Consider the following 72,089-nt stretch of genomic DNA (forward strand, 5'->3'; position numbering starts at 1 on the left):
GAAATAACACCGCTGGATTTATTTATTATTATTATTTTTTGGATAGGGGCACCACTGGGTATTTTTCGTCTCCATCCTGCAATAATGTCCACCTATTTGATAGTTATAGAAGTCTGGCTTTTGGTTTATGATCCATCTAAACTATCCATAATGTGTCCAGATTACTTTGAATTACTTGTATGCCACGTGTACAGTATCTTAGTGCCTGGGTATCATCCATCACACTTTGCCAGAGTATCAAAGGTTCTTCTCATATTAAATATGAAATTATACCTTATGCTAGTTAAACAGCCTTCAACCAAAACCCAAGGCCCTGTTTGGCAGCCACTTAACAATGACTTCATCTCATTTTAGTTAATGGTAATTATGTATTAGAGATTTGGACAGTGCTTGGTGGACCCCACAATGATGCATGTATTTTAGCTATGCGGTCCATTCACTTGGATCATTATTTTAGGGCAAGAGCCTAAAAAAGAGTCATATCCAAATCTCAGGTGGACCATACTGCAGCAAAACAATGGTGATTGAGGCCCGACCATTTTTGTAAATAGAGTTGAGCGTGCTCTTCTTTTTTTCCTTTTTTTTTTTTTTTTGGCAAAATTGTAGTTGGAAAATATCTTTAAATAAAGTTGCCTTTTTCAAATTGTAAGTCATAAATTATTTTTTGCAAGTGATGAATTTTTTTAAAATAAAATTTCATTTTTTCTTGATTCAAATGCATTTATAACCACTGTATAAAGCACTGAAAAACATTCAATGTGTAGTGCCTAAAAGCTTGTTCCTGGTTGGAAATGTAAAGAGCTGGAATATTTTCCAACAAGTTGTAACTTCATCTTTTAGCCTCCTTTCCATTATTCTTCTTTTTGTTACAATTTTCAATCTAAAGCATGGTACCGTCCTAGGTAACTGGAAAATGCAGGTTCAAAATATCAAAATATAAATTACAATGGAACAGTACAAGGCTTGAAGTATATATGGAGAACTGAGGGTTTTCGTAGCCTATTTAAAGGCAATGGTACCAATTGTGCACGGCATAGTGCCAAACTCGGCAGTCAAGTTTTTTAGCTATGAGCAAGCATCTAGGTTTGGTTTCTTTGCATTGAATCATTTTCTTGCCTTGTTTGAAGGCTGATGCCAATATCTCTTTCATTTTATTTGTGCTGGTTGATGTCTATGAATGTATAACATTTTGTCATGATTAATGTCAAGTTCTTTAGACATCTATGTTCGATGCCTATGATCCTTGTTTTAGTAAATGGCATAAAAGTCCCCTCATTTACTTGGAATGTTATTGTAAGAGTGCATGACATAATCATCAAACATGCCATCCTTTTGGCTTTTTATATTGTTGCTAAAGATTAATTTATTAGAATGCCTATTAAGTAGCTCACAAGTAAAAATATGACAAAAAAAAAAAACAAAAAGATTTGTCTTATGCCACCATACATATTCACATGCACATGAACATAGCAGGTGGAATTGGCAGTTGGATTGCTTTGAACTAAACGGTGGCAAAAAAAATGGCTCAGGGTCCAGTTCTGGTTTTAAATAGTTGATTGAATTTTTTATTGATTTTCCTTTTGTCTTTGAACACATGGGTTATACATTTGAATCTGATTGCTAACTTTATGGATGTTTGGATGAGAAGATTTTGGAGTTGTGTTTAATTGCTTTGGAAAACATTTAGGTGCCTTAGACAATGGTTTAACAATCATACCAGCAATGTCGTTTTAGAGACAATGGGCCATTAAAAAATGACAAAAATGCCATTTTCTCTGGCCATGTCTCTCTATAATCTATTCGTGCATGCCTAACCTACCCATGATTTTCTTTCCCGGTCTTCTGACATGCTCAGCTTCAGAAATTGTCTAAACAGAACCAACAGAGCAAAAATTCAGATTCATGTTGACCAACCATTCCAAGTTTCTTGATTGATATTTATAGCTCTCCAAGTTAGTCCTTAATTTAAGTCAATCATGGCAGAGATGTTGGTAATATGGATTCCTTGCGCAGAGTCCTTTATATTGCACGGGTGGTATTTGGAGTCATTCTACAACAGCCTCCTATGAGGGAAGCTCCGACTTCATGCCATTTGCTGACATAAGAAATGAAATCTTCATCTGAAACCCCTGTAGATGCCTGTAGCAGGATAGAAAAGGAACGAGAAGTTGAAGTATTTTCAGTAAGCATTTTGTGGGCATCTAAAATGCAGAATTACATGAAATTTGGTTCCATGTCACTAGCATCTTAGACTAGTTTATTCTATGGCTAAGACTGCATTAGTACTTTGTAGACAATTTAACAATCGAGTTGTTGTCTAGCTCCCATGAAAAATGGAACTAAACAAAGAAAAGAAGGAATTTCTTAATATTGGAGAATTGGTTGTGTTCATGTTCCACATGTTTTGAAATGACAACGCAATTGCTGAGTTGCCACCTAGCTGGTCCACATGTTTTGAAACACAGCAAACTTATAGTATAACCATTTGATCATTCCATTGAAATGGTAGCTTGTATTACTGTTGAGTCCATCTCAATCTTAAAGAATATGCACTCTAGAAGGTAAGCATACATATCAAATGCCCAGGGATTCAAATTCCATGATATGCTTAAATTATAGAGGCTGATACATATACAATAAAATCACATACGTGCTACATTTTGTGGTAGAGATATACAATTCATGAAGTCTTGGAGAAATTTGCCTTTTCTATTAGTCATAGTTTTTCTGTTTCTGTTTCCAACACCATGCTTCTGTGTCTTATATTAGTTACGTCCACAGAGGTGTGAAGCCTAAAAATTTTCTACAGGATCAGAGAACGTGCTCTGATACCATGTTGACTGCGGACAATTTTATGTGATAGAATGCAATATATGATATTTATAAACCTCTAGTACCAAATGCAGGAAGAATCTAGAATAGCTAGGAGGATTGGAGAGATCCAGAAAGCAATACAGTTGCAAGTTTGCCATCACAAAAGAATTACAGGAATGCCATTACAAATCATCCCTCAACAAGTACAGCTTTGTCTGTTAATATGCACAGGTGATTGATCTTTCTCAAAGTATCTGGGTATCATGATTCCAGGAAATCAGTACCAGTTCATGTGAAATGGATCGATTATACTTTACCTGGCCGTGTTTCCATTTGTATGTATTTTCAATGCATCTTAGGTGAGCATGTGCCTGTTGTTCTGTTTTTTGTTTGCATATTTAGCTGATATACTTCACTGAAACCTAATTTGATTTTCTTTTTTATTCCATAAGTTTTGTGTGCTTGTGTGTTTTGTTATGTTGGTGTATGCTTTCTACAGTTGGGTTTGTTCACATATCGCTTGTACATTGATGTCACGCTCTTTACATATGGTGCCTGTAGGTTTCCAGATCAATAGGATATGCATACTTGAAAACACCAGAATTTACTCTGTACAATTAACAAATTATGATTTCTATAGTGCTTTTCTAGTTTTCCATATGGAAAGATGATGATTCAAGTTTTTTTTTTTTTTTTTTTTTATACACACACACACACTCATAAATATGAAGCTGAGAGTCTGTCATGTAAATGTGTGATCATTTTTTGGCATATTTACCTCTTTACATAATGGGATAAGATAGAGTACCAGGTCACTTTTCTCACATCATGTCATAGGTGTGAAGGAGCTTGAGGCAAAATGGATTATGTCCCGAGAATGCCATAAATGGTTCAGATTTAATGGAAAAGGGCTAGAGTTGTGAATGGCTACATGTTCAATATTTCCTAGATCCGATATTCCAATCTTATGGGATTTTTTTATGTTGTTTCCCCAAATTCACAGCTTTAGGGCTTTCTTGCTAACCTTGGTAGAGCTTAAAATAGTATTTACGGCTGAATCCCTTCTATGATGGTTGCGTGCCATGATCTTAGCAAGTAACAGAAAATACACAATAGATGTATAGATGCAATTCTCATATCTTACAGGAATGCTTGGTGCCGGGAACAACCAATGTGTATTTTACAGTCCAAATTCAATCTTGACCTTCCTGATCCTTGATGGGAATCCTAGCCCTGGCCTGATCCTTGATGGGAATCCTAGCTCTGGTAAGATTCCTGATTTCATCGGGAACTGGATACAAATCAACAGACTGTAAAAACTTTATTTGATTTGTTTTCAACATAAAATGCTTCTATCTGAGAAGATCTATATGAACTATCATTTTGAACCACTGCAGGCTTATGCCAGGCACGTCTATGACGGGACGTATTCCTTCTAACATCGCTCTCTTGGTGAATCTAATATGTTCTTCTTTTGTTGCTGCTTTATTGCTTGGAATTTCCTTGAATTTATACCCAGTCATGGAAGTAGTATGATATGAATTACCTTTTTGAATCCAATATGTTTCGATTTTCTGGAGGATATCTGATTTGAAAAGATCAAGTATGTCTTTCCCTTCATTGGAGAATATGGCCAACATGGAGACATTGTGAGTTGAATGGATATAACCCTGATGGTGTAAATATATTATTTTTTGTTGATTCTTTTGCTCATGAAGTGTCTATCTTGGTTGTGTTCTGCAGGGTACTAAAATTGCTTGATTTCTGACGAAATCCCGTCATATATTTGGAGCAGAACAAGGCAAATCAATTTCCTGTAATTTATTTTGGACAAATCTTTTATATGTTGGCATCTACCAGAAAATCATTGTTTATTTTTTGTCACAGACTAGAAGAAAAGCTCTTGGACATGGAGACCATGGATATTCTAAGGCAGCAGGCCTTGTTAAAAGCACTTGTAAAACACAGGCCGAAACAGCTATTACAGAAAAAATGATCCATTATGTATAGGAAGGTGATATTCATTTTCTTTCTCCAATTTTGCTTGAGATGGGCTTTCTTGCTTTTTGTTGTGCAATTTTGTCAAGTGGTTTTGCCTATTGATTGGCTGGCCGAAGATGTGTGCCTTTGTCAACCTATTGAATGTTTCTTTTGAGCAGCTTGCGCAGGGTGGTACTGCTGTGGGAACTGGATTGAATTCCAAAAAAAGGTATGAATTTTTCTGGGTTTTAAGCAGTGTGATTTGTTATGGTAGTTATGTACTCATCATTTCTTACAATCTTCATATCTGGGATACTGTTTCTTCTTTTTTGACTAATTTGAAAACACAACCAAGACTTTTTTATATACTTTTTTACTTGTAGTGTAAGGTTTAAAAGGGATGTAGTGTATGGTATTGAAAGTTTTAATTTCATGCTGTTTTTTGTCTTGCGAGATGTAAGTTGCCCCATCGGCTTTACTAATATAGAATGTTCTAGATTATTTATATTGTCAATTGATCTTTATAGTTCCCATCCTTATTCACTGTCTCTCATTATGATGTTTATGCAGGTGAAAGACGTCTTCTTTCCCTGGATTTGATGTTCCCCTTACTCATCTGAGCTAGTCCCTTCCCCTTTTTAATGTTTTTTATTTTTTATTTTTTATTTTTTATTTTTTATTTAACAGTTATTGATTTGGATCCTCATTTCTTGAGTAGTTTTTAATGAAGGATCTAAAATTAAGCTAGGGAAGAAAGAAGATGAAGAAGCTGATGAAATATAGCAGGTAAAATAAAATAAAATAAAATAAAATAAAGTTGCCTTTACTAGATTCGGCCAAATAGTTATTCTTAACAATGCAATTTCAATGTTATTTTTTTGAAATCTTCTTGACTTGGCATATGATTGGATCATCTGAATATTAGCAAATCCATCTTGAAACTAAGTTGCCACTCTGACTTGAGAATTTTACATTTTTTGCTCTTAGAAACTTAGAAAAAAAATCCAAAAGATAACAAAAGTGAGCCTATCCAAAGACTAGTGCAGCCACAACGAAGTATGAAATTTTTATTTCAATGTGTTATGGTAGAAAGGGTTAGGGCTTAACTTGAACCAGGGAATTAGAATCTGGAAGCAAGCAACAAGTCGTATTGATTTTCATAACACTTAACTGATCTTAAAAGGCACGTGCTAGCATTTATTTCACATAGGGCATCTCTCATTGCTGATTTCTATTTGCATTTCTATAGAATCTATACTTGATATGGGATTATATGTATCAAGTTTCTTGGAAGGATGTCAAATAATGCTAAGTCCATGGAAATTGTACAAAGTAATTTTTAGAGCTTAATTTAATTTCTTGAATAGTTGTTTTCAATTGATTTTCATGCCATGCTAAAATTGGTTTCATTGTTCTTGTTGCAGTACCTATGGCAGTTATTGCTTCTTTTAGGAAAATGAAAAAGCTTGTCCAAGACATTTCATTGGTTGAGGCTGCACTTAGGACCTCGTCTCAGCTTGTAAGTTTAGCATGCAGCCTCTAAGCTTTTTCAAATCCATTATCCAGTAGCTCTCTCTCTCTCTCTCTCTCTCTCTCTCTCTCTCTCACACACACACACACACACACACACACACACACAATGCACGAACACACATCTTATTTCCATTGTCCCTTCACGTGCAGGTTGTAAGTTCCGATGGAAAGAAAGTGAAGTGATTGCATGCATTACCAGACATTGACATCGAAGATGCAAAGGTATTTCTATGATGGCTTCTTGATAATTTTCACAGCAATCTGATACATGACTGCCATCCCAAAAAAGCTATAAACTTCTTAAGGTGTATGTTCATCTGACTCTATGCTCTGTTTCCCTCTGTCGACATAATCTCCTAGGAATAGGTAGTTGGCATCTGTTGGAAAACCTCCATATTCAAACAGTCGTAGGAGGTTCGAAAATTGCCAATGTATGTCGCCTGCTTGACAGCGGAAGAAGAAGAAGAAAACCCATTCATTTGACCAGACAGAGAATAACAAGTCAAGAGCTAATATTCCAAACATTGAAATGAAATAGGAAAAAATCAAAGAGAAAAGATGCAAATCATTCATGAAGTGGAAGATGATGTGAGATAGGATGTAAGCTATTTAACTCGGGGGTTGTTTGGATGCCTGTAAATGGTTTAAGTTGTAAATGATTGTCTGCGTTTGGATAGCCACTTTTCCTTGGAACAAATGCTTTAAAATATTGGGTGAATGGCCTGCATCCTATGTATATGTATAGCCCCAACTGATCAGCAGATGGTTGGTATTCTGGGTAGAACACACGGAATATGTATGTGATATCCACTCAAACCACTGTTTGAATATGGAGGTTTTTCTGGTAATGTAGCTGACTGGACTAGGAATGCTGGTTGTTCTGAATGGTTGTATCAACTAAGCTTTAATAAAGCACACTATCTTTCCAAAAAGAATGAGGGTGGAAGCTTTATCTGATCGGTAACCTTCAAATAGATAGTGAAAAGGAATATTATTACCAGAACATACCATTTTCTGAATCATAGGGAAATTAACCTTTTTGCAGCAACAATTTTAGAAAATTTTGAGAATAGTCTATTTATTGACTCCTCTTTTGTGATGATGTTACACGTATCATTTGCTTGTTTTATCATTAATATTTCATATCTGGTAAATGTAGGCTTGATTCAGTAACTTTAGAAACATGGATTTATATGTTGAATGTTTAATTCTTTATACTCTATTTATATGATTATTCATTTCAATATATTAATTGATTTCCATTTCCCTTTCTTAGTCCTTTCATTTATGGTATTCTCTCATTTTGTGGGCTGCAGGTCAGGCAGATTTGCTAGGCTTCAACGGATTCAATGCTCATCGGGCCCATGAGCAGCCTTATTCATCGCGCCCACATTGCATCATTTGATAACATCTCCTGTGAAAGAGAAGGCCTGAGGAAGGATGATAACATTCGCAGTGTAAAAAAAAAAAAAACTAGGATACATGAGTCACCTTTTCTTTTCCTCTCTCTCTCTCTCTCTCTCTCTCTTGCTGACGAAAAAGATTTGCTCTATGGCTACGGGTTATCGGTAGCCATGAGTTCTATAACTATGGATTTAATTCGTAGCCATGTGTTTTTAAATATATAGCTACGGTTAACCTATGGATTATAACCATAGCTAGATTCAGCTACGGATTTTATTCGTAGCTTTTCATAGAGTTTCAATAAAAAGTTGACGATTTAGCAGCGTCCAGCACAACCGTCAGTAAAGCCTTTACCGATGCCACCTTTACCGGCTGTTACCTGACTGCGGGCAAAGGCTTTGCCGGCGGTTTTGACCGCCGGTAAGGGCCAATTTTCTTGTTGTGACATGCGGCATATGCATGAGCTTTATTGCACACGCACGTGTGCTTAACAAAGCTCAGGTTATATATTTGGTGCACCAGAGCATTGGTGCTTCTTGTGTGAGCTCCTGACACATGGCATAATATTTCATTAGTCCATGATCAAACCATTTGTTGGGTGGGTCTGTAGATTGGCAACAGTAGAAAATTGCTACATATCATACTATCTTAGCCTTTCGATAGCTTACAAATAGATGTTAGAAGAAACCATTAGCAACTAGTGAATGGGAAAGAACTGGCAATGCGATCCATGCATAGTGTTCCAACTTGAGCAAAACACACCCAATGAATGGTTGGGATAATGGGCCACTATGCCATTTAAATCACATGATGAAATTAGTTGTTGTCCTCAGTTTAGATTTCTGCTTATATAAAATGTCACTAAGTAGGCTGTAGCATATGTTTCTACATTATTTAGAACTTCCCATATTGTTCTTAGTAACAACACATAATTTGATCATGCAGTTGATCTTTACAAAGTAAAGCATCCGTTGACCCTGCACATTGATGACCCAAGGGTATTCTCTACCAACCTTTCTCACAAGTACAAACTGGCTGCTTCAACATTTGGCATTGATATTATTCATGTTACTAAGGCAATTCACGACATGTACCATCATGGTTAATGTGTGCATGATCTCAGCCAGGCATCAGTTAGGCACACCATGAACACACCTTAACATCCATCTAGGTGTTATATTATATTCAGGCTACATTTCAGGCTGCATATGATGACACTTGATATGCAGGCACTCAGAAATTGTACATGTTGTATTTATCATTTAAAAAAAAAAAGGAAAGTGGGCTCTTACCACAAATATCATTGATCCTGAAACTGTACAGCCATTCAGGTGGGACCCAACAAAAAGGGGCAGATCCCACCTATCATATAAGCGCAAGCTATACAAAAATACACCAAAAAAGAATGGAAAACAGCAGTCAAAATTTGGAGCACCACAGGGAAAGAGCGGCCTTGCACCGGACATGGTCAAGCACTCCGAATAGACTCAATTCCAGACCTGTCCAACGCAAGAGCACCCTGAACAAGGCGAGGAAGAGCAGGGAAGGAGACGAAGATATTGTTTGGGCAACCATCACTAGCCAACCTAGCCAAGGCGTCCACTACCATGTTGTATTTATCATTAGATCAAATGTGTTTATATAAAACTAATACAATGTCTCTCAACGTTATGGAGGACTATCATGCTAGCATTCAAGATGCAACATCAATGGAAGCAACTTATAGGTTTATCATCTGTACCATCTCTCTTTTGTTTCAATTGTGTTATGTTTCATTTGGATGTTTGTACAAATATTAAGAATGAAAGTATCTCCTAGATTTGTATTTTAATTGGTGGAACATAATTATGATGATCATTTGTTTGGTTTTCAGTGTAGGTGATATTCTTTACATTATATTATTTCATCAGTAGCTGACCCAATTTTGGCTATTTACTAAATATATAGTTCACTTTGCTATTTAGGCCAACTGAGCATCCAAACACACCCAAAATGATATTTAGTCGTTTCGTATTCATGCCCAATCTTTTGAATTTTGTGAATGGGATTCTTATTAAATAATCGTGTGATTTTTTTATTTTTTTTGGATGACTATCAGGTGTAACAGATTCAAAAAAAGAAAAAAAAAAAAAACCAAATATAATGCCTTTTTTATTTGTAAAAATTTTAGCGACGGGCCAAATCCATCGCTAATTTCTGAACAAGTTGAAAATCAACGACAAATTTAAGGTCTGTTACTTCTCGTAATATCAGTGACGGGCTGTATCCATCGCAAAATTTTATAATGATGCATAATTCAGGTGGTTTTTCCATAGGTAAGCGATGGATTTTTAAAAATTTTGTGACGGATATGATGTGACAGATCCCATTTGTCGTTTAATTTTTACGATGCGGCAAACAACAACGCACCATTTGACAGACCAAATCTGTCGTTAATTTGGTTTTGTGACAGATCTCATCCATCAAAAATTCACAATTTTGGCGTAGTGAGTTATTTCCCTTGGCTTTGGAGATTACCATCTCCACTAGTGTAGTCTATTTATAAAGAGGGCCATTGATAGAGAAAGTGGTTCCATTCTGTTAAATCGTTTTGTGGGATTCCTAGTATGGGTGGGAGAGGTAACACTTGTATTTATATTTTTCTTATTTCTAATAAAAAAGAAAGCTTTGTATTGTTGTCCCATAGAGTAGGTATATTGCCAAACCATATAAATCCTTGTGCCTCTTATCTCTTGTTTTGATTTTGCCCTTTTGGCATTTGTTTGGTCCTTTTATATTGTGTTTTGGCTTTTTTACATTTATCACATGCAGATGTTTTTCCACAACAAAAAGATGGATCAAATTGTTGCTTAAACATTCTTTGTCAATGATCTTGACCATTCATAATTAGGTCCAATGATCAAATGGATATCATTTCTCATAGTGTATATTTTCATGGTAGCCCATAAAATGTTTTATAGACCAGAGAGTCAATGCCACTAGGAGCATTATAACTTATAGTCATAGGAGAGTGCTGGAGTAATGAGGGCATTGAGTCTCTCTCTCTCTCTCTCTCTCAGTTGAGATTTATACTCCCCACCATGATGTGTGTTTGACATCCACCTCTTTAATCAGATGAACCCTTCCATGGTGGTTCATGGGCCTAAAAATCAGGCCAATTCAAGACTTAGGTGGGTCACACCATATACAACAGTTGAGAGTGAATGTGCACTCGCTAAAACCTTCCTGATTGTTTATGGGGTCCATTGAGATGAGGCTTAGACATCCAACTCCTCCATTGCATGTCTCCAACCTGGATGAAGGGTAACACCAAATCTCAGGCCATTTCAAAACTCAAGTGGGCCCCATAAAGTTCTTTTAGATGTTTTAGTCATGATTTCAGATAGTTTTCGATGGTGCGACCCACGTAAGTTATTGATATGGCTAGTTTTTAGGACATCCCATACCTAGAGGGGACTCACTAAGATGAGGTTCAGACATCTAGCCCATCCATCTTACGTGTCTCACTTGAGTAAGGGGTAACACCAAACCCCAGGCCATTCCAAAACTCAGGTGGGCCCCACAAAGTGCTTTTAGATGTTTTAGGCATGATTTCACATTGTTTGAAATGGTGTGGCACTCCTGATTTAGTTCTTAGGGCATCCCTTATTTAGAGGGGACCCACCAAATCTCATTACTGATGAATAATTAATTAACGACGACTACTACTAACTATTGGGGTTAAACTAAGCTGTCAGTGAATATATTCCTAAAATTTTGTTGCAGACATTTGATTTGAGATTATAGCTTTTGAGGTTGCTTCAATTCACCAACGGTTACTTCAAGCAATTATGACGAAGTATGACCATCTGGGTTACTTCAATTCACAGACAGATGGAAGTCATCGGCCTTTCTCAGGCAATTTCGATGGCTTTTATCCGCCGGCATATCCTAAGAAACGCCAACAGCGTATGGCAGTCAACATATGTAAAAAAGCAATGCCGACAAAACTATTGCCGATGGACATTTGACAGCTTTTAGCCGTTGGCGTTGCATTTCACCAATGGCTAAAATTCATTGGTGTTGATCATGTTTTTAGTAGTGACATCATGGTGGGACCATGAAGCTCTCATGCTCACACATGTACAACTAGTTTGTCCAGCTAGTTGGTACGTGGGACCCAATTAAAGTGTTTGTATGATATACCACTGGTCTACCATGACACTCGATAAAAATGGGGGATGCCCTAAAAATCAAGTTGATCCAACCATTAAATATGACCCATATGAACATATAGGTAGGGCTGTACACGAACCGGGCTAGCCCGGTTAACTCACTCGACTTGGCCCGAAAAAGCTTGACTTGGCCTGACCCGGAACTAAGTTCGGTCTGAGACGGGCCATTTTCTTTAGCTTGAAACTGAGTTTGAGCCGAGTTCGAATAGGTCCCAGTTCGGCCTGACTTGGTTTGAAACCCGACCCGACTCAGCTTGACTCGGCTCAACTCGGCCGTTTACACACACACACACACACACACACACACACACACACATATATATCCTAAATCCTTACCCTAACCATTTGGGACATAGAAGTGAGAACGCCACCCGACCCTAAACCCTAAAACTCTCTCTCTCTCAATCTCTCTCTCTCTCTCTCTCTCTCTCTCTCTCTCTCTCTCTCTCTCCCTCTCTAATCTCTCTCTCTCTCTCAATCTTTCTCTCTCTCGTCCCTCTCATCTCTCCCTCTCTAATTTTTCTCTCTCTTTCTCTCTCAATCTCTCTCCCTCTCTCTCAATCTCTCTCTCTCTCAATCTCTCTCTTGACTTCTGGGATAGTTTACCGCTCTTCTTTGAAGTGACAATGACTCATCCACCTCACAGGTGACATAGATTTACAACAATCCAGGCCATCCAAATCGTGGGTCCCTTTGTAGATGGAGCAGGTCTGAAACTGGCTCGAACTCGGCCCAAACTCGCCCGATTGCTGAGCGGGCCGAGTTCAGGTTGGACATGTTGGCCCGGTGATTGGGTCGAGCCGGGTTTGGGCTGAGTTTGACTGGTGACCGAGCTGGGCCGGGTTGAGCCCAGTTCGACTCGGTTCGGCTCGATGTACACCCCTACATATAGGTATTGGTGTGGTTGTTTATTATTTTCTATGGAGTGTCCCACCCAATAGTTGGGATGATCTGATTTTTGGGGCATTTCATTTTTATCGTGGGAATGCCTTACTAGTTGGGTTGTATGTTATACAAACACCATGGTGGGCCTCACATACAACTAGTTGGTGATCAGGGTCAAATATTGCATATCAGACCCCAGTAATTACCAGATTTTACGTATATGATAATGCTTAATGGAGTATTTTAATTGTATTTTTGTTACAGGATGAAGTCAGGAGCGTTAATTGAAAATTGATGTTAAAGGCATGGATTTCATGATCCAAAGTCTCCAGAGCACGGGATAGACTCCAGAGAACCAATAATGAAGATTTTACACGCCTGAGATCTGAGGAAAGCAAGCCAAAGGGGCCCGAAAAGGGTCCAGAATGCAAGATCACATGGTTCCCGCTATCCAATCAGTTCGAAACTTCATACATGGGATGAGGGCCGTAAATTAACCGTACATATTAAATTTCAGCCATAGAAGATCTCAGGAAGTGGTCCAACGGACAGATCAGCCTATTAATCTCTAAATTGGGGCCCACCTGATATTTGGAACTGCCTCAACCTTTGTATTGACGGTTTAAATAAGTTGAGAAACAGGATGGATGGATTGGATTTCTCGAAACCATCACAGTGGACCCCATATGTATAGCATGTGTACATAGTGCACATGTGCACCGCCCGTATACCGAACGACCTGCGTCGGGTCAGCAACGCTGACCCGAACTCTTTCTTAAAAACGGAAAATCTCCGTTTCCAGCGCTCCGCGAACCGAACCGTTGTCGTCGGTTGTGGGGCCCACCTATTGTCCAAATGGACAATCCAAACCGCCCATCCGCTTGGCTGAGGTCGATATCGTCATCGCCAAGATGTCCGTTTGGTTCCATACATATGTAAGGACGTTGATCGAAAAACGTAAAATGGACGGTGAGTTCAAAACTCCGTGGGTTGCACCAATCCACCCCAAAACCAGTCAATTCCTACCGATTTTTTGAAAAACCAATGGACGACGTGGATTCCTCGAATTATCCAGAATGGGCCCCACAATCATCGCAGGCGTCGGTTTGGCGTCCGCGTAGCGTCTTCACCGTTTTTGCGAAGGTTTGTGGGCCCCGTACGTCGCCGATCGGCCGATCCGACCGTCCATCGTGTAGAGGGCTTCGAGAGCTTCAAAACCATGTTGATATTCTTCGCCCATGCGTACACACGTGTGCGGTACAGAGGCCACAAACAGGCCGTCTTGTGACGTTCAAAACTGTTTTTTTTGAGATTTCTTCTGTGGGCCGCGCTAATGGACCTTCAAAACTATCCATTCTTGACTGAAATTTCGTCCTGAATCCAATGGACGGGGTAGATTTTCCAGAAAATGCCTCTGTGGGGCCCACCGATCACGGCTGCGAAAATTTGTACTCCGAGTCCTTCTACGACTCTGCCACCGACCTCAGCCATCCAGCAGCTATAAAATGAGAGTTTTGGACGTGGGAAAGGCATTCAGAACCATTCGGAGTCATTCAGAACCAGGGGATTCCAGATCTGGAGCAAGGAAGAGAAGAAAGAGAAGAAAGAGAAGAAAGAAGAGAGAGATCGATTGGTTTGGTGTTTAATTTTTATGAATTTTATTTAATATTTTTCATGAATTTTATGGGTCACTAATCTCTCAGCTAGGGCTGAGATGAAGCCCCTAATTTGATTAGCTCTTGTATTGGTTGATTTACTTTGAATTTCAATTAATTTGTTTCTTTCTTTAAGTGGGCTTTATGGGTTTAAATTCTATACTTCTCCATCTATGAACTTGATTAAAGTATATATATGGATGTTGTTTGGATGCTTATTATAGGTACTTGTGTCTGATCAAGAACAAGTTTCCTATAGAGGAAGAAACAGGGTGCTTTAATGAATGTACATTCCATGTACCCAACCAAGGATATGGGATATGTCATTCATGGCATTGCTTAAAGGAATTAGACAGTTTGTATGCCCGATTAAGGACACAGATTGTGCTTTCTCTATTTAAGTGGTATCAATCTAGATCAAGGTGAATCAACAGACAAAACAAGGGTTAGGATAATCAGGGGTGGATTCGAAAGTCCTAGTGCCCTCTCTCTGATTGAATTTTCTTCCCTGTTCTTAATTAATTGTTTTTCATAAAATTGTGCTTAGTAATTCATTCCATTATTTGTTGGATTAGTTAAGGAGAATCATATATTTGAATTGTGACGACCAGTCCTCGTGGGAACGATCTCGTAATACGTACCGTATCTACATCTGATTCGTATACTTGCGAGTTTAAAAATCATTTAAATCATGTTGGTTTAAACAAAACATCAAGTTTTTGGCGCCGTTGCCGGGGACTGTTTTGTTCCTATTGGATTTAGGATTCTCTCTTATCATAATTCATAGTCTTAGGTTTTTTACTAACTCTAGGTTAAATTTTTTTTGAAACTAACCTATTTCCTGTTTTGTAGGGACTTGACATAAACTACTAATTTGGTAATCTCTTTCCAAATTTTCTATTTTTTTTCTAATTTCTATTTTTAGAATTAAGGTTTTATTTTTTTAGAAAGTTTCTATTTCTATATTTTTTTATTTTTAGAAATTTCCTATTTTCTAATTCTAGATTCCGATTCTTCTTTCAAGTAACTTTCTATTTTCTAGTTTTAGAAATTTTATTAGAAGAGTTTTTAGGTTTTATTTTTTTAGAAAGTTTCTCTCTTCTTTTCTAATTTCCTATTTTTTAGAAATTTTCCCTTTTTAGAAACTAACTTAGCTTTTATTTCTAAGATTATAAATTTATTTTTTATTTTTTTTTTTTTAGAAATTAACCGTTGCTTAGGATTTTTTTTCTAGCATTATCTTAGTAAATTTAATTTATTTTTGTTTTCTTTTTGTTTACAGGAATTAAGGAAGGAAGCTGCTAAATAACATTGTCTTCAAAAGGAGGAGCTCTCAAATCTTCAGACATTCATCATCTCCTTTTCTCGGGTTCTTCTTTCCAATTCTCGTTTGCATAGCTTTCTCTTGTTTTTAGGAATTCATAACTTTTTCCTTTAGTTTTATTCATCATAGGTTGCATCTTAGTTTAGTTTTCTTTCTTATATTAATAACATAGTTTATGCTAGGACGTAGATCTCTGAATATAGAACTAGCACCGTTTGATCCTGAGATTGAAAGAACAATTCGTGAAAGATTGAGAAATAATCCTGTTGAAATGGCGAATGAGATTGAAGTTAAAGCTCTCAAAGATTATTCAGCTCCTGTCCAATTTAATGCGCCTTCATGCATAGTGTTGCCAACCACTACGGCAGCACACTTTGAACTTAAACCTGGAGTCATACAATTGTTGCCATCCTTTTATGGATTGGACAAAGAGGACCCATATCATCATGTGAAAGAATTCTTAAACATTTGCTCCACCTTTAAGTTCCAAAACTTCTCCGACGAGTCGAACCGCCTACGCCTGTTTCCTTTTTCTTTGAAGGATAAGGCGAAAGCATGGTTGAATTCTCTAGAAGTTGGATCTATCACTACATGGGACCAACTGTCTAAGAAGTTCTTAAACAAGTTCTTCCCCGTTCACAAAACCAATGCCCTCCGTAGAGAAATCACTAACTTCACACAAAAAGAGGGCGAGCACTTTCATGAATGTTGGGAAAGATGGAAGGACTTGCTTCTTAAATGTCCTCACCATGGTTTTGAGAAGTGGCAACAAGTTCAATACTTCTATGACGGTCTGACACCACAGAACCGTCGCATGGTTGATGCCACCAGTGGAGGGTCATTCATGACCAAAAGTGATGTCGAAGCGTGGAACTTCTTTGAAACCTTGTGCGAAAATTCCCAGCAATGGGATTATTCAAATAGAGGTGACAGAAGTCCCCAACCACAAAAGAGAGGTGGTATATATGAGATAGGAGTCATGCCAGAGCTGAGCGCCAAGCTTGATAACCTGACAAAGAAAGTTGATGCTCTGGTATTAAATAATGGACCACCACAAACCGCTCAAGTCGAGGCATATGCCACATGTTCTAGTCCTGCCCATCCTATGCAGTCTTGTCCATCTGGTGCAGCATTCCCAGAACTTCTCTCTGAACAAGTTCATGCTATGAACACTTTTCAAAAATCTGGGAATGATCCTTACTCGAACACATACAACCCAGGGTGGGCTAGACATCCAAATTTCTCTTGGGCAAAAGGACCACAACAAGGAGGACCATCTGGAAATCCTCCCATGCAACCGCACCTCCAAGTTGGCAATTAACAACCTCAACAGTTTCCACAATATCAACAATTGCCTACACAATCAAGGAAACCATCTCTTGAGGATACACTCCATCTTTTCATGCAGAGTTCTCTCCAATTCCAAAAAGACACCCAACAAACCTTACTGGCCAACCAGCAAAGCTTACATGCAAATGCACAATCCATTGCCAAGTTGGAAGTACAAATGGGTCAACTAGCTGCCACATTGAGTGAGAGAGAGAAGGGCAAGTTCCTAGCCAACCGGAGGCTAATCCAAAGGGACAGTATGAGATTGGCTCTAATTCCAACCAAGGGCAATATCATGAACAGGCCAAATCGATCACTACCCTTAAGTCAGGCAAGCAGATTGATAACAGAATAGAGATGCCTGGGGATGAATCAAATTCTAAAACAAAAGATCAAGATGAAGCAGAGAGTCATACCAATGCATCCAAAGTCCAAAAGCTCTTTGACTCTCCAAGAGCCACTAATGTGCCACCTTATGTGCCCAAAGCACCCTTTCCTCAACGTCTGGCACCAACAAAGAAAAGAAATAACTTTGATGAAATCTTGGATGTGTTTCAAAAAGTGCAAGTCAACATCCCGTTGCTTGACGCTATCAAGCAAGTCCTTGCTTACGCTAAGTTTCTTAAAGATTTATGCACTCAAAAGCGTAAGATGAATGTTCATAAGAAAGTCTTCCTTGCAGAGCAGCTCAGCTCCATGATTCAACATAACACCCCTCCTAAATTTAGGGATCCAGGAGCTCCCACCATTTCTTGCGGCATAGGAGATCATAAGATCGGGAAGGCATTACTTGATTTAGGGGCGAGTGTCAATTTGTTACCATATTCGGTTTATGAGCAGCTAGGACTTGGTGAGTTGAAACCGACTAAGGTAACATTACAACTAGCCGATAGATCTGTCAAGGTGCCCGGGGTGTTATTGAAGATGTGTTAATCCAGGTTGATAAATTTTATGTTCCAGTGGATTTCATAGTTATCGATACTCAGCCTGTCCAGAATCTTCATAGTCGGATCCCAGTCATTTTGGGTCGTCCATTTTTGGCCACATCTAATGCTATGATCAATTGCAGGAATGGAGTTATGAAATTGTCCTTTGGTAACATGAATATTAAACTCAATGTTTTTAATGCAGAACAACAACCCCAGATTTGGATGACATATTTGAAGTGGACATGATCGAGAGCCTTGTGCCGGACTCCTTCCGTACATCTTTTGAAGATCCTCTTGAGACCGGCTTAGCACAATCGGGCATGGATTTTGACATTGATAGTCCCATCCATGAAGTCAATGCATTGCTCGACTCTACTCCTATATTGGACTGAAAAATGGAGAGCGAAAGTGGAACCTCTCCATCCCTCTGAGACTCTTCTTGACAGCATAGCTTCCGACTCTGAGAAGACAAAGGCGAGCAGGCTGCTTAATGTTCTTAGAGCATATAAGGCAACAATTGAACGGAAGATAGTGGAAATACAGGGAGTATGCCCCACGATATGTATGGATCATGCTGTGGAAATGTCGCATAACATGCAAAGGAAGCGTGATCCTAACATAGAAGAAGTCGTTCGAGCAGAAGTCCTTAAATTATTTGACGACAGTGTCAGTTGCCTTATTTCAGATAGCACAGTTCATGGGAACTCACGTCACTTATCTGGGATCGGTTAATGAAAGTGTTGAGGTAATTTCTTTGGCGGACCCTGGTTATAAAGATTATTTCATTCATGGTCCGTTCTTGTCTGGCTGAAGACGTTAAACTTAGCGCTCATGGGAGGCAACCCAGCCTTTTGCTTTATTGTATTGCTTTTTATTTCATTCATTTTCACTTTTCTCATTCATTAGTTCAATGTTTGTGGGTAGCATTGCCGCAAACCCTCACGAGACTACAACTCGTCCACTAGGGGTAACCTAGGGGTTTAAAGGCTTGTTGCATGCGCTAAATGCAATCGAGAGCACTGCGAAAGTGGTATAGGTAGGATCTTCTTTTCTTTTTCTTTTTGTTATTTTCGCTTCTATTAATTTCTCTCTTGCCCTAACTTGCTCTTACATTGATAATTTTGGGAAGCCTCTTGATTCTCCGTCCAGGTACTATCTTTCCCTCATTTCTCTTTTATTATTCGTTGTCCCATGTGCATTACTTGTTTATTTCTAATACATTGAGGACAATGTAGATTTTCGGTTGGGGGTGGGAGATTAGGGTACCTAATCAGTATTTTCTTAGTCCTGAGGAAAATTTGTGAAAATTTTAAAAATTTTTCTGAATTTCTATTGAATTCAAAGTGACTTTGAAGGGTAGTTGTGATTTTAACATTATAAGATACCTGATGTTGGTAACTAATGACTCTTAGATTCGGCCATCTGCTTGATTTCACAGTCAATTTTGAATTGTTAATCCATGATTAGACGTTGTGAACATTGATTGAGTCATGATTTTACATATCACATCTCGCTTGCACATTAAGTTTTGGTTCGATAACTGAATGATTAACTTGGTAAAAAGAAGAATTAAAAGGCTAAGTCACATAATCTTCACCATAGGTTTGCTCCCTATAGGTATAGATTTGATTCTCCATAGTTGACTTATAAAAAATGAGGCGACGAGTTTTCGCCATAGGTTTGCTCCCTATAGGTAAGAATTTGATTCCCCTCATTTACGTTACTGCTCATAAAGAAAATCAAAGGTTGGTAAAATTAAAAATTAATCTGTGAGATAAGTGTTGGTTTCAAGCTTGGTTGTCACGAATTACCAATGATATCATGAGATTGACAATTGGATCTCTTAATATTTGTAAGTCGAGATTACACTTTACATTCATGGAGCTCGATGTTCAGAAATGTTCTAATTAATGGATTAATATGTTGAACTTGATTATGAAGTTTACTGTGAGCTTGATTTCAGGAGAAAATTCTACTTACCATTCATGAATCTTAGAATTTTCACATCTCAGCTGTCTGTTCACAAGTCACTTGAGTTTACAGGAATCGTCTTTTATTTCTAAAATTATTTTTCGCATGTTTTGCTCGGGACTAGCAAAATGCTGGTTGGGGGTTGTGATCAGGGTCAAATATTGCATATCAGACCCCAGTAATTACCAGATTTTACGTATATGATAATGCTTAATGGAGTATTTTAATTGTATTTTTGTTACAGGATGAAGTCAGGAGCGTTAATTGAAAATTGATGTTAAAGGCATGGATTTCATGATCCAAAGTCTCCAGAGCACGGGATAGACTCCAGAGAACCAATAATCATGCCTGAGATCTGAGGAAAGCAAGCCAAAGGGGCCCGAAAAGGGTCCAGAATGCAAGATCACATGGTTCCCGCTATCCAATCAGTTCGAAACTTCATACATGGGATGAGGGCCGTAAATTAACCGTACATATTAAATTTCAGCCATAGAAGATCTCAGGAAGTGGTCCAACGGACAGATCAGCCTATTAATCTCTAAATTGGGGCCCACCTGATATTTGGAACTGCCTCAACCTTTGTATTGACGGTTTAAATAAGTTGAGAAACAGGATGGATGGATTGGATTTCTCGAAACCATCACAGTGGACCCCATATGTATAGCATGTGTACATAGTGCACATGTGCACCGCCCGTATACCGAACGACCTGCGTCGGGTCAGCAACGCTGACCCGAACTCTTTCTTAAAAACGGAAAATCTCCGTTTCCAGCGCTCCGCGAACCGAACCGTTGTCGTCGGTTGTGGGGCCCACCTATTGTCCAAATGGACAATCCAAACCGTCCATCCGCTTCCTGAGGTCGATATCGTCATCGCCTAGATGTCCGTTTGGTTCCATACATATGTAAGGACGTTGATCGCTGAAAAAACGTAAAATGGACGGTGAGTTCAAAACTCCGTGGGTTGCACCGAATCCACCCCAAAACCAGTCAATTCCTACTGATTTTTCGAGCTGAAACCAATGGACGACGTGGATTCCTGTGAAAAGTCCAGGAATGGGCCCCACCATCATCGCAGCGTCGGTTTGGCGTCCGCGTAGCGTCTTCCGCTGGCCGTTTTTGCGAAGGTTTGTGGGCCCCGTACGTCACGCGTACGGCCGATCTGACCCGTCCATCGTGTAGAGGGCTTCGAGAGCTTCAAAACCATGTTGATATTCTTCGCCCATGCGTACACACGTGTGCGGTACAGAGGCCACAAACAGGCCGTCTTGTGACGTTCAAAACTGTTTGTTTTGAGATTTCTTCTGTGGGCCGCGCTAATGGACCTTCAAAACTATCCATTCTTGACTGAAATTTCGTCCTGAATCCAATGGACGGGGTAGATTTTCCAGAAAATGCCTCTGTGGGGCCCACCGATCACGGCTGCGAAAATTTGTACTCCGAGTCCTTCTACGACTCTGCCACCGACCTCAGCCATCCAGCAGCTATAAAATGAGAGTTTTGGACGTGGGAAAGGATTCAGAACCATTCGGAGTCATTCAGAACCAGGGGATTCCAGATCTGGAGCAAGGAAGAGAAGAAAGAGAAGAAAGAGAAGAAAGAAGAGAGAGATCGATTGGTTTGGTGTTTAATTTTTATGAATTTTATTTAATATTTTTCATGAATTTTATGGGTCACTAATCTCTCATCTGCTGAGATGAAGCCCTAATTTGATTAGCTCTTGTATTGGTTGATTTACTTTGAATTTCAATTAATTTGTTTCTTTCTTTAAGTGGGCTTTATGGGTTTAAATTCTATACTTCTCCATCTATGAACTTGATTAAAGTATATATATGGATGTTGTTTGGATGCTTATTATAGGTACTTGTGTCGATCAAGAACAAGTTTCCTATAGAGGAAGAAACAGGGTGCTTTAATGAATGTACATTCCATGTACCCAACCAAGGATATGGGATATGTCATTCATGGCATTGCTTAAAGGAATTAGACAGTTTGTATGCCCGATTAAGGACACAGATTGTGCTTTCTCTATTTAAGTGGTATCAATCTAGATCAAGGTGAATCAACAGACAAAACAAGGGTTAGGATAATCAGGGGTGGATTCGAAAGTCCTAGTGCCCTCTCTCTGATTGAATTTTCTTCCCTGTTCTTAATTAATTGTTTTTCATAAAATTGTGCTTAGTAATTCATTCCATTATTTGTTGGATTAGTTAAGGAGAATCATATATTTGAATTGTGACGACCAGTCCTCGTGGGAACGATCTCGTAATACGTACCGTATCTACATCTGATTCGTATACTTGCGAGTTTAAAAATCATTTAAATCATGTTGGTTTAAACAAAACATCAGTTGGAGTACCAATGTTTGAGCAATTGAATGATGTTTTCTAAGCCACATGTGTGTAAGAGATCGAGCTTGCTTTCACCGTCCATGTGTTTGATCTAATCCATCAATTTATGTAGGCTTAACCATGTCAAAGCCCTTATTTGAGATGGACCCCACCTGAATCCAAGGTCCAAAGACCCGATGGTGGCTTGAGCTTGACCGATACAGGGTTGGTGTTGAGGGTTAAATATTGCATATTAGACCCTAGTTATTGCTTGGTTCTACGAACATGATAATGCTTAAACATTCCATTTTAATCATGTTTTTGTTACAAGGTGAATTTAAGAGCTTGGACTGAAAAATGGTACTTAAAAATCACCAAGGCAAGGGACGGATCTTAGGGGACCGAGATTGAAGAATTTACATGTCAAAGATGCGAGAAAATCAAGTGATTGAAGAAAAAGAGGCCCTAAAATCGTCCTGAATACAAGATCACAGGGTTCCCACCTTCTGTTTGACTCGAAACTTTATATCTGGTATGAGGACCATAAACTAACCGTTCACGTCGAAATTCAGCCCTTGGATCTTTGTGGAAATGGCCTAACGGATAGATCAGCCACTAAAGTACTGATTTGGGACCCACCTGATATCTGGATATACTTGAATTTTGATCTCAACGCCTCAAATTAGATGACAAAACGGATGGACGGAGCAGATTTCTCATGAACATTACAGTGGACCCCACCTTGAGTGTGTGCGTGTGCACGGCACACGTGCACTCGCCGTGCACTGAAACCAGGAGACCGGTAAGCGCACGCTGACCCGATCCCTCTCCTTAAAAATGGAAATTATGTTTTTTCCACCAGTGACTGCACGGACGATTTCAATGGGCCACCATCATCTGGTTCGATGATTTGAACCGACCATTTGATCTAGGGGGGCACCGACCATAACCATGGTGACCTTTTGCTCCCGTGCACGTGTACACACACAGATCACCGTCAAATGCAGGATGAATGACTGTGTGATTTGATACAGTGGGCCACACCAAAACACGACCAAAACCACCCCTTTTCGACCGAAATCTCGACAGGAATCCAATGGACGGGGTAGATTTCTCTCAAAATATCACTGTGGGGCCCACCGAGCATCTCTGCTCAAGGTGCGTAAGGTTTACGTACATCCAGATGTCCAGCCCTCCGTGGCCCATTGTACGATCATGGACACGGTTAGATGCAAGATCTTGACCGTCCAAAAGATACCCAAGGGGGCCAAGACCCTAGCCAAGATGACGAAATCAAGGATGGGATGTTCACCATCCCGAAAATCTGCGCCAAACGCAGTTGCCTCCGCGGTTCTTTCGTTGTTGCTCTGTAAACAACACTTATGCACATTCCCATCGACTTCACTCCAGCCTAGCCGACTTCCAGTATTGCCTCCTTGTGTCTATAAAAGGAGAGAAGAGAGAGAGAGAGAGAGAGAGAGAGAGAGAGAGAGAGAGAGAGAGAGAGAGAGTGAAATCCATCATTGGATGTGGAAGAGAAGAGAGAGAGAGAGAGAGAGAGAGAGAGAGAGAGAGAGAGAGAGAGAGAGAGAGAGAGAGAGAGAGAGAGCATGAAATCCATCATTGGATGTGGAAGAGAAGAGAGAGAGAGAGAGAGAGAGAGAGAGAGAGAGAGGACGACAGCCAGGAGTTTGCTTCTCCTTCTTCTTTCTTCTTCAGTTTTCTTTTTCCTTTGATGTTTTCCTGAGATCTTTAGTTTGATCATGTCTATGATCAGCTAAACCTCTTAGCTAGGGCTAAGAGATGAAGCTTGTAGCGTGATGGGATGCTCTCTATGCCTTTGATTGATGTATATGTGAACTAACTTTGATTCTGGTTTGATTATAAGTAATGCTTTAAGTTTTTAATGGTTTGTTGTGACTTAAATTACATTGGATCTGCGATAGCTTTGAGCATGTTCTTTGCATTATTGTGATTATGAAATTTGTTACGTTGTTGTTCACCATCGCCCCTTAGACATGGTTGGATGATGGAATCCTTCCAATCTTCATAATTTATCTCAGAGTGTTTGTGGATTGGTAAATTTTGTTGTTTGCTTTGTCTCATGGATATGGTTTTGTGATGGAATCAATTTTAGTTCTCATACCTCTCATCTATTGAAAACTAAATCAAAGGAAGTTCAGATTTGGATTTTAATGGATTATCTTCCAACTGGATGAAGATGGGACTCTGATTCTAGTTGTGTTTATGAATCAAGCATATATCTCCCTGATCTCTACAAGTGGATCCTTGGAAACCCTAGTTCCCACCTTTAAATTTTACAAGTTTTAGTTAATTAGTTCATAATTATTCTCTTAAATTTTTCCGATTTAGATTACATCTTCTTCTAATTACTTTCAGATTATGCACAAGGTTCAGTCCCTGTGGATTCGACCTCGGTCTTACCGAGATTATTACTACATTGCAACACTATACTTGAGGTGGTGAATAGTTGGGTCCCAAAAAAAAGACCTAGATGCCAAAGAATTTAGACCTGCCAAGACAAAAAACTAACTAGACTAGGTCTGGAAACTCTGGGACCTAACTGGAAACTCTGGGACCTAACCGTAACCAAAATTGTCAACAGCCGTAAATGTGGGGCTCCCAAAGAGTGCCTTGCAGGGAATCTCTGTTATACTTCCTCCTTTAGGAGCTTCAACCAGCCTGAATGGGCTGATATCCTTAACTAGGCTTGTGTCAGTAGCCAAGATCCGGTGGTTCTCCGGTCAATATTGATTATTGAGCTGGATATGCTTCACTTGATACTAAGTGGGTTGTCGAAGTAATGGAGGTCCATAATTGCAAACTCATTTCCAAATCCAACCCAAAGGCCATCTCATGCAAAATCCAACCCATTTTAGGTCGAGGTCTTAGCCTAAGTGCAGCCTAGGCCCAACCCGGCCCAACCTACTTTCTCCTTACCCAAAATTTAGGGTGTGTTTTATTTTCTTTTTATTTGAGAAAAGGAGGCTTTTATTTTTTTAGTATCATGACAAGGGGATACTTCTTCGCAACAATATTCAACAATATATTTGCATATGCAATGCATGGGGAGGAAGGGAAAGTGGTTTGTGAGTAGTATCTTCTCATTCTCCCTTTATGACTGAGGGTACAAGCTAATGTGGACTGGGAATGATACAACCCCATCTCCATCACCAACCATAATCTAGGGTATGTTTGGTTGCACCAAATATTATGATATTTCATGACTAATGGCATTTATTTGGTGCAAAATTTTCCAAGATTTCATGATATTTGGCGCAACCAAATACACCACTTAGACTGATTAATCATGAAATATCATGAACTTTCATGATATATGATGCAACCAAACACATCCTAAAGAAATTAAAAAGAAATCGCTAATAAAGGAGTCTTTTCAAACATGAAAAATCATAAAAATTCTTAATTGTTTTTTCTCATTCAAATGATTTTAGATAATTCCACTTCAAATTTCACCATTGGGTGAATAAGGTGAGTTTGCAATGGATCGTGTAATTGCAGCTGCTAAGGTTGCAATGAAGTTGGCATCTCTAGTTAAAGATGCTACATACTCATCAAGATTGTAGTGGTTGTTGTTGAAATTTTGAGTGGGTCTATTTATCTCTGACTTGGTCCCACATAGGGTTAGATCAAGGGTGGTGGTTGGTCGAAACAAATTAATAGGGTCAGAACATGCTAAACTAGGGTTTGAGCCATGTGGTGAAGAAGTTGAGCCTTCAGGTCCACTAAGTGCATGAGTGTGCTCGCCTTCATATGTTGCCATGATAATTAATTCATCATCCACACATCTTTGCACCTGGAATCCAAAGCATTAAAAAAATGGAGTTAGATTCTAATGCAAGCAATTTTTCTTGTTTGTATGATTTTAGATGAAAAGCATTCTAGATTGAAATTGGTGTTAATGGATGTCACTGGTTAGCTGGCTCATCAGATTGAATTGCCACATAAATGAGTCGAGGTTTGTTCTAAGTTAAAAAAAGATCTAAATGTTTATATATTATAGTTGCATAAAAGTGCGGATAAGTGTGCCTAAGTGTAATTATTGTACTTGCATGAGCTTAGATGCACATAGATCCACTTAAACACATGTTGTGCATTAAGCTTAATGCACAAAGCTTGGTATTGGATTATTATGATTTTGATTGTTTGTATTCATGCAAATTAATTGCTTCTTTGTATGGTTTTCATGATAAAATTTTCTTATAAAGAACATTTCATTATGGTTAAGTATTTCTATTTTTAGAAGCTGAGTTACCAGCTGAGGGCGATGATCACCTCTAAACATTTCTTATTCAAGACAAGACTAGGGGCTGCAATGGGCCCGGGCCAACGACCTTGCCCTAGTCCTATAGGCCTACCACTATAAAGAAAATATTTAAGTAATCAACGGCTTGAAATAACTCAATCCAAGAATCTCTTGTGAACCTTCATCTACCATTAGTCCTGTCACAGAAATTGTTGTGATTGTTAAAACATGACCCATATCCAACTAGTGTCACATGTAGGGCGAATGGGTTAGCGTTTCCATTCTTATTGCATAATGGTGGTCCACTTAAGTTTCCAATCTTATTGCATAATGGTGGTCCACTTAATGATCGAACCATGCTAATGGGGCCATCCATCTTCCATGGCCCAGCTCGAACATTGGGCCTAGATTTCAAGCCCATCCCCAACCTTTTGGTCAAGTTTAGGGGTAGAACTTGGCCCATTGCCATCCTCCCTATTTGAGTCTTCTACTGCATAATGCAATGCCAACTTAATCACTTAAACAATTAAAATTCGAGCCTAATATATATTGGGTATTTTAAATGAACTTTTTACTTCTTTTTTTTTTTTTTTTTTGTCAAAACCTTCACTTTTCCATTCACAAATCAGCTAAATTTACATTCAGGCCATCCCACGTCATAAAAAAACACTGGGACAATCTATCATGGCGAAAAGCAAAGGAAACACAAAACTGCACAAAATAAAGAAAAACCACAAAAATGGGCGCTTAAGCTATCCTAATCGAGCCCAGCCCAACCTTATCTAGGAAAAGCAGCCCTCTGACCTGTAAAGGAAGCTCCGAAAACCGATCAAACCAGGCTGAAGCTTGGGAAGCGCTGCCTAAACGGGCCATATATATAATCAACGGGGGAATTTCTTTCCCTGAAGGTATGTACAAAAAGGAATTGACCTCTACGCTTCAACTGGTTGATCCTATACACCCAGGAGCCCATTTCTAGCACGACTTAGATTCCCCATTCAGCACATCCACAATTAACAGCGAGTCCGATTCATTAATGGCCCTAAAGAAGCCTTTTTAGAGGCAGAGGGCTAGACCCTCGTGGATGGTGCGCAACTCAGCATATGAGTTCGATCCCGCTCCATAGCCCGATGCAAACGCAAACAGAAACTCGCCCTTTTCTCCCTTGCATACACCTCCGCCACCAGAGTTTCCAGGATTTCCCCTGGCTGAGTCGTCCACGTTGATTTTTACCTACCCAGGGGACGACCTTATCCACTTGACCAACAATGCCTTGCCATTGCTACTATCGGTCGACAAGCCAATACCGATTCCTTTTTGTAGCCTGCGGCCCGACACAGGGGCACTTGCAAAACCATCAGACGAGGTCAAGTTCAAGATCCACTCTCTGACTTTGCACTGGGCAGCAGAGATGGAGACCAATCTTCCATGAAAAACAGCTGCATTTTGGGCCCTCCAGATTTCCCACAAGATTATGCAGGGAGCAAGCATATGGGCCACTGAATTTCTCAACCTGACAACAGCCGCACTCCACCACTCCACTAACCAGGTTTTAATGGATAGAGCCGCCATAACCTGGATATCGAACATCCTCCCAACCGAAGACCATAGCCGCTGAGCCAATCTACTGCCAATGAATAGGTGGAATAAGGACTCTTGCGTGTGGGATTGGATATCATGGAGATTACAAGATCTGCACCTGGAAGCAAGGTGAACGCCCCTAGCTTAGACCACTCACTCTATCGGAACCGCATCATGCAGCACTCTCCAGACGAAAATGGAAATTCTAGGTGGCAACTTTGAATGCCAGACCCATTTAGACTAGCTATTCCCCAGGCTGGGAACTCTGCAGATTCCTCAGGCTGATTTCATAGAGAACTCACCTGAAGGAGTTAGCGGCCAGAAAGATTGTAGAGTGGAGAATCTTATGCAATCATTTATTTTTGTCAAAATTGCTACCTTTACATTCGATGTGTGTCATACATTGAAAATATCACATTAAGAAGGGACGGTTGACCATTGTTCTTGTCACTATGAGATGCTAGTGTCTTAGGTGACTCATGGTACTGACCTACCCCAATTGCATGGATGGAATGGTTGTAATTGCCTAATAAAAGAACTACGCTCCATGATGGTCCCTAACAAATAGATGAATCAATTTGTTGATTGGATCTATTTTTGTGTAAATAATGATCTTGACCATCCATTTTTAAGGCCATTGCTTAAATGTTTAAATTTCTTTGATCAATGCAATATCTTCATGGTAGCCCATGAAATATGATTTGGATGTAAAAAAACATATAGATCGAAGGATTTGAGTTCCAAATGCAACTAGGAGCATTATAACCTATAGTGCTCTGACAGCATTGGAGGGACGGTTACTAAAGTAACAAGGGCAGTAAACAAAAGGTAGCAAGTGGACCTATTGGTAAATAGGGTAAGGGGAGGGAAGTCAGGTCACTTTTAGAACGAGTGCATGGCTAATAAGAAATAACTCGCTTAGGAGGCCAATGTAAGTGCGACTCTCCTCTCACTCTCCTTACTTTTCATGGTTTGATGCTAATGATTTGTTTGAAAAATTGCTAAACTGCAATAGTGCAGAGAGTAAAATGATATAATAGACAGTGAAGTAGAGGAAGAGTTGCATGGGCTATGAGTAGAGGAGTGTTACAAGGTTAGGAGCTTAGTTACAGAGTATTTGGAAGATTTCGTTTAGGGTTGATGACCCAAATAAACATAGTCTAGTTTTGGTATTCATTTGAGAAATGGCAGCTATAATTGCTCATCATTACTTCTACTCTATTTTTACTATATATTGTTATGTGATACGTGATTCATGATTGGATTGTATCATGATTAATTCATTTCACTAAGGAAAATCCCATTTTATGGATTGAATGAGTATTTTATTCATAGGTCGTAGAGAGATACGGAGCATTAGTCACATAATGCCATTATAGGACATCCAAAAGGATCTCAATGAGCGATCGGTTTGCCTCATGGGATGTTTAGGATGATGGAATTGAGTGAAGGGTGCTTGCATTACCGATTTAAATCTAATCACTCTCCATTATCCTTGTTAAAGGATGCCATCACCACCCATGGGCTTGGTGATGTGATAAGAGCATTGTGATTTGGTTATATCTGCTGTAAAATAGATGTCTTAAATCTTGTTCACCGAGATGTTCGACTAGTCGAGGGACTGGCTCGACTAATCGAAGGTCCCTTCGACTGGTCGAAGACAGTTTGACTCGAAGTCCAGCAACAATATATTTAGGACTTTCGGAATGCTCATCTAGTCAAGGGTTACGTAGATGGTGTGCGGTTTATACGCGGACTGCGTAAATTTGAGGCAGTTTCTAAGGAGGTGTGTAAGTGGGGTTTCCCCATCTACAAATAGGAGTCCCTAGGGTCATTCTCAGGCATGCTAAGGCTTTCTAAAGGAGTTCCAAGGGTTCCTAAAAGGGTTTTAGGGTTTCTAAAGGGTGTAACAAGGGTGAGATTCGAGGTTGTTCGAATCGGGTAAGTCCATTCTCTTTGTAATTTCTATTTTCATAGTGGAATTCTGTCGCTTTGTGTCGGAGTTTTTTCCTAAAAGGGTTTTCCACGTTAAATCTTTATGTTCTCTTGTGTTTGCTTGGTGCTCTTGGATTGTTATCCTAGATCCAAATCTGTGTGATTCCGCAGCACAAATCCCAATAAGTGGTATCAGAGAAATCGTTGGGGTACATATCTAAATCTGAGGGATAAGCAATAATGGTAAGCACTAGGTATGATATTGAGAAGTACTCAGGAAAAAATAACTTTGAGTTATGGAAGATCAAGATGATCAGTTCCTTAATCAAGCAAGGCGAAGATGGTGCTCTTAAGGGGCGAAAGTCTACTATGACTAATGATGATTGAAATACTCTTGATAAGAAGGCCTTATCATTGATTCGTTTTTGTCTCACGGATGAGGTTCTCTACAATGTCATGAGGGAGAAAACCGTGGCTAAGTTATAGGCAAAGTTAGAGGATGTTTATGCGAAAAAATCCTCTAAAAATTGCCTATACTTGAAGCGGCAGTGATATAACCTCAAGGTGGCAAAGGGTGGAGATTTCGAGGCTCACATAAGCAACTTTAATAAATTGGTTTACAATTTACTGGATATGGAGGAAGTGATGAAAGATGAAGAACAAGCATGTATGTTGCTGAATTCTCTTTTGGCGTTGTATGAGTCATTTAAGGATACAATATGCACCACGAATAAAATCCTAAGTGTCGATACTATTATCTTAGCCCTTCAAGAAAAGGCCATGAGAAAGCTTAACGGTGACATGGGGACATCTTCTGATGCACTATTTATGAGGGTCATGAATTCTGAGCAAGATACAGAGTCTTTGAGGTTAAGATCCAAATCCAAAGGCAAGGGTAAAGGGAAGTTAAAGTGCTGGAATTACGGGATGGAAGGACATATGAAGAAGGATTGTATAAATCTTAAATCTAAGAGAGAAGAATTTGAGGCTTCATACAGGGAGGCCAATGTTATCACGTTAGATGGATCGAGTGGATGTGATGGTGATGTTTTTTCTGTATCTACGATCAGACACTTTTACGATATCGTAAGGACGAGTGGATTCTAGACACAGGGGCATCTTTTCACATGACTCCTCATCGGAGTTGGTTTGCCAGATATGGGGAGTGTGATGGTAGACAGTGTTTATGGGCAATGACATTGCCTGTAATGTTGTGGTTGTTGGTACGATAAGCATTAAGATGCTTGATGGGACAGAGCATACCCTAACTGATGTGAGGCACGTTCCTGACATGAAGAAGAATATGATTTCTCTTAGTGTAATTGAGGCAATGGGCTGCAAGTTCACAAGTATTGATGGTGCCATTAAGGTATTTAAGGGGGCACGAGTAATCATGAAAGTGTAACAACTCGGTAACATGTATAGGTTAATCGGGATCACTTCAATGGGTGGAGCTGCAGTGGCTGTAGCGGATTCCACCTCTGCATGTGTGTGGCATGCTGGGCATGGCTATATGAGCAGGCAGGGCATAAAGGCTGAGATATGCGGACAGAGATACAGAGCAGGTGGAGCAACTACCTACGAGAAGAATCACGAAGTATAATTGTAGGATATTGGCGAGGTACATGGACGACTCCAATATTACAGGAGATCCGTCTTCTATTCAGATGACTCTAAATGAGCCTGGTGCTGAGAAGTGGAAGGTGACTATTGGCGATGTGATGGACTTGTTGTATCAGACTGACACATGAGAGCTGGTGGAGTTTCTAGTGGGCTGAAAAGCGGTTGGATGCAGGTGGATCTTTAAGAAGATACAACATAAATACAGAACAAGATTGGTAGTGAAGGGTTATGCTCAGAGGAAAAGGATCAATTTCTCAGAGATATTCATGCCGACAGTATAGCAAGTGTCTATTAGATTCGTGATTGGCGCTAGTTGGCCAATACAATCTTGAGCTGGAAAGGATGGATGTTGAGTTTGCACTTCTACACGGTAAATTGGAAGAGCATATCTATATGAAGCAACCAGAGCAGTTCGAAGTTAAAGGGATTGAGAAAAAGAGTTTACATGAGGTCGTGGTACGACATGTCGCCTAGGCAATGGTCTGATTCCTTCATGGTGAGTCAGGAATTGTATACTGATGACATGTAGATCGCCAATTATGACATGTCTAAAATCAATATACTAAAGACTCGGTTAAGTGAGACATTCAGGATGAAGGATCGGGGGGCTGCAAAGATGGTTCCCGGCATTGAGACTGAAAGAGGAGCAGGTTTTGGTAATCACAGGTAGAATACCTTGTGTAGGTATTGATCAAGGATGTGATGGACCTGACGAAGTCGGTGAGCATTCCCTACGCATCTCTCATCAAGTTTTCCTCAGGACATGTTCCAAAACAGATTAGGAAAAGTAGGATGTCTCATAAGCCTTATTCGAATGTGGTTGATAGTGCATGTTATGGTCTGTATTAGACCGGTTGTTTCACAGGTTATCGGTGTTATGAGCAAATACCTCGGCTTGCAATATTGGATAGTGGTAAGATGGTAAGAAGACTACATCTTTACTTTTGGGAAGATAGGGACAAAGTTGGTTAGGTATGTGGATTCAGATTATGCAAGCATTGTAGGTTCTAGAAAGTCGACTTCAGGTTACTCGTTTGTACTAGCGAGTGAAGCAATTACTTGGATATCTATGTTATCTGAAAGGTGCTTAAGGAAGGAAGTGTAATACTGGAGAAGTTTCACACCAGTATGAATCTGGAAGACATGATCACCAAAGTCATTCCTGCGGAAAAGTTCAAGTTCTGTGCAACTTCTCTGGGCTTGGCGATGGTTAAAAGAAGGATGGAGTGTACACAAGAAGCATTGATTGAAGATATGATGCAATATAGAGATAAGAGAAGAGGTCAAGAAGCTACACAGTTAAAGATTGAAGACATGGTGGAGATTGTTGTAAAACAGATGTCTTAAATCTTGTTCACCGAGATGCTCAACCAGTCGAGGGACTGACTCAACTAGTCGAAGGTCCCTTCAACTGGTCGAAGATAGTTTAACTCGAAGTCCAGCAACGATGTGTTTAGGACTTCCGAGATACTCGACCAGTCGAGGGATAGGCTTGACCAGTCGAAGGGGTTCTTCGACCAGTCGAAAGTTACGCAGATGGTGCGCGGTTTATACGTGGACTACGTAAATTTGAGGCAGTTTTTAGGGATGTGCGTAAGTGGGGTTTCCCCATCTATAAATAGGAGTCCCTAGGTCTATTCTCAGGCATGCTAAGGCTTTCTACAGGGGTTCCAAGAGTTTCTAAAAGGGTTTTAGGGTTTTTAAAGGGGGTATCAAGGGTGAGATTGGAGGTTGTTTGAATCAGGTAAGTCCTTTCTCTTTGTAATTTCTATTTTCATAGTGGAATTTTGTCGCTTTGTGCTGTTGTTTTTTCCCAAAAGGATTTTTCATGTTAAATCTGTGTTTTCTTGTGTTTGCTTAGTGCCATTGGATTGCTATCCTAGATCCATATCTGTGTGATTCCACAACACAAATCCCAACAATATCACTTGGTGGCATGTAATGAATCACAGGTAAGACCTAATTCCATATTAACATGATATGAATTGAATGACATATTCATCTTGCCTTGGTCATGAGAAGTGGGGATAAAGATGAATAAAAGAGGAAAGTATTACTGATATAACTATTTTCCTACCATATTGATGGTTAAGTTTAGGTATTACTCAGATGACGCCAACTTAGAAGCGTATATAATGTGACTGAGGACCCTTATTTGAAAAAAGGATATTCATGTTGGAACATATTTGACCAACGTTCTACTTGAGTGGATGAGAGGCCACTTTTAGTGATGTGTCAAATGTTAGATTGTCCGAGAGTCACTTGTATTGTAAAACTATTGATGTCGTATGAGATATACTAGTTAGTTCCATAATGATTTAAGTGTGTGGGAAGCACAAGTTTACTCTCTTAGGGGATCATTGGGTTCTTAAGTGAATTGGAATTATCGGGTGACCATAGATGATCATATGAGAAATGCATGCTGACAACTATGGAATTTGTATACTTAATATATAGTTTTAGGACAAATGGGGGATTATTAGAGTTGTACCCTAGAAAATCAATGTGAGATCAATCCACCGCCCATGTATGTGATAGTGATGATCTTAGCAATAGATCATGACCACCTAGTATCATGGGTGGTAAAATGGCATGCCTTAATTAATATGTTGTGTCACCTTAAAATATGTGAATATGGTTTAAGTAGAGGAGAGTGAGTGCTCTGGATGTCCTTGAGAAATTGAGAATAGACACAATAATTGTTGATGATGGATCTTACTACCAAGTCTATCATAAGTTTTAGGACATACCTATGGACATCACATATGAAGGAATGATTATCTTGTATGAGGGACTAACTTGGGTTAAGATAGACAGTCTTTGCCATTGGGGGTCAACTTGGTGTCCGTATTCCTTTACTCTACCTCAATGGGAGTGTGAGTGTGCAATGGATACATGATTTTATTGAACCTTTCGACAATTGCATTGTTGGATCGAGATTAAGTCACTAGTCTCGGGGCCCATTACACTAAACTTTGATAAGACTTGATGATATATGAGAAGTTGATCAATCTTAAACCTGGGGATATGCAAGGGTTGTGATCCTAAATATATAACTTTGGTTCTCTATACGAGACTATTATGGCCACTAAAAGTGGGTATGGCTGAGTATATCTATTATGATCCATTGATTCTTATATAGGCCAATAAGAGATCCATTAGTTTATTGTTGGGAGATCTAATAGATCAAGGACTCATCAAGTATTTTTTCTTCTAGTTGTAACACTTGAAAAGGTTTCAATGCACTTTACAAAGGTTTTTAGCGCAGTTTTGTTTTAATTGTTAAAATTATTTTGATCGCATTTGATGATGGTTTGATGGTCCACTATTTTACAAGTATGCCACATTATGAGAAGGGGAAATGGCCCAGCATATGGGCTGGCCCGAAAAGGTAGCAAACTTCAGGGGAGCCGAATTGATAGGGAGGCCTCTGAGCTACCTACCCCTATCCGGGGTATGTTTTTGTTAGATAAGGTGGGGCTAGGTTCCATTAGAGAATCATCCTTTGCAAATGGTTTATGATAGCCTACCCTGGAGGTCCTTTTTCCCCTCCATGGGCAGCCCGAAGTGTCTGTCTTTTATATTTCTCCTAGGAATGAAGTAAAGGTTTCTTAAAGAAAAGTCTTTGGTGGATGACCATAATAATGGGAGGATTGAATTATAAGCATATGCATGGATAAAGCAGTTACATGTCTCCATTCTTGTGTAGGGGATGTGGGAATCGACAGGGTGGTTGAGTTCCATAACTATGCACTTTTAAGACTCTGAATCACTCCTTATAAATAAGATCTTATCTTGGAGGGGAGAGATTCCTGGACGTCTCCCCTTGGGCTAGCTTCATTAAGAGAGAGAAAAAGTAAAGGTTTCTTAAAGAAAAGTCTTTGGTGGATGGCCATAATAATGGGAGGATTGAATTATAAGTATATGCATGGATAAAGTAGTTACATGTCTCCATTCTTGTGTAGGGGATGTGGGAATCGACAGGGTGGTGGAGTTCCATAACTATGCACTTCTAAGACTCTGAATCACTCCTTATAAATAAGATCTTATCTTGGAGGGGAGAGATTCCTGGACGTCTCCCCTTGGGCTAGCTTCATTAAGAGAGAGAAAAAGAGTGAGATTTGATCTTCCCTCCAATCTCCTTATACATGTTTGTTGAGGGTCAAATATTGCATATTAGATCCCAGTTATTATCTGATTTTACAAACATGATACGGTTTAACAGTCCATTTTAATCGTGTTTGTGTTGCAAGGTGAATTTAGGAGCCTGGACCGAAAAAGGGTACTAAAAGCATGGATTTAACACTTATAAATCACCAAGGCAAGGGATGGATCTCAGAGGACCGAGATCAAAGAATTTACAGGCCAAAGATCTAAGAAAATCGCGCCACTCACGTTAAACGGGCCTGAAAATTGTCTATAATGCAATATCAGAGGGTTCCCACCATACGTTCAGCTCGAAACTTTATATATAGCCTGAGGATCATAATTAACTGTAAAAGTCAAATTTCAACCATTGGATCATTGTTAAAGTGGCCCAACGGACAGATCAGTACACAATTCACTGATCTGGGGCCCACCTGATATCTGGATATGCTTTGATTTTAGTATCAACCCCTTAAAAAGGGTGAAAAAATGAATGGATGAAGAAGATTTCGCAGATACATCAAAAAGTACCCCACATGTACATTGACTGTACATGGTGTATACGTGCACTGGATGTGCACCGGACGGTCAGCCCGGTCAAAGACGGGCTGACCCGTCCCTTCTCCCTCACACGTCCAGCGAGAGATGTTGTCCGACGCTGCAATAGCTAGTGGGCCCCACCCATCGTCCATATGGATGATCTGGACCGTGAATTGCATCCTTGGGATAGGGATGGCCCTAGAAATGGTTGACTTTTGGCCCCATACACACATACACATGTGGATCGCCAGAAAACGTAAGATGGATGGTGAATTAATTTTATATAGTGGACCGCACCAAAGCCCGATAAAAAAAACACTCCTTCTGGACTGAAATCTTTCCAGGAATCTAATGAACGTGGTGGATTTCTTTTAAAATATCACCACGGGGCCCACCAAACACGACAACGCAGTATGTACGAAAGGAAAACGTCCGGACATGTCTGGGATTTTTGGGAGGTTGTGGCCTACCATCTCTGATCGGTTGGCTAATCCAAATTGTTCAGATGATGCTTAGGCCAAGGCTAACCCTAGTCAAGAAGAAAAAAAAGGGGGTTTGGACAGTAAGTGTCCCGAAACTTGTGGCTGAACGCAACTTGGTTGCGGATGCGTAAAAGCTACGCGTGCACACAGCTGACATTCTTCATTCCAGTCTCTCCATCGAATGGAAATCTCTATAAAAGAGAGAGAGAGAGAGGCAGCCAGTAAAGGGGGATCAAGCCATCAGTGCGGCCGTGGAGGCAAGGAGGACATGAGGAAGGAGGACGGGAGAAATTCCTTGGACATGAGTAATTCCAGGCAGCCGTGGAAGGCATCATCAGCCGAGCATCAGATCAGAGGAGTTTTCTTCTTTCTCTTTCCTTGTTTTTCTTCTTTCCCTTATGTTTTTAAGAGTTTAGTGTGATCATGTTTATGATAAGTTAAATTTCTTAACTAGGGCTAAGAGGAGAAACTTGTAGCGAGATAGTTGGTTTTCTATTGCTTTGATTCATGGTTGTTGAACTCTCTTTGAATTAAGTTTGATTATAAGAAATATTCATAGTTTTTAATGGTTTGTTGTGACTTTAATTACAATGGATTTGCGATAGCTTTGAGTATGTTCTTTTCATTATTGGGTTTGTGAATTTGGGAACCCTGTTGTTCACCATCGTCTCCTGGGCATGGTTGGATGATGGAATCCTTTCTAACATTCATACATCCCTTAGATAGGTTGTGGATTAGTTGAATTCTGTTGTTTGTTTTGTCTCATGGGCATGGTTTTGTGATGGAATCACTTCTAATTCTCATACCTATCTTCTATTTTGATAACTGGATTAAAGGAAGTTCAGATTTGGACTTTAATGAGATATCTTCCAACTGGATGGAGATGGGACTCGAAATCTAATTATGTTCATGAATCAATTATAGATCTTCCCGATTTCTACAAGTGGATCCTTGGCACCCTAGTTTCCCATCCTTGAATTTCATAAGTTTTAGTTTAAATAGTTCACCATTATCCTCCTGAATTCTCTTGGTTAGATTACATCTTCGCCTAGTTCTAGTTCGAGTTACTTTCAGAATACGTACATGGTTCAGTCCCTGTGGATTCGACCTTGGTCTTACCAAGATTATTACTACATTACAGCCTTATACTTGGGGTGTGAACAATGTTGCGTGTGAGGTCCACTTAGTGTGGATGCATGACACGTCATCTTAGCCTTATCTTAAGTTGAGGTGGGCTCTCACCATCCCATTCTCTAAGATAGATCGGAGAGAGACTAGGTGGTGACGCGACATTGAAAATTGAGAAATCTATATCACAATTGCATTGCACTAAAAATGATATAGGCTTAGGTTTATATGTTCTGAAACCTTGACATTATCAACTGGGATAAGAATTAACTAAAAGATGGATTTTTTTAAAAGACGTTTAAGTCTGGTTGTGTTTTTGTTAAAAATCCAACATCGTCGATGGTGCATGTACTTTACTCCATGTTTACATTGTTAAGATGTGGAGCCACATCTGGGGGTCGCACGACCGGTCGTGGACCCTGCTCGACTAGTCTTGGACTGACTCGACTTAAAGTCCAGCAAGCATTAGATTTTTGGGTCCGAGGTGCTCGACCGGTCGTGGGCCTTGCTCGATCGGTCGTGGGATCCGCTCAACTGGTCGTGCAGTCCTCTCGACCAGTCGAGGTTATACAGATTCGTTTTTAGATTTGACGCGGACTACGAAAATTTGAGTCGCCTTTCGCAAGGGTGCGAAAGGGAAGTTGCGAAAACTATAAATTAGGGTCCCTAGGGCTATTCTAAGGTTAAGGTGAATATTGAAAAATATTTCTAAGGTGTGAGCAAGGGATTTTCTCTGTACTTCCAAGGAAGAGGTTAGTATATTGCCTTGTAATCTTCATTTTTCTTCATAGTGGAAGTTTGCATCCATGGTTTTTTACTCTAGTTTGGAGTTTTTCCACATATATCTTATCTTCTGGTTTGTTTGGATTGCTTTGATTTGTTTCTAGTTTATATTTATTCTTGTTTATCATTTGGGGGTGAGACCGAAGATTGGATCTCGGTTCACTGCGTTGTTGGCGTGCTGCGCAGCATACATAACCCCATGCCACCATAGGGTGGTCGTGTTATAGAGGTACATTGCTATGATACATACCTCGAACCTCTCATCCTCTAATGAAATGACATCAATGTATTACTTTAATTTCATAAGAAACTGTCCAACTTATTGGTATTCCTTGATCCATGAAAGGTACTAGGGTTTGATATTATGTTAGAGTTATGCCTTGGAAAATCAATATGAACCATATTCACTGGTGATGTGGATGTGACATTGATGATCTTAGCCATAAATCATGATGAGCAAGGTCTTAGATGAAAAAATTACTATGCCTTGGTTAATATGTGGAGGTGCTTAAAACGTACATGACTATGAAAATTAATGGAGAGAGATTCCTCTTATTGTCCTTGGCACTTGAGATTGGATATAACGGTCACTAACCAAGGGAGAATTGTGATCGATGGATCTTAATATATACCTTATTAACCATCAAGTAGGTGATATGAAAAACTTTTGGTTATTGATATCATTATGTGATGTATATGGCCATCTTGTGTGAGGGGGCTGAGGATGAGTCAAGATGTATGGTTTTCACCATCGAGCATGATGATGAGTTAGTGTGCATTCATCCCGCATAGGAGTATGAGTGTGCCATGGATGTAAGATCCTAATGTTGGACCTACTTGGCATTTGCATTGTTATATTAAGGTCAAGTCTCTAGTTTGGAGCCCATCTTGCTAGGACTATGATCGACTAGAGGATGCACTGGAATCTGGTTAATCCTTAAACTTAAGGAAGTATGGGGTTCAAAGTCTTAATCATATGTGCTTTGGCTCACTTTATGAAATCATTGAGTGGCCAATAAAAGTGGATGTGGATCAACACATCTATTAAAGTCTCTTGATATTGCGGGGGCTAGCAAGGGATTCATTGGTTTCCTAATAACTCATTTTTACATCTGAGAGATCAAGGGTTTATCAAGTGATTTCATTGGCCTAACACTCAAAATATTTTAAATGACTTTACAAATTTTTTTAACCATTATAATTTTTTGTTTTGATTGTTAAAAAGGTTTTTATTGCACTTAATGATAATTTGATGGTCTAAATCTGAGGGTCCACTGCTTGATCTGCATGGGCATTGGGTTGTTGGTAGATGACCATGGAAGTAGAAGGTTTGGATTGGATATACATGCATGGATAAGATATGATTATAGGATTTTAATGATGTGAGGTGTATGAAAAACTATAAGGCAGCAAAGAACCATAACTAATGTTTTCTATGAAAGCCTAAACCCCTCTTTTTAAATGGATTTTATCCATGAGGGCAAAGAGTGCCCTACAGACGCAGAGAGCCTTGTACACCCGACCCCCTTTGGGCGTCATTGGGTACAAAAAGAGAAAGTGGAGAGAGAAAGAGAGATCTCTCTCTTCACATGTGTCTAACGTGTGGGGTTCACTGGCTTGACAGTGCGTTAGGCCCCAACCCAACTTATATCGAGGCTGACATGTTAGCTCTCAACTCTCCTTCAACTGTGATAGATCATGGAGGGAATTCCTAGTTTGAAAGATTGAATGTGGCAACTAATATATTGTGCATGAGTTAGATTGCATAAATTCTAACCATTCATCCTATGGTTTTTTTTAATTTAGAAACTTGAAATTATCAAAATGATGATCCATAGGGTTAATTAAGTAAATCTAAAATTTTGAAAAGATTAAATTCCACTGCGTTTCATAAAATATTAACAAGATATCCATGCCTTAATTGCTTCACATATAGCCATATTCCCATTAGCCATAGCCCTTTTCCGTAAGGCCCAATCACATCTCATCACTTAAACTTGCCCCTTCAACATGGTTAGGGTTTCTCTCTCTCTCTCTCTCTCTCTCTCTCTCTCTCTCTCTCTCCTTCTTAAAGAACTATCTATTCATATATATTGCAAAGAAGATCTATACACCATATGGCTAGGCTTGTCAGCAAAAAAGGAGAAGTTGGGCCCACAAAGAAAGAGGAGGCGACAAAGCTCTCTACATCTCACATAAATAGCCTAGGCCTACTTTATCTGGGAAAGGAAGGCCTTTGATGAGGGCGGGAACTTCCGACATGGACTGGAAAACACAGAGGGTCTGACGGCTACTACCCCTATGAGCTAGCCCATCTGCAACCGCGTTAGCCTCTTTACAGGAGTAGGAGATAGAGACTTCCATACTGGCCATGAGGGCTTTGATTCTGTCCCACCAATACCATTAGGCCCAAGAGATGACGCCCTGCTTGTTTATGGCATCTACCACCACTTTGAAATGGTTGACCAACTCCATCTTGCTGATGGTTAGGGTCTCTTGCACTATAAGGTAGAAAGCCTTCCTCTCTTGATGCTCTTAACACTCAATGCCAAACAATATGTTTGTAGCACTTAGCGTGCCCCCTTGAGTACTTAAAGCATGCTTGCAAGGCCCTGAACATTGGTGTCCATTTACTCAAACCCATCTTTGTTGACTAGGAAATCTTCAACCACATCTTAATTTGATCATCTAGCTCATAGGCTTTCTTAGACTAATCCCCTCATTCCCACATTTTTATTTGTTAATCCCCAGACAACATGTATCTCTTATGTAGGGATGAACGTGATGAGGTCGACCACCATCTTCCTCAAGGATAACTACTCTGAATTCATGGAGCTTCTTTGGACTCCACACAGAGCCTTTTCGAATCCACGAAGAAAAAGCAAGGAAAATGGAAAATAAATTCTATAAAATTCATAATTTGATTGATGAATGAAATAAACGAGTTCAAAACCCTTTAAATAGGGATAGTAAGCCATGTGAGAAGTTTCAGAATCAAACTACAACTAAAACTCCTAGAAATCGCAACTTATTCTAAATAGTAAACTTACTATTTATAGACGGTCGTGATGTCTACTGCGCATGGTTTTCGACCAAAAATAGTTAGTGTCCTATTTGGTTGAACCATGATGTTCTCCTAATTATTCTAAGCACTTTTCATGTACGACGCAACTCCTAAAGCCCAACAGATGAAGAGTTATACTCAAACTAAAACTTACTATAAATAGTAAAAATGAAATTAAAATGGGATTTTGACTGTCGATCTGGTGGTATTTTGCATATTCGGCATGGCAAGCCGGCATAGCAGGTTGGATGGCTAAAGTAGCTCATCCTACCCCAAGTTCATATATGACACGTCGAATAACTCATTCCGGATTGCGAGATACGCCCAATTTAAGGTTTGATAGTCCAGATCACTTCTGTCGTCAACCGGGCCTTTTCTGATCCATCTTGGCCATGAAACTGTCTGTGAACCGCTCTACATCAATCTCTTGTCACATAAGCAATCTGATCACTTTCTAACTACATTGATATCATTTGCCACGGCTTGAGTGCTTCCTTAGTGTAGGCCATTAACTACTTGTGCAAGCTTTCTTTTATGAATGAGTCATCAAGCCAACCAAGTGTAGCCAAGCTACTTTTGAAGAATAAACAAATCACATAAGAGAGAACATAAGTGAACAATGCTTCTATTTCTTTTTAAGGTAATATAAATATCTTTTTAAGGTAATATAAATGAGCGTCTCTACTTCTTATATAGATTTAAAGAACTTTTAGCTACTATTCATAGATTGTTAAGATGATGCCATGTGGTGATCAACCAATAGCTAGGAGTACTCTAAAAACCTTCTAGACTACTTTGCACTACTCTTTCAACAAGATTCTACTTGAGAATTCTAAAACATTTTATATATTTTTACTCACTTTACATTCTTCTATCATTATATAGAGTCTTTAGCTCCTAAAGATGAGCTAAAATATGCTAAGTCATTGGAATAGCCACTTGGAAACGTCTGATCTATGAAAAAAAAAGCTCACACTCAACCAGAAAAGTTCATTTCTTAGATGGTTGGGATGGTCCAATCAGGGCATTTTTTTGTGGCTAGTTAATGGTTGGGCCTGGAGGATACCTAGTTCAAATCATTGTGCTGGTGCCGCATGTATGGTGCAAAATAAGGAGATAAGAAAATATCCAGAGGCACTGGATCAGTTTCCCATCATTATATGATAAGATGATCAATGGATTTCTCGGGGAAAAAAATTCACGTGGTTGTTGTAAAACAGATGTCTTAAATCTTGTTTCATCGCGTTGCTCGACCAGTCGAGGGACTGGCTCGACTAGTCGAAGGTGTCCTTCGACCAGTCGAAGCCCGCTTGACTTAAAGTCCAGTAGCGATGTTTCTGAAAATCCCGAGGTCTTCGACTAGTCGAGGGATAGGCTCAACCAGTCGAAGGTTACATAGATGTTGCGCGGATTCTGTGCGAATTGCGTAAATTTGAGATGGTTTCAAAGAGGTGCGTAAGTGGAGTTTCCTAAACTATAAATAGGATCCCTAGGGCCTTTCTAAGGAATGCTAAGGCTTTCTAAAAGGGTTCGAAGGGTTCCGAGAAGGGTTTTAGGGTTATCAAAGGGTGTAATAAGGGTGAGATTCGAAGTTGTTTGAATCGAATAAGTCTTCTCTCTTTGTAATTTCTATTTTCATAGTGAAAATTTGTCGCTTTGTGCCGTAGTTTTTTATCGAAAGGGTTTTCTATGTTAAATCTTTGTGTTCTCTTATGTTTGCTTGGTGCTCTTGGATTGTTATCCTAGATCCAAATCTGTGTGATTCCACTACACAAATCCCAACAAGTGGTATCAGAGCAATCATTGGGGCATAAATCTAAATATGAGGGATAAGCAATAATGGTAAGCACTAGGTATGATATTGAGCAGTACTCAGGAAAAAATAATTTTGAGTTATGGAAGATCAAGATGATCAGTTTCTTAATCAAGTAAGGCGAAGATGGTACTCTTAAATAGTGAAAGTCTACTATGATTGATGATGATTGGAATATTCTTGATAAGAAGGCCTTATTACCGATCCGTTTATGTCTCAGGATGAGGTTCTCTACAATGTCATGAGGGAGAAAACTGCGGCTAAGTTATGGACAAAGTTAGAGGATGTCTATGTGAAAAAATCCTTTAAAAATCCCCTACACTTGAAGCGGCAGTGGTATAACTTCAAGTTGGCAGAGGGTGGAGATCTGGAGGCTTACATTAGTAACTTTAATAAATTGGTTTGTAAATTGCTGGATATGGAGGAAGTGATGAAAGATAAAGAACAAGCATGTATGTTGCTGAATTCTTTTTCGGCGTCGTATGAGTCATTTAATGACACAATGTGCACCACAAATAAAACCCTAAGTGTCGACATCGTTATCTCAGCCCTTCAAGGGAAGGCCATAAGAAAGCTAAACGGAGACATGGGGACATCTTTTAATGCACTATATACGAGGGGCAAGAATTCTGAATAAGGTACATGTTCTTCAGGTTTTAGATCCAAATCCAATGACAAGGGCAAAGGAAAGGTAAAGTGCTGGAACTGTGGGATGGAAGGACATGTGAAGACGGATTGTATAAATCCTAAATTTAAGAGAGAAGAATCTGAGGCTTCGTACAGGGTGGCCAATGCTGCCACGTCAGATGGAACGAGTGGATGTGATAGTGATGTTTTGTCCGTGTCTATGAACAGACGCCCATACGATGATCGTAAAGGCGAATGGATTCTAGACACAGGGGCATCCTTTCAAATGACTCCTCATCGGAGTTGGTTCACTAGCTAGAAGGAGTGCGATGGTGGATAGGTGTTTATGGGCAATGACAGTGCTAGTAATGTTGTGGTTGTTGGTATGGTGTGTATCACGATGTTTGATGAGACATCGTACCTTAACTGGTGTGAGGCACGTTCTTAACATGAAGAAGAGCCTGATTTCTCTCAGTGCACTCGAGGCTATAGGGTGTGGGTTTACAAGTACTGATGGTGTCCTTAAAGTATCTAAGGGGGCACGGGTAATCATGACAATGTAACGACTCAATAATGTTTACAGGTTGATCAGGAGCACTTTAAAAGGTGGATCTACAGTGGTTGTAGCAGATTCCACCTCTGCACGTGTGTGGCATGCTGGGCATAGCCACATGAGCGGGCAGGGCAGGAAGGCTGAGACGCGCGGACAGGGATACAGAGCAGGTGGAGCAGCCACCTGTGAGAAGAATCACATGGCATAATCGTAGGATATCGGCGAGGTACATGGACGACTCCAATATCTCATATGCTCTCGTTACAGGCGAGGGAGATCCATCTTCTATTCAAATGGCTCTAGGTGAGCTTGGTGCTGATAAGTGGAAGGTGACTATAGGCGATGTGATAGACTCGTTTTACCAGATCGACACATGGGAGCTGGTGGAGCTTCTAGTGGGCCGGAAAGTGGTTGGATGTAGGTTGATCTTCAGGAGGATACAACATAGATATAGAGCAAGGTTGGTAGCGAATGGTTATGATCAGAGAGAATGGATAAGCTTCTCAGAGATATTTGCGCCGACAGTATATCAAGTGTCTATTAGATTTATGATTGGTGCTGATTGGTCAATGCGATCTTGAGTTGAAAATGATGGATGTAGAGTTTGAACTTCTGCATGGAAAATTGGAAGAATAGATCTACATGAAGCAACCAGAGCAGTTTAAAGTTAAAGGGGCTGAGAAAAAGAGTTTGTAGGAGGTCGTGGTATGACCTATCGCCTAGACTGATTCCTTTATGGTGAGTCAGGAATTGTATGCTGATGACATGTAGATTGTCAATTATGACATATTTGAAATCAATGTACTAAAGACTCGGTTAAGTGGGACATTCAGGATGAAGGATGGGGGGCTGTAAAGATGGTTCTCTGCATTGAGACTGAAAGAGGAGAAAGTTTTGGTACTCGCAGGTAAAATACCTTGTGTAGGTATTGATCAAGGATGTGATGAACTGGGCAAAAGTCAGAGATCATTCCTTACGCGTCCTTCCTCAAGTTTTTATCAGGACATGTCCCAAAAACAGATTAGGAAAAGTAAGATATGTTTCATAAGCCTTATTCGAATGCGGTTGGTAGCCCATGCCATGGTCTGTATTATACCGATTATTTCACAGGCTATCGGTGTTATGAGCAAATACCCTGGTAAGCAATATTGGGTAGCGGTGAGATGGTAAGAAGATTACGTCTTTACTTTTGGGAAGACAAAGATAAAATTGGTATGGTATGTGGATTCAGATTACGCAAGCAGTGTGGATTCCAGGAAGTCGACTTTAGGTTACTCGTTTATACTAGCGGGTGAAGCAATTAGTTGGATGTCCATGTTATCTGACAGGTACTTGAGGAAGGAGGCGTAATTCTAGAGAAGATTCACACCAGCGTGAATCCAGAAGACATGATCACCAAGGTCATTCTTATAAAGAAGTTCAAGTTTTGTGCAACTTCTCTGGGCTTGGCGATAGCGTAAAAGGAAGACGGAGTGTGCATGAGAAGTTATGATGTGATGCAGAGATAAGAGAAGAGATCAAGAAGTTACACGGTTAAAGATTAAAGACATGGTGGAGATTATTGTAAAACGGATGTCTTAAATCTTGTTTCACCACACTGCTTGACTAGTTGAGAGACTGACTTGACTAGTCAAAGGTGCCCTTTAACTAATTGAAGCCCGCTCGACTCAATGTCCAATAGCAATGTTTATGAAAATTCCAAGGTCTTCGACCAGGCTAGGGACAGGCTTGACCAGTCTTGGTTACGCAGATGGTGTGCAGATTCTGCGCGGACTGCGTAAATTTGAGACGGTTTTAGAGAGGTGCATAAGTGGAGTTTCTTAAACTATAAACAGGAGTCCCTAGGACCTTTCTAAGGAATGTTAAGGCTTTCTAAAGGAGTTCCAAGGGTTCCTAAAAGGGTTTTAGGGTTATCAAAGGGTGTAACAAGGGTGAGATTCGAGGTTGTTCGAATCGAGTAAGTCCTCTCTCTTTGTAATTTCTATTTTCATAGTGGAGATTTGTCTCTTTGTGATGTGGTTTTTTCCCGAAAGGGTTTCCCACGTTAAATCTTTGTGTTCTCTTGCGTTTCCTTAGTGCTCTTAGATTGCTATCCTAGATCCAAATCCGTGTGATTCCGCAGCACAAATCCCAACAATGGTTCCCAAGCATAATGTTTTAGTGTATTAGAATTTTTCTGTTTGCAATTCATTGTCTCTAAAAATCTATTAACCTTCTTGTTCAGATAAACTGGTGTATTCTACCGAGCAATTTTCTTAAGAACCACCGAAGTTCATTATGTTGCAGAATTTGGGGAGAAAATTCAAATCTCCAGATCATAATATGTATTGTATTCATTTGCCAATGTACCTTAAAAAAAATAAAAAAAATCTACCTTTGATTTTAGTTTCACCATTAACTCGAAATGTGTATTGATTTTGTGGAGTAAATTTTTCGATCTTCTTAATTAATACCTTACAATAGATATTAGTAGGCATGACAGAATCATCTACCTTCTTCTTGACGGGACAATTTGGAGTAGTAGAACACCTAAAATAAGCCCGTGGCGATGGATTATCTTTAGTGATCTTCTGTCCATACTTCCTCCATTGATAACCATCTTTCACTGTCTGAATTCAAAAAAGAAAGAAACAGGGGATACAAAGATGATTAAGGAACCAGTGAAAATACCAATTTAATGATGAAAATCAATCCTATTTTGAATAAAAAGGACAAAGTCTTCAAAGAAACTTACCAAGTTAGCGTCTGCCTCGTTGGTTCTTACAAAGACTTGCGATGATTTTTCTTTGGATGTATTCCTTACCAGTCTATTGAATGAATCTGGGCTAGAGCAATTCTCAGTCATGGTGCACATCTCATGTGTCCTCTTCTTGCTCAACTGATCTTGAAGAATATTGCATTTATTGCTCATCACATTAATCATATGATTCAGCTCCTCATTCTCTTTATATGAACACTGTAACTTGGCTTCTAGAGCTTGCACCTGAATAAATTGAGATTGAAATGTAATAATGATTTGATTAACTAGAAATGAGTGTTCTCTCCAAAACATTCAATTGCCATAAACTAAAAAGAAAAAAAGAAAATACATAAATATAATCACCGTAAGTATGATATTACTTAAATTAGATACTGAAGACTCGAGAGAAAATAATTGACATGGGTGCATCTAGCAATTTCAAGAAATTTGCATTAATCTAGTTAAAGTTTTCTCTAAGTGTTTGAAATGGTCCTCTTTAGTGAAGTTTAATAATTCCATTAAAGATTAATATGTTTTTGGTAGGTTGGTGACATCAATACCTGCCACTTAGACCAAATAAAGTAATCAACATAAGAAGAACATCGCTGAGGGCCTGTTTGATTTTCAAATCTCGTGCTTGGAAAGCTTTGGACTACAACTAGGTTATGTCTATTGTACATAAAAGACTTTTTTTTTTCCCCTTCTTCTTAGTAGTTCAGAGAAAGGTGAGAGCATGCCACTCGTAACTTCATTGATTCGGAAAAAGAAAAACTGTAGAAACAAGAAGGCGGCGGGCCTCACCGAAGGACAACACAACCTCTATATCATTTTGATTACCTCCAAACAGAGGGGGCCAACAAAAAGACAGCCACACCTGCCTAAAGGCCAAAAGCAGGGAAATATACAATTACTGATGGCCCACCTCAACCATTTAAAAAAAAAAAAAGAAAAAGAAAAAAAAAAGAAGAGCGAAAAACTCAGCCCACCAAGCGTAACAAATAAGAGGCATATCTTGTCATATCTTGGCATAGTCAGAGCTAGGGTTTGTGCGGAGCTGGAATGGCTGCTGGGGATTGAGAGGAAGAGAAAGAACGCCGGATTCATCTCGAATAGCATTTAAAGTAAAGAAATTTCTCTGATGAATTTCATTGAAAGAGGAATGGTCCTCTTATAGAAAAAACTCCCTCCCTCCCTCTCTCAATTATTCTTAATCTCTCTCTGTTAAAATTGTTAGAACCTTTATCTATCCATCTCTATGTCTTTCTGTTTACATGTCTAATTTATCTATCTATCTATAGGTAAATTAAGATTAGTAGCAGCAAAACCATTTAAGATGACTTCATATTAATCAAATTAGAACTGTATCACTCCCTCCCTTCCTCTCCATCTATCTATCTATCTATCTATCTGTCTTCAGCAACAAAACTATCTACAATGACTTTAATGAAATCAGAACTACTTTCATTGTTGTCTTGCAGCATCTCTCTAAGGATTTGGGCAAAGTATAGAGAAAACCGGAAGTTTCTAGAGGTGGCATTTTTTATTTTTTATTTTGTAAGAAAAAGAAAGAGAAAACCCCACATACCTTATCAACATCCAAGGCATTTTCTTCAGTGCACATGATTCCTTTTTCTGTTTCTCTTCGACTGCACTCGGGATGAGAAGAAGAAGACCAGCCAATAGCCAAGGCTAATGACATTTATCTGATGTTTAATATATATTCTTTGGTTATAATAGCAAAGGCTCTTTCTTTTTCTATAGGACTGGAGGAGGGAAGAAAGTCGTTGGAGGGCGTTCAAAAGGTTGATGTAGAAAACAAGGCTAGCGGGTCTTTAAATACAAATGATGTATGCAGATACGATAAAACGCCTGCGTAAGATCAAATGCGTCACCTTGCAAACGCAAGCACCCATTCGCGTTCTTCCTTGTTACTACTCGTGACTGCTCCCGTGATCCTCGCGCATGGATTCAGTAAGCGATTCGTGGGACACGCGCCAGGTGCATGTCGTGGTCTGCTCCCCATGGCATCGCGTTTTGATCAAGCCCACATGTCAGGACGGTGGCTTATGCATTTATCTTGATGTTAGACCGTTGGTTATTTTGATTTGCTGGACTGAGCCAAACCCTATTTTAAAATTTGATTTTGCTGGATTGAGCCAGCCCATTGACAGCCCCACCCACAACAATCGTAAAACCTTTGTAAGGCCATGTAGTGTCCTTGTTACATATGATCTGTCCATCAATTCTGCCAGCTTGTTTTGTGACATAAATCATATATGAGGTAGATTTAAAATTTGAGTGAGCCACATGACAAAAAATAGAGGTGGGCATCGGATGACTCGATCCGGCTAACTTGACTCGTCCGACTCGTTCAGATCTGACTCGACCAAAATCAAATGGGTGAGTCGGTCTGAACCGAATAGGCTTCGCCCAATCTGAACTCAAACTGAGTCGAGTTCGAGTTACTTAGTAACTTGACCCGACTCGACCCGAAACTCAATCCGGTTAGACTCGACTCGATCCGAAACCCGACTCTCTAACCCTATCTGTCAGACCCTACCCTGACCCAATCGCAAAATCCCTCCCTTCCTCCCTCCATCCCTCATCCTCTTCATCTTCCAAGCCCGGTCTCTCTCTCTCTCTCCCTTCCTCATCCTCCTCGTATTCCAAGCCTGGCAACCGCCCACACCACCATCACCCTCCTCCTCTTCTCTCTCCTTTCCACTCTCTCGGTCTCTCCCTCCCTCATCTCTCAATCTAGCTCGATGCTAACTCGACCCGACTTGATACTTCTAACCGGATCGGACTCCGTCCGGATCACTCCAGGCCAAACCGGACTCGATCGAGTCAGGCATGCTAGACTTGAATTGAGTTAGATCAAGTTCGGGTCAGGCCTATTTCAAAACTGAATCGAGTCGAGTCAACCCTAAGTTCGACTCGACTCAATGCCCAGCTCTAACAAGAAATAAAGAAGTTAGAAACATTCACTGTTGAAATTTTCTTACGCCTACTATAATGTTTACATGCTATTATAAAGATGATTTCCACCTTGATGAATGGAAAACATTAAAGATTTCAATGGTGGGTGTGAAATTCTCTTGATTACTTGTGACGTGGCCCACTTGAGTTTTTGAATCCAACTGATTATATCATGATACTGTCATTCGCTATTGCAACATGTGAATCCGAGCGCAACAGGGATGCAGGAAATTAGCGTCCTATGTCACACGAACGTGTTATTTGGCATGTGTATCGTGAATCATCTCTTCAGCCTCTCCACTCGCGCGACTCTCCATCTCTCGTATAATTCTTCAGCGTGTTCATCGGGGCAAGTACGACGACTTTGGTCGTTGGCCTCTAGTCAACGTCCTTGGCACTACTGTTAGGCATACTGTTGTATAAAGATTAATGAATAAAGATTAAGGGTCTGTTTGGGCAGTGGGATTAGAAGGGATTAGGTAGGATGGGATTCAAAAAACATAATTATTACCCATGGTAGGGATTGTCCCCTAATACCATGGCATAAAATTAATGCCATGCTTTGTTGATAATACGGTGGTACATTGAATGAATATACCCACCATCATTTGAAATTATTGAGAATAACACACATGTGTTATATCTAAACCATTCATTTGTTCTGTAACCTCATTTTATGGCATTAGCCTAAAAATGAGGTAGATCTAAAACTTATGTGGCCCCAAAGAAGTTTTCAACGGTAAGTATTCAATCCCTGTTGCTTTCTATGGTGGGGTCCACTTGAGCTTTAGATTTACCTGATTTTTTGGCCCATGCTTTAAAATAATCTCGATAAATGGGTGGACGGTGTGGATATAGTTCACACATCATGGTGGGACCTACACAACTTGTTAAACATGGAGTGAAATTGGCACGGGACCCAATGCAATTCCGTAATTCCGAGCTTTCCCATTCCTCCCAAACATGGAGTGGAATTGGCACAGGACCAGATGAATCCCATCCTACCTAATCCCTTCTAATCCCACCGCCCAAACAGACCCTAAAGAATCTGTCCGAGCTCCGCGCGGAAGCGGGGTGGCTGGTGTACCGCACATTGGCTGTGTGTTGACGTCACCAAATTCTGTGGGTCCCATCATGAGGTCTGAGTTATATCCGAACTGTCCGTCCACTTGGTGAGCTCGTCTTAAATCTTGAGCCAAAAAATAAGACAGATCCAAAAATCAAGTGGACCACGCTGTAAAAAGAAGTGAGGATTGGACACCTGCCATTGAAACCCTTTTAAGGGTCACAGAAATTTTAGATAAATATGAAATATGTTTTTTCTCTTTATCCACGTCCGTGTGATATTATGAACAAATTGGATGGAAAGTAAATGTTACAGTGGGCCCTATGAATATTTTAACGGTGAGAATTATTGTCCTCACTGCTATTTGTGGTGTGGTCTACCTGAGCATTGGAAATTGCTCACTTTTGGATTGAGATCTAAAATGACCTCTACAATTGGATGAATGGTGTAGATATGATAAAAACATCATTGTGGGGCTATGTAACTTTGATATCAACCATTCGTATAACTTGAAGCTCAAGGTCCGTCGGCGCTGGTCTTCGCACGACACGTAGCCACATCAACAAGGAAGTTAGTGTCTGGTATACCAGTCAATCCGTGTGTGATACACCAGCCAATCCGCTTCGCGGATTTCATGCTAGAGCCTTTCACAGGCAGTTCCTAAGCAAGGATGATTCGTGGGGCCCACCTCCATGTTTGTGGCAAACCTACTCCATTCATCCGTCTTTCGAGCTCATTTTACGACCAAAAATGAGTTGAATCGAAAACTCAAGTGGTCCACACGAGAGGAAACAGTGGGGATTCAGTGAGAACCGTTGAAACATTTTATGGTCATAAAAGCTTTGTTTCAAGTTAATTTTTTTTTGTATTTACACTTCATCCAAGTTGTAATGACCTTATAGACGGTTTTGATGGCATATAAACATCAAGTGGAGCCCAGGAAGTTTTCAACTATATATATTTCTTTCCTCAATTTTTCCTCTCGTGTGTCCCACTTGAGTATTATATCCACCTCATTTTTGGTTTTTTGTCCTAAAATGAGTTCGTCAAATGGATGAATAGTGTAGATTTACCACAAACATGGGGGTGGGCCCTACCCAACATCCTTGGACAGGAACTTCATGGGAAAGGCTTTCACGGGAAATCCGCATCTACGCGCGCAAGGAAACGGATTGGTTGCTCCCCAACCACTAGCCCAGTGGCGGGTGGTCGGTGCTGTGGTCCCCACTATAATGTATGTATTTCATCCATCCTGTTCATCCATTTTTAAAGATCATTTTGGGGCCTGATCCTAAAAATTAGAGGGATATAAATCTCAGGTGTTTCCACACCACATGAAAACAATAGTAATTGACTATCCACCATTAAAATCCTTATAAGGTCTACTGTAGTATTTATTTGACATCCAATATGTTGATTAGGTTATAAAGACATAGATAAAGGGAGAAGAACAAAAATCAGATTGATCCAAAACTTTTATGGCCCCAAAAAGTTTTTAATGATTGACATTCATTCAACACTTTTTTTTTTCCGTAATGTGGCTTAGTTGAGTGTGGGATATACCTTATTTTTTTTGTCTCATATCTTAAAATGATCCAGAAAAATAGAGGATAGCATAGATGAAACACATACATCTTGGTGAGGCCCAGAGAGGCTGGTGGCAGGGGAGTAGCCAATCCCTTTACCGCGCGCACGCTCAAGAAACACGTGGCATATGTTCACCGGAAGTGGATTGGCTGGTGTACGACACACCACCAAACCAGCTGGTGTGTTGACGTCATCAAGTTATGTGGGTCCCAGCATCAGGTATGTATTATATCCAAACCGTCTGTTCATTTGGTGAGCTCGTTGTAAGGCTTGAGCCAAAAAATGAAGCAGATCCAAAGATGAAGTGGACCACACTGCCAAAAACAGTGGGGCTTGAACATCTACCATTGAAAGTCTTTTGGGGGTCATGAAAGTTTTGGATCAATATAATATTTGTTTTTACTCTTCATCCAGGTATGTGTGACCTTATAAACTGATTGGATGAAAAATAAACATTATGGTGGGCCCTACGAATATTTTGACGGTGAGAATCATTCTTCCATTGTAGTGTGGCCCTGTTAAACTCGGGATATGACTCATTTTTGGAATCACGTTCTAAATGATCTCTCCAATTGATGAACGGTGTGGATATAATAAATGCATCATCATAGTAGGGACCATATAACTTCTCGAGTAGCTTCAATGCTCGTCTTCGCACCACACGTACACACATCAGCTACCTCTTGGTGCATGGTACACCATGTACCACATACCACTGAGCTGAATGTGCACGACGTCACCAAGTTATGTGCGTCGATAATGAGGTATGTGTTATATACAAACCGTCCGTTCATTCGGTGAGTTCACCGTGACACTTGAGCTTAAAAATAAGATGGATCCAAAGATTAAGTAGACCACACTATAAAAAGCAGTGGACGATTGAACGTACACCATTGAAACCCTTTTAGGGATCACAGAAGTTTTGGATCAATATGATATTTGTTTATCCTCTTCATCTAAGTCTTTGTGACCTTAATAAACATTATGGTGGGCCTTGTGCATGTATTAACGGTGAGAATCATTATCCCCCACATCTATTTATAGTGTGGTTTACTTGAGCTTGGGATATGACTCATTTTTGGGCTATACTCTAAAATGATCTCAAAAAATGGATAAATTGTGTGGATATAATAAATACATCATTTTGGGGCCGTGTTATTTTGATCTCCTTTGTATTGTTTGTACAACTTGGAGCTCTTGGAGTGTACATACATCAGCAAGTTCGGTGGTGTGTGATACACCAGCCAATTCCCTTCCCCTTCACACATGCAGTCACCACTATAAATGAAGTAAGCCGATTGCCTGGTATACCAGACACCACCTTTCGAGCTTGTGTGTTGAGGTCGCCAAGTTCCGTAGGTCCCACCATAAGGTATGTGTTATATCCAAACAGCCTGTCCATTTGGCAAGTTTGTTGTAAGGCTTGAGCCGAAAAATAAGACCGATCCAAAAATCAAGTGGACCACACTATAAAAGTGGAGAGGGATTAAACATCTACCATTGAAACCCTTTCGGAGGTTACCGTAGTTTTGGATCAGTACAATATTTGTTTTTCCTCTTCATCCAGTTCCATGTGACCTCATGAACAGATTGGATGGGAAATAAAAGTCATGGTGGGCATTAGGAATGTTTTAACTGTGAGAATTATTGTCCATCGCTTCTATTCGTGGTGTGGTCCACTTGAACTTTGGATATGACTCATTTTCTGGGCTCATGCTCTGAAAGATCTCCCCAAATGGATGTACATTGCGGATATAATAGCTACATCATTGGGAGACCATGTAACTTTGATCTCCTTTGAACCGTCCGTACTGCCCGGAGCCTAAGGACCGTCAGCGCTCATCTTAGCATGACACGTACACACATCGGTCAGGTCAGTTGTGCGTGGTAGACCAAGCACTCCGCTTCCATAAATGAAATGTTGATCGAACTATCCATCAGTGAGGGATCATGATAATATCCCATATATCCGAATTTACACCTCTGCTCCGTCTACAACAAAGCTTGTTATTGACGGTTTGAATAAAAATGGATTATTTCCGGGTGTAAAATGAGGAGCCGGATTAGCTGGTGAACCACACACCACCGACTTTGGTGGTGTATACGTGGCGTGCTAAGCGAAGTGCTGACGCTCTTCGACCTTTGGAATGCACGAAAGGTTGAAATGGATATCAAAGTTTTGTGGGCCCAACAATGATTTATTTATTATATCCACACGCGTTATCCATTTGGCAAAATCAAATTAGAGAATGACCAAAAAAATGAGTCTGTGTACCACACCACAAATAATATTAGAGATAATGATTCTCACCGTTATAGCATTTGTAGGGCTCACCATGATATTTATTTTCCTTCCAATCTATTCATAAGGCCATAGAGACCGGGATGAAGAGAGAGAGAAAAAAAAAATCTAAAACTTATATTATGTGACTCCCAAGAAGATTTTAATGGTAGACATTCAATCTTCCATTGCTTTCTGCATGTGGTCCACTTGATATTTGGATCTGTCTTATTTCACGACTCAAGACTTACAATGAGCTCACCAAATGGACGGACGGTTTGGATATAACACGTAAATCATGGTGGGGCCCACAAAACTTGGTGATGTCAACACACTATTGAGGTCGGTGGTGTGTGGTACACCAGCTAATTCGCTTCCATAAAATGAATGACTATGCATTTTGTCAACAACTCTTCTTTAATATATTGGTAGTTGGTTTCAAATGGGGATTCACCTAAATGGGATTTTTTGAGGGTGATAGACAAATGATTTATCTATAGGATTGGTGTCTAACCTCTAGAGAATACAAGAGAACATGCACATATTTGAATGGAGCTTGAAATGCTCATTAGAGTGATGAATCACAAGGAAGATGACATGTATTCAATAGATTAGAGCCTAAGAGCAATGGATAGAAGTTGTATACCTTGAGCCCCTAAAAACATAAAAAGCTCATCTCTTTTGTCAAGGTCCGAATGCCCATTTTATAAGAAAAAGGCTTCAACATATCTATAATGGATAGTTGTTCACTCGGACCTAAGTAGGTTCAGTTCAACCGAAAATAGCAGGGTAGAGTCCAGATAGTTGTTTGACAAAAATCGGCCATTTCGGTCGGACCAAAATGATAATTCGATCGGACTGAATCGAGCTGATGATTCACTAGGTTAGATCGGATATTATTGAATTTCCTTATTGATTGCCGGATTGTTTCAATCATTTTTTGTCGGACCTAATATATTTCAGGTCAAACCGAAAATCCCTGGAATACCTATAAAACCTACCTGAGCTTGTTAAAATTAATTATTAAGGCTTGAGATGATAAAATAAGATTTCCCTATTGATTTATATTATCTAGATTGGCAAGTTGTTTTGGAACTAAAAAGGGTCTAGAGTTAGGATCACCAAAGCCACCTCAATTTACCTATGTCATTAATCCTTGATATTACAAGTCTTTAAGTCTTCAATTATTTTCGTCTTCCAATGGGGGCTCAACTGACTCAAGACACTCTAGCACATGTTATTGACAAACTGAGGCACTTACAATTACAATGGTCCATATTTTGTGGTGTAGAGTTGGGGTCTAAGATATGAGATAATCTCTTCTACGAAGTGGTTTCTTCTTCCCTTTCTTACACCTCTACTTACCAGTCGCATGTGATTCTATTTACCGTTTTACTTCAATTATAAACACTCTGCAATACTTCACTTCTCATGCACCCCCTATTCTCTTTGGGTGACTCCTATGCCTATGCTCTGTACCTTGTCGAATTATCCAAAGATTTCTTAATTTTTACTTTTTATTTTAATAATCAACTCCTCAATTATGGTCGATGAGAGCAAGCCATTTCTATAGTTATAATCGAGTTAAGCTTTATTGGCATTTATTTTCATGTTCTTTAATAATTATTGCCTCCTCAAATTGCCTCTCTAGTTGAGCATCATGGTCTGCTAGGTGGTGGTTAGAGTTGGGCATTTAATATTTTAGTTAGATTTGAATCTTGTCCGCAACCAATTAGACAATACCTCCAAAAATCCTGAAGTCTTTCAAAGTAGAGACAAGTGTAAGTGCAGGTGAAGAAGGGTCCTAACTCCTTCATTCTCTATCACTGATGGCCCTTATTTAAAATTTTCAATTATAGACCAACCTCAAGAGTTATTCTAGTTGAAGAGTCATTGATTCCCCAACCAATAGTGATTCTACATTGTTTAGCTGACCATAAATCTCAAGCTTAATCAATTAGTGGCGACTTCAAATTAAACATATCATATTCTTGAGTCAATACTATACACCCTCAACCAACATAAAAGTAACCCAACAAAAAAGGGTGGTGGGTGTTAGGAGTGTCAATGGGCCAGGCTTGGGCTTACAAAATTAGAAATTTGAATAGGGTCGGCCCGACGGCTAGCCCAAAACAATTCAAAATCCAGGCCAAGACCCACCCAGTCCTAGCTTGTTGACAGCGCTAGTGGGCGTGCTACAGTATCGTAGAGAGCATTCACACTTAAAAATGTGCCATTTGCCTCCCCCAACCATTACAATATCTACACATGGCCCATGGAGTGTTCTTATCAGCCTTTTCTGTATAATCATGTTGGGGCCCATCAAATGAAATTTTGACCATCATGTTACTCTCTCATGACACATCACCATCTAAATATGTGCATTTAGTCTGCCATTATCATGGTTGTTACATCTATACACTGGCATAACGCGTTTTCTGGCCACCCTTTTCAGTGCTTTCAGCCAACATGCTCTAACGGGCCAACCATGCGATATTGGAGTTACCTAGAAGAAATTCCGTAACATTATTATAATTGTAGTCCATGGACATCTTTACACACAGGGCCCACCAAGAGTGGCCCATAGTTCCAAATATGACTATCTTATCAATGGACTTTATGCTTGTAAAGCACGGTCTGCAGGCGTGGCTATGCGAGAATCATGGTTAAAAGTGGGTTGGGGTAGCCTGTGCCGGCCGAATTTATATACGGCTACATGAATGGGTACTGACCTAGCAAGCCGTGTCCAGCCCATTCCCGGTTAGTTATCCAGCGGGCCATGCCTGGGCCACCTCTAGATAAGGTGCTGAATTTCTGACTAATGGTGTTTTCGCACCATGGGCTGGGCAAGTTAAGAACCCACTGGATGACCGGTTCAAGCCTGTGATGTGCTTGACTAGGGCTGTACACGAGCCAAGTTTGCTCAAAAAGCTCGCTCGGCTCTGTTCGATCTAGCTCAGCTTGACTCAGATAGAGCGATAACTTGAGGCAAGCCAAGTTTCAAATGACCCAACTCGTTTTGAAAACGAGCCAAGTTTGATCATAGTGGATCTTGCCTTGACTCGGCTCGGCTCGAACATATATTGTATTATATATAACATATTATATTGAAAAATAAAAAAAGTTAAATAATATATTATTATTATTATTATTATTATTATTATTATTATTAATTGAATATTTAATCTGGGAGTTGGGTCAGTGTGGGTTGGGTCAGTTGGGTTGGGTGGCTAGGTTGAGTCGGGTGTCGATTGGGTCAGGTTGCTAGGTTGAGTCGGGTGTGAGTTGGGTCAGATTGGGAGCAAGCTTGACTTGACTCGAGGTAAGCTCACCTTGACTAGATCCACTAGCTCGCCTTGAGCTCGACTCAAAAGGTTTGGAAAACAAGTCAAGCTCCAATGGTAAGCTCAAGGAGACCATGGACGAGTCAAGCTAATCTTGGCCCACCTCAACTTGACTTGGTTCAATGTACAGCCCTAGGCTTGAGGCTTGGTGGACGCTACAATTAGTGTTCTCCTACAATTCACCTACCATTTTCCGTCAGAAGAAAAAAATGTTCTAAATCTTTTTCAACCACGTAAAGGAGAAGATTCCCATTCACATTACATGTTGAAAGGGACTGAAATCCTCTCAAACGCCTCTTTTATGCATCTGGAGATCTAGGGCCCCACTATATAGTCAAAATAAGAAGTTTGTGAGGAAAAGCTTCAATACATTTCTCTTCTACTTCATTGGCATAAATAGCCTCTGTACAGTTTTAGATCCTATAGTTTTGGACCATAATTGATAAATATAAGGAAACCTATAACTATTGAGATACAATCAAATGTTTACAGAAATTCTAGTCTATCTGTACAGCTAGCAGTAGAGACAAATCATGAGCTTAAATCACAGAGAACCAACTTGGAGATAATTACTCCCAATTGTCAACCCTCCCCCTCAAGTTGGTGCGTAGATGTTGCTCATGCCTAGTTTGTCAAGATAGCCATTAAATGCTTGGTTCGACATTGCTTTGGTTAGCACATTCGCAAGCTGGTCTTGAGATCGAACATGAGGAACTTCAATCAACTTTGCTTCTAGTTTCTCCTTGATAAAATGCCTATCAACCTCAACATGCTTAGTTTTATCGTGTTGAACTGGGTTATTGTTGTCACAGTGTAACTTCATAGGGCTGACTTGCTTAATGTGTAAGTCTTGTATCAGATTTTTGTTCCACAACAATTCACATATCGCCTTAGCCATTCCTCTGTATTCGGCCTCAGCACTGGATCTAGCAACTACCTCTTGTGTTTTACTTCGCCAAGTAACTAGATTTCATCCTACAAACGTGAAATAACTAGATGTAGAACGTCTATCCTCAATAGACCCAGCCCAATTAGCATCTGTATAGCCTTTAACATCCAAACTATCTCCTTTCGTGAATAAAATTCCCTTTCCTAGTGATGCCTTCAGGTAGCGTAAGATACGGTTGACAACATTCATATGTTCTTCGCTTAGGGAGTGCATAAATTGACTGACAACACTTAGCGCATAAGCTAGATTAGGCTGAGTATGTGCAAGATACATTAATCTTCCAACCAGTCTCTGATAGCATTCCTTGTTAGCAGGAACTTGATTCGGATGCACACCCAATTTTAGATTTTCTTCCATAGGAGTGCTAGCTGGACTACATGCTATCATACCAGTTTCCTAAGTCTAAGGCATATTTCTGTTGTGACAGAAAAATACCTTTCTTTGATCTTGAAACTTCAATTCCAAGAAAATACTTCAATTCACTAAGATCCTTCATTTCAAACTCACTGGCAAGATGCTCCGACAGTGCTTTCCTTTCTTTAGGATCATTTCCAGTTACTACCATATCATCAACATACATAATAAGGGCTGTGATTCGTTCTTCATTATGCTTCAAGAAGAGAGTGTGATCCGAGTTATTTTGCTTGTAACCAATAGACCTCATAAAGCTTGTTAACCTTCCAAACCACGCTCTAGGAGACTGCTTCAAACCATATAGAGATTTTCTCAACTTACAGGCATATTTATTGCATTTAGTCTATAGATTACAACCAGGAGGCAACTCCATATATACATCTTCTTGGAGATCTCCATGCAAAAATGCATTCTTTACATCGAACTGGTGCAAAGGCCAGTCAAGATTCACCGCTAGATATAGTAAAATACGAACACTATTAATTTTGGCCACTGGTGCGAATGTCTTCATATAATCAATTTCATATGTTTGAGTATATCCCTTGGCGACAAGTCTTTCGTTGAACCGTTCGATAGTTCCATTAGCCTTGTATTTAATAGTGAAGACCCACCTACATCCAACAAGTATCTTCCCTTTAGGCAAGTCAACAACTTTCCACGTTGAGTTCTTTTGAAGGGACTTCATTTCTTCATTCATCGCCTCCCTCCATCTAGGATCTTTCAAAGCTTCCTGCACACTGTTAGGAATAGCTACAACAGGTAATTGATTCACAAATGCCTTATTTTTCTCTGACAATTTATGGTAGGATACATAGTTGCTTAAGGGATACTTAGATTTGGAGTTAAGAACAGGTTCATAGCTAACTTTGAGTTTCCCTCTTGTGACTCGATCAGGTAACGTTTTTAGGTGAGGTTCAGATTCAGAATTTACCTGAGACTCAGGCATGGAATCGACTGAAGAAGATAATTGGTTAGCTGGTACATCATGAGAGGAGGAAGATGGCGGAGACAATAACGGTGTCACCTTCACTTGGACATTCACCACTAGTTTCCAAATTGTCACCACTTATAAGATCCAAGTTGTCCAAAGGATGATGTAAAGTCTGCACTACATCTCTATTCTCCCCCTGAAGTGGAGGCTCGAAGGAAGAATAATACAAATCATCTTCGTGAAAGACCACATCAAGTGTAACATAAAACTTTTGAGAAGGGGGGTGATAACACCAATAACCTTTTTGATGCAAGGCATAGCCAACAAATACACACCGAAGGGCACGGGGTTCCAACTTATTTCTCAGGGTTTGTGAAGGTGCACAAAGGCTAAACATCCAAAAACTTTAAGGGGCAGATTCGGTATGGTAGGAGCATGTACAGTATTATGGAGGGCATAAAAAGGGAGTCTAAAATTGTAGGGAACTAGTGGGTACACGGTTGATGAGGTAGGTTGCACCGGTGATGGCTTCTCCCCAATAACTGATAGGCATGTCAGCCCCAAACAAGGAAGCACGAACAACTTCAAGAAGGTGATGGTTTTTTTGCTCTGCTACCCCGTTTTGTTGAGGGGAGTAAGGGCAAGTCATCTGATGAACAATCCCATGGAAATTAAGGTATTGTTTCAGGTTTTGATTAATAAACTCTCCACCATTATCAGTACGAAGAACTTGAATATTAGATTGATATTGAGTGGCTATCATTTTGTGAAATTGCTAAAACAGGGAACTAACTTCACTCTTTGATTTCATTAAACAAACCCAACACTACGCCAAAACAACGAAAAAAGGATGGTCCAAAACTGTCTTAAATGACCAAAAAGGACGGTCATGGACTATCACATTGGCCGTCATAATTTGACGTGTCGTATTATTTAAAAGACGGTTGAAAATCGTCATTTTTATTGATGAAAACAGGACGGTCATGGACTGTCTCTTATGAGCCTTCAAAGGACGGTCATGGACCGTCCTTATAAAAAGGACTGCTATGGACCGTTTCTTATGAGCCTTCAAAGGACGGCCATGGACCATCCTTAAAAAGGACTGCTATGGACCGTCTCTTAGGAGCCTTCAAAGGACAGTCATGGACCGTCCTTAAAAAGGACTGCTATGAACCGTCTCTTATGAGCCTTCAAAGGACGGTCATGGACCGTCCTTAAAAAAGACTGCTATGAACCGTCTCTTATGAGCCTTTAAAGGACATTTTTAAATTTGAGACAGTCAATATACACTTGTTACAATATATTTCATCGTATTCTTCCTGATATACACCTGTTATATAATATATTTCATCATATTCACATTTACATCCATCTAAACCCAAACTACGTAAATCCACCCAAACATAAACTACATCCATCCAAACATAAACTACATCCATCCAAACACAAACAATCTTATCCACATTACATTCATCCACACATAAATACATATAAGTTTAACATCATAAATAAAAAAAGGAAAAAAATCAACAACAATTTTCTTTTTGTGTCTTTCATCTAATAAAAAAATATTCAACTAACAAAACATTATAATTCAGAATCATTAAAATAAAACTAATGCAAGCAAATAATGCAAAAAAGTGTTTCAATTCAAGTTAATAGAAACAACAACAAAAATTAAAGCTTTGTAAAAATGGGCATGTGTTAAAAAGGATACATTCTTGTTTGTTGCCATGTGATTGGGATACAATTCAAGTTAATAGAAACAACAACAAAAATTAAAGCTTTCTAAAAAGGGGCATGTGTTAAAAGGGATACATTCTTGTTTGTTGCCATGTGATTGGGCTACATTATTACAGCAATCAGGTTCGGGTTTAGGTTTGGGTTTTCAAGTTTAGGTTTAGGTTTAGGTTTGGGAGTTGAGATTAGGATTAGGTGTAGGTCTAAGTTTAGGGATTTAAGAATACATTTAGGTTTTAGGTTTAGGTTTAGGTTAGGGAGTTGAGATTAGGATTAGGTGTAAGTCTAGGTTTAGGGATTTGAGAATACATTTAGGTTTTAGGTTTAGGTTTAGGTTTTAGGTTATAGGTTTAGGTTTAGGTTTAGGTTTAGGTTTTAGGTTTAGGTTAAGGTTAGGTTATAGGTTATAGGTTATAGGTTATAGGTTATAGGTTAAGGTTTAGGTCATAGGTTTAGGTTTAGGTTTAGGTTTAGGTTTTAGGTTTAGGTTTTAGGTTATAAGTTTAGGTTGTAGGTTATAGGTTAAGGTTTTAGGTCATAGGTTTTGGTTTGGGTTAAGGTTATAGGTTTAGGTTTAGGTTATAAGCTATAAGTTTAAGGAATTGAGAATAAGTTAAGGTTTAGGTTTAGGAAATCAGGTTCGGGATCGGGTTTAGCTTTGGGTTTTTAAGTTTAGGTTAGGGAGTTAAAATTAGGATTAGGTGTAGGTTTAGGTTTAGGGATTTGAGAATACATTTAGGTATTAGGTTTAGGTTTAGGTTATAGGTTATAGGTTAAGGTTTAGGTTTAGGTTATAAACTATAGGTTTAGGGAATTGAGAATAGGTTAAGGTTTAGGTTTTGGAAATCGGGTTCGGGTTCGGGATCGAGTTTAGGTTTGGGTTTTCAAGTTTAGGTTTAGGTTTAGGTTAGGGAGTTGAGTTTAGGATTAGGTGTAGGTTTAGGTTTAGGGATTTGCGAAGAGGTTTAGGTTAAGGTTATAAGTTTATGTTTTTGGATTTGAGAATAGGTTTAGGTTAAGGTTATAAGTTTATGTTTTTGGATTTGAGAATAGGTTTAGGTTAAGGTTATAAGTTTAGGTTAAGGTTATAAGTATAGGTTTAGGTTATAGGTTAAGGTTTAGGTTTAGGTTATAAGTATAGGTTTTGGGATTTGAGAATAGGTTAAGGTTAAGGTTATAAGTATAGGTTTAGGTAATAGGTTAAGGTTTAGGTTTAGGTTATAAGTATAGCTTTTGGGATTTGAGAATAGGTTTAGGTTTCGGCTATAAGTATAGGTTTTGGAATTTGAGAATAGGTTTAGGTTATAAGTTTAGGGTGTGATTTAGGTTAAGGGTGTGGTCCTTGCAAATACAGATATAAACACGGCCGTCATATTTTGAGACTAGGATTAGGTTTAGGTTAGGGAGTTGAGATTAGGATTAGGTGTAGGTTTAGGTTTAGGGATTTGAGAATACATTTAGGTTTTAGGTTTAGGTTCAGGTTTAAGTTAAGGTTTAGGTTTAGGTTATAAGCTATAGGTTTAGGGAATTGAGAATAGGTTAACATCATTTTCAAGCCAAACTACACTCACTATTTTCAAATCTCACGCGGCCACTTCATTCCCCCACTATCTCCCTTGATTTCCCCACTCTCACCTCTCCGTCTCTCTCTTGAAGCAAAAAAGAAGAAGAAGACGAAAAAAAAACTCTTTTGTGTTTTTTCAATCCATCTTCCATTTTCTTCTTAATAAGAAAATCCATATTTACTAATATTCCCATTTTTCTATTTTTCAAAAGAATGAGTTCGGACTCCAAAAGCGTCAACTCTAACACTCGTACTTTCAGCTCAAACCCTAACCATGGACTCCAAAACTACCAAACTGCCACTGTGTGGGAACCCCCCAAATCTAGGAAAATCTAATGACTTGCAGTCAACTATTGCACAGTATATGAAATGGGAAGTAAATAGTGAACTAAAATTTCCATGCTTATGCAATAAACCAGAAAGATAAATTGAAAACTTTCCAATAGTGTGCATTTTACCTGGGGAAGGCCTCCCATATTTGTATTGTGGGTTACTCATCCATTTGTCTACAAGCCATAGTCGACCAACAATTTCTATCGCTACCTGTACTCTGAAACCAACACAAATATAACTGGAAAACAATATAAGGAATAAGAAAAAATGAATTTACTTGTACACATAATTAAATGTTTCCCTATAAGGAGGTGATATTATATCTTTGATAGCCACAACCTGTATGACAGAAAAATGCAATTGATACAGTCTGTTACAATTCAAAGAAGAAAAAAGATTTGTGGCTGCACCGATATTCGAGTACATTATGAACGGCTGCCTACATACCCAAAAAGTCAGATTCGGATTAAGCCACTACGTAGTTCTTTTTAATTAACCAAGTTACTAAAGGTCATAAATTTCATATTTAACAAAGTATCATTGAACGTCATTTCAAATCGTTTCTAGTTGGTGCATTTAAAAAAATTCAAATATACAATCAATGTATATTCTTGTTACATCTCGTACTGTAATAAGAGACAACGTTCTGTCAATAATTCATTTACATTTGGAATTGAAATCCTTTAGTGACTTGGTTAATAAAAAACAAATGACAACAAGCCATAATATCATTAACCAAATCAACCATTCTGGGCAACAACTCTTCATTACAATTAGTGGCAGATGTACTAGGAGCCTTGGCATTGACACCCATATTGGGAAGTTGTTCTCCATGAAAAAACCAAGTTGTGTCTGTCTGATTTATACCATTCATAATCAAATGCTTAGAAACTGTACTTAGTATTTTCTTCCCACGCACATTACGACATCTAGCACAAGGGCAACTATACCAATCAACACCTCTCGAATTCCTTTTTGCAAAAATAATAAACGATTCAACGCCTTTAATGTATTCATTACTCAATATATCTTTCATCATCCAATTCTTGCTCGGGGGCGTCAAATCCATTTCTGATATCACGTGCATGCAGTATATAAAAAGTGAGATACAATAAAAAAGAGGCTTTTCATAAATTGTCAAAACATACCACACATGTGGTCACCAATCACAAAAAAATAAAGATCTATATATATCCGCAAATATATGCACATGATTAGGTGTAGGTTTTAGGTTATAGGTTATAGGTTATAGGTTATAGCTTTAGGGAATTGAGAACAGGTTAAGGTTTAGGTTTAGAAAATTGGGTTTGGGTTTAGGTTTGGGATCACGCATACATACATACATGCATACAAACATGCATGATGATACATCCATCCATCCATGCATGCATACATACATAAACACATGCATGATGATCCATCCATCCATGATCTAACAATCCATTCATCTATCCATGCATGCATACACACATACACACACATACGTGATGATCCATCCATCCAGTCTTCCATCCATGCATGCATACATACATACATATACACACACATAAATCCATCCATGCATGTATGCATGCATACACACACATGCATAATTTGTCCATCCATGCTTGCATGCATACGTTTCATCCATCCATGCGTGCATGCATACATATACACACATACATGTGTTTTATCATAAAACCATGCATGATGCATCCATACAAAAAAAATCAAATGGAATTTTTTTTATTATATATAAACAGATTTTTTTAATATTATTAAAAACAAAAATTGATTTCCCACCAACAAATGCAACCTATTGATCATAATCATAGACCATAAATAAGAAAACATTGAAATAAAACAGATATCTAAAAAAAAAAGGTTATAATTATTCTTATTCTTATTAAATAGATTTTTTAGAAAAAAATACAAATAATTAAAAATTTTCAAAAAATTGAGAGATGAACATGCTTCATCATCATATTAAAAAGTGGGGCCCCAAATGCTTCATCATCCGCACATGCAATTCCATCTGATGTGCCCCACGAGAGCTTTCTTGGATTATTTTTTATACCTAAGACCTAATCTACATGGTCAAACCTAATGGACCGTTTGGATGCCACATATACAATGTTGTGGACATTATAGGGATGGAATTTTATAACCTAATGCTATATCATCTCATCTGTTGGAGGTGATTCAGCTACATGGGCAGCAAAAATAATGCTTATGAGCAGGGCTGTACATGGATAGCAATATTTGAATGAAGGTTCTTAGAAGGCCTCTTTGAAAACATCCTTTGCCCAAATACCACCTGAAATCCCCAATTACAAAAATCCTCAAGATCCCTAAATTCTAAAATTCCCAAATCCCTAATTTGTAATATTAGAAAATCCTCGATTTGGGGTCCACATTCAAATCTGTAAGCCCTAAAATCCCCAAATCCCTAAATTGGGAATCCAAAATTTACTAAATCCCCCAAATTCATAAATCAGCATTAAGATTAAGAGAGAGAGAGAGAGAGAGAGAGAGAGAGAGAGAGAGAGAGAGAGAGAGAGATACCTCAAGTTTGTGAACGAATCTTCAACCGAGCTTCAGAGAGAGAGAGACAGGGCATGCATGGGTAGGGAGGGCATCATTTCGGCTCCCTCCCTTCTTTAGATCAAACATAGAGAGAGAGGTTAGGGGGCGGAGAGAGAGACAGAGGGCCGAGCACGAGAGAGAGAGAGAGAGAGAGAGGGTTTGGGTTTTTGGGGAGGGGCGGGCGAGAGAGAGAGAGAAAGGGTTTGGGTTCTGGGAGAGGGAGCGGGCGCGCGAGAGAGAGATTGGAGGGATTTGGGTTTTGGGAGGGGCGGGTGCACGCAGGACTTTTAAGCGGAAACGGATTTGGGTTCTGGTGTTCGGTACTCAGTGGGCCCCACATGATGTTTGTATTTCATCCATGCCGTCCATCTAGTTTTCTAGATCATTTTATGGTATTAGACAAAAAATGAGTTATATCTCAATCTCAAGTGGACCACATTACAGGAAACAGTGTTTAATGAATTTTGACCATTAAAACTTTTTTGAGGCCATAAAAGTTTTGGTTCAAGCTGATATTTATTTTTACCCTTCATCTGGGTCTGTGTGACCTAATCAATAGATTGGATGTCAAATAAACAGTACAGTGGGCCTTAAGAGGATTTTAATTATGGATATCCAATTAATATTGTTTTCCTGTGGTGTGGTCCACCTGAGATTTATATTCCTCTCATTTTTGTGGTCAAGCCTTAAAATGATCTTTAAAAATGGATGAACGGAATGGAGAAAGCACATACATCATGGTGGGGCCCAAAAAGCACCAACCACCAGCCACAGTGCTGGTGGTAGGCGGAGTAGTCAATCCGTTCCCTTTTTAAGCTTAATTTTTAAGTCTCGTGGAGCCCACCGTAATGTATGTTATTTATCCACTCCGTCCATTCATTTTAACGGATTATTTTAACAGTTGATCCAAAAAAGGAGTCAGATCGAAGCTGTAAGCGGACTACATAACATATTAACGATAGAAATTTATTTTTTATTATTTCTTATGGTGTGGTCCACTTAGACCTTTAATCTACATAATTTTTTGGCTCATCCACTGAAATTATATATTAGAATTGATGGGGGGTTTAGATCAAACACATATATTCCAATGGGCCTCATGGAGCCCCTCAAGGTGGGCCATACCATCTAAAATCATGTGAAGAAATGCTTAAAACATATAAAATCACTTGGTGGGGCCCACCTAAAATTTTGATGCATATGAAACTTGGTCTGATTCCTCATAAGGCCCACTGTACTGTTTATTTGACATCTAATATGTTGATTAGGTCATACAGGGCCAGATGAAGGGGAAAAACAAAAATTAGTTTGATTCAAAACTTTTATGGCCCCAAAATGTTTTTTAATGGTTGACGCTCATTCAACACTGTTTCCTGAAATGTGGTCCACTTAAGATTTGGATATATCTCATTTTGGGTCTCATACCGTAAGATGATCTTTAAAAAAAGATAGACGACATGGATTAAACATATACATCATGGTAGGGCTCACAAAAGTTTTGGATCAAGCTGATATATTTTTTTTCACTTCAATTCATCCAATTTTTTACACCTAATCAATAGGTTAGATGTCAAATAACCATTACAGTTGGCCCTAGGAGGTTTTTAACTAGTGGACATTCAATCAAAAAAAATTCCATGGCGTGGTCCACCTGAGATTTAGATCTATCTCATTTTCAGGATTAAGACATAAAATTATCTTTTAAAATGGATGGACGGCGTGAATAAAATGCATACATCATGGTGGGGTCCACATTGCGCCGACTACTAGCAACCTGGCTAGTGGTAGCGTAACTAGCCAAATCATGTACGCTTCTGGATGGAAGCGGATTGCGTATAGAGTAACTCGGTACCCTAAGCATACTGAGTAAATCCTGTGGGGCCCACCATGATTTATTCATTTATTCTGTAAGGCCCATATCCTAGTCCGTACCGTTCCGTTGGCTTTCGCGGTCATTCCGGTCGAATTTCGGCAATCCTCAACCCATATTTGACGTTTGCGCGCGATCCTAAAACGGGTCCCACATACCAACGTCGGCTCGATTCGAAACTTGTACCTTAGCGACCGCGCCGTCGCCGCGGTTCTAACGCCGTGACTTGCGCACCGAACCGATACCCAGGTCAGAAGATGTGGGCCTACGTTCAATTCGAAAAAAATGCCACGAGTTACGAATATCGAGGGAATCTTTACGACATGTCCCATCAATCAATCAATCACTCATGTCAAGTACAAGTCAGGTCACTCCATACCCCAAGTATATCAACCCATCCCTTCCCATTCCCAAAGTCAACTCTCCCTCTCTCTCCACCCATCCCTTTCCTACAACACATCACTCCACCCATCCCTTTCTTACAACCCATCACTCAACCCATCACCCATCCTTATCACCCCATCACTTCTCTCTCTCCCTCATTTCTCAAAAAATCTTTCCCAAGAAAAAAAAAATTCCTACATCCAAGTTACCCCTCCTAAACAACAAGTGTGACCCACTTTCCCTACCCTCTCATCTCACATCTCAACTGTTCATTCATCATCTACCACCATCAAACTTGAAAGCAAGGAGTTAAGGAAGCTAGGGGAGCAAGAAGAAGGAAGATAGGTGGGTGATCCACCGTTAATTCTTGTTTTAGGGCCCACTTGTTGGTGGGACCCATTTTGATGTATGTGATGTATCCATGAGGGGCCCATAGTGGCGGGGTCCCTCTGTCACCGTCTCTCTCTCTCTCTATCTCTTTTTTGTATGATGTTTTATGGCCACCACGGTGTAAGACGATCTTGACCATCCAATCGTGAGGCCCACCTTGTAACGAATTCATTGGACGACCAAGATGAAGGAAAAACACAAGTATCAGATTGATCCAAATCAGATGGACCACGTTTATGTGGGACCCACCTTGACTAAAATGTGGGCCACGTGCATGTGGGGCCCACCATGATGCTGTGTATATCCATGTCGTCCAGCGTCTCTGGATGCTGGACGTGAGGCAGGGGGTTGGCTAACATGGAGTGTATGTACTGACATGGGTGTGTACTAACAAAGCTAACAAAAAAATTTACTTTTGGGATAGGCTACCCATGTAGGCTCCACCTTGATGTATGGGGCTGATCCACGCCGTCCATTCCATTCTTCAGATCATTTTAGGCGTTGAACCGAAAAATGAAGCTGGTCCCATTTTCTAGTGGGCCATACCATAGGAAATAGCGGTATTACCATTAAAACCCACCTTGATCCTTCTATTCGCCAAAAATAGGCCGCATATTGGACTCATTTGGTCGGTCTTGGACCGTGGAATCCAATGGCTGGAGTGGATCCATCTGATGTGGGCCCCACAGGGGAAAAACCGTAGAATTTCTACTTAAAAAAAAAAAAACAACAACAAACAGGCAGCGCTGCTACCGCTGACACAGTAGAGACGCGCGGGCAGTGCCTGCGGCATTTGGGTGGACAGATAGCAGGGACCATTGGGTCCCAGCCATGGGCCCCACCATGATGTGTATCACACATCCACACCGTGCATTTTGATGGGGCCCCTTAGGGCTGTGATCCCTCCAAAGATCAGGCCGATCTGACGCTCAGGTGGCCCACATCACAGGAAAATAATGGAGATTTAACGTCTGCCATTGGAACCCTTTTGGGTCAGTAGAGGTTTTGAATCAATATGAAATTTGTTTTTACTCTTCGTCCAAGTCTGCGTGACCTTATGAACGGATTGGATGGCTTATAAACATTATGGTGGGCCCCACGTGGAGCCCACAGTGATGCACGTGTTTTATTCATACCGTCCATTGCCGTGGACGGTGGAGCCCACCTAGACGTATGTGTTTTATCTATGCCGTCCAGCCGTTTTAGGTGGCTACTGGGCTGCAGGGGGACCCCACCATGAGGTATATGTTTCATCCCTGCCGTCCATCTATATGGGACCCACCCCACGTGTGGGGGCTGCTCCTCGTGTGTGTGTGCACATATATATATATATTATATTATATATATATATATATATATATATATATATATATGGTGGCGGGCCTTTATGGGCCCTACCATGATGCATGTGTTGCATCCAAGCTGTCCAACCATTTTGAGAGCTCATTTTATGGCATGAGCTAAAGACTGAGCCGGATCTAGGATCAAGTGGACCGCCCAACAAAAGGCAGTGGGGATTGAGCTTCTGCCATTGGAACTCCTTGTTGTCACATGAGTTTGAATCATTAGGAAATTTGTTTTCCTCTTAATCCAAGTCTGTGTGACCTCACGACTAGATTGGATAGAAAATAAATGTTATGGTGGGCCTTAAGAATTTTCATGGTGGAAATCATGGTCACCACTGTTATTTGGAGTGTGGTCCAGTTAATCCTTTGATATAGATACATATGAGGCCCATGTGATTGGCCCATCTTGATATATTTGTGTCCTGTTGTTAAGGCGCACTTTGATACATATGAAACCCATGGTACGAGGCCCATTTGACGTATTGGAGGCTCATGGGTTGAGGCCCAATGAGATGTACAAAGGCCCATTACAATGTGCGATTCCACCATGGTTTATGTGATGATGCCCTGGGAGCAATGTTGGTTTGACGTCCACATTGTAGGGTGATGTTGATTACATGTCCGCATTGTCACTCTCCCTAGGGCCCATTGTTAGGCCCATACTAGTAGTGTAGGC

The 72,089-nt window shown here is 39.7% G+C and overlaps 1 protein-coding gene, 2 long non-coding RNA genes and 1 other non-coding gene across 4 annotated transcripts; 2 read left to right on the forward strand and 2 right to left on the reverse strand.

Moving 5' to 3' along the window:
- The first annotated feature begins 4,051 nt into the window (after positions 1-4,051).
- Positions 4,052-4,847, forward strand: LOC131257535 (uncharacterized). The gene is made up of 2 exons (XR_009177483.1): positions 4,052-4,126; positions 4,212-4,847. It is a non-coding gene; the product is annotated as an uncharacterized LOC131257535 (long non-coding RNA).
- A 651-nt stretch (positions 4,848-5,498) lies between these two features.
- Positions 5,499-7,716, forward strand: LOC131257536 (uncharacterized). The gene is made up of 4 exons (XR_009177484.1): positions 5,499-5,580; positions 6,219-6,313; positions 6,478-6,549; positions 7,644-7,716. It is a non-coding gene; the product is annotated as an uncharacterized LOC131257536 (long non-coding RNA).
- An 8,742-nt stretch (positions 7,717-16,458) lies between these two features.
- Positions 16,459-16,565, reverse strand: LOC131217770 (small nucleolar RNA R71). Its single transcript, XR_009157360.1, has one exon. It is a non-coding gene; the product is annotated as a small nucleolar RNA R71 (small nucleolar RNA).
- A 9,227-nt stretch (positions 16,566-25,792) lies between these two features.
- Positions 25,793-49,483, reverse strand: LOC131216973 (probable WRKY transcription factor 40). Its single transcript, XM_058211630.1, has 4 exons — positions 49,256-49,483; positions 47,665-47,913; positions 47,423-47,539; positions 25,793-26,205 (listed from the first exon to the last, which is right to left on the reverse strand). Exons 1-4 carry the CDS (start codon positions 49,367-49,369, stop codon positions 25,855-25,857), a joined length of 831 nt encoding a protein of 276 aa, XP_058067613.1. The 5' UTR covers positions 49,370-49,483; the 3' UTR covers positions 25,793-25,854.
- Positions 49,484-72,089: the final 22,606 nt, after the last annotated feature.

The sequence above is a fragment of the Magnolia sinica genome, chromosome 10, assembly GCF_029962835.1.
Source record: "Magnolia sinica isolate HGM2019 chromosome 10, MsV1, whole genome shotgun sequence".
Taxonomy (NCBI): Eukaryota; Viridiplantae; Streptophyta; class Magnoliopsida; order Magnoliales; family Magnoliaceae; genus Magnolia; species Magnolia sinica.

Coding starts and splice junctions, on each gene's coding strand:
- LOC131216973 (XM_058211630.1), bottom strand. CDS start 49,369: ATGTCATTAGCCTTGGCTATTGGCTGGTCTTCTTCTTCTCATCCCGAG. Junction 47,914..49,255: donor ATGCCTTGGATGTTGATAAG/GTATGTGGGGTT, acceptor CAATTTATTCAG/GTGCAAGCTCTAGAAGCCAA. Junction 26,206..47,422: donor ATTGTCCCGTCAAGAAGAAG/GTAGATGATTCT, acceptor TTTGGATTCCAG/GTGCAAAGATGTGTGGATGA.